Source organism: Carex rostrata, chromosome 30 (genome assembly GCF_964058835.1).
Source record: "Carex rostrata chromosome 30, lpCarRost1.2, whole genome shotgun sequence".
Lineage (NCBI taxonomy): Eukaryota > Viridiplantae > Streptophyta > Magnoliopsida > Poales > Cyperaceae > Carex > Carex rostrata.
In genome coordinates, this window is record NC_135947.1 from 2,973,367 (window position 1) to 3,033,300 (window position 59,934).

At 32.9% G+C, this 59,934-nt stretch overlaps 4 protein-coding genes, 1 long non-coding RNA gene and 1 pseudogene across 8 annotated transcripts in view; 4 read left to right on the forward strand and 2 right to left on the reverse strand.

Moving 5' to 3' along the window:
• The window catches only part of LOC144546707 (solanesyl-diphosphate synthase 2, chloroplastic-like), a 4,719-nt gene extending 3,541 nt beyond the window's left edge, over positions 1-1,178 (reverse strand). Inside the window, exon 1 of the mRNA XM_078295247.1 lies at positions 754-1,178. Within this exon, the coding sequence (XP_078151373.1) occupies positions 754-886 (133 nt within the window). The 5' untranslated portion in view covers positions 887-1,178. The remainder of the gene's footprint in view (positions 1-753) is intronic.
• Positions 1,179-8,927: 7,749 nt separating this feature from the next.
• LOC144547104 (uncharacterized) lies at positions 8,928-13,351 on the reverse strand. Of its 2 annotated transcripts, none has more exons than XR_013509002.1 (2): positions 9,471-13,351; positions 8,928-9,108 (listed from the first exon to the last, which is right to left on the reverse strand). It is a non-coding gene; the product is annotated as an uncharacterized LOC144547104 (long non-coding RNA). The 2 variants fall into 2 exon arrangements; XR_013509001.1 differs by having other exon boundaries at positions 8,928-9,140.
• A 12,637-nt stretch (positions 13,352-25,988) lies between these two features.
• Positions 25,989-32,610, forward strand: LOC144546564 (protein REDUCED WALL ACETYLATION 3-like). Of its 2 annotated transcripts, XM_078295100.1 has the most exons (17): positions 26,000-26,199; positions 26,295-26,333; positions 26,830-26,921; positions 27,241-27,381; positions 27,467-27,523; positions 27,628-27,700; positions 27,927-28,085; positions 28,472-28,621; positions 29,381-29,636; positions 30,052-30,173; positions 30,252-30,338; positions 30,461-30,549; positions 30,663-30,725; positions 30,823-30,879; positions 31,393-31,489; positions 31,834-31,992; positions 32,304-32,610. In XM_078295100.1, the coding sequence occupies exons 2-16, from the start codon at positions 26,301-26,303 to the stop codon at positions 31,990-31,992; spliced, it is 1,635 nt and encodes a 544-aa protein (XP_078151226.1). In that variant the 5' UTR covers positions 26,000-26,199; positions 26,295-26,300; the 3' UTR covers positions 32,304-32,610. The 2 variants fall into 2 exon arrangements, with proteins under 2 accessions (XP_078151225.1, XP_078151226.1); XM_078295099.1 differs by having other exon boundaries at positions 25,989-26,333.
• Positions 32,611-33,573: 963 nt separating this feature from the next.
• On the forward strand, positions 33,574-37,748 carry LOC144546631 (uncharacterized). Its single transcript, XM_078295172.1, has 7 exons — positions 33,574-34,108; positions 34,642-34,794; positions 35,154-35,199; positions 35,439-35,519; positions 36,166-36,273; positions 36,571-36,840; positions 37,431-37,748. The coding sequence occupies exons 1-7, from the start codon at positions 33,681-33,683 to the stop codon at positions 37,533-37,535; spliced, it is 1,191 nt and encodes a 396-aa protein (XP_078151298.1). The 5' UTR covers positions 33,574-33,680; the 3' UTR covers positions 37,536-37,748.
• A 2,368-nt stretch (positions 37,749-40,116) lies between these two features.
• On the forward strand, positions 40,117-42,620 carry UPM1 (urophorphyrin methylase 1). The gene is made up of 6 exons (XM_078295501.1): positions 40,117-40,740; positions 40,851-40,928; positions 41,300-41,369; positions 41,511-41,580; positions 41,695-41,902; positions 42,170-42,620. The coding sequence occupies exons 1-6, from the start codon at positions 40,234-40,236 to the stop codon at positions 42,329-42,331; spliced, it is 1,095 nt and encodes a 364-aa protein (XP_078151627.1). The 5' UTR covers positions 40,117-40,233; the 3' UTR covers positions 42,332-42,620.
• Positions 42,621-55,005: 12,385 nt separating this feature from the next.
• On the forward strand, positions 55,006-58,903 carry LOC144547070 (glycerol-3-phosphate acyltransferase 1-like; annotated as a pseudogene). Its single transcript, XR_013508987.1, has 2 exons — positions 55,006-55,855; positions 57,901-58,903. The product of XR_013508987.1 is annotated as a glycerol-3-phosphate acyltransferase 1-like (transcript).
• Positions 58,904-59,934: the final 1,031 nt, after the last annotated feature.

Sequence of the window (59,934 nt, forward strand, 5' to 3'; positions counted from 1 at the left end):
GAACACCTTACATATTGTCGTATTCGCAAAAGGCACCTAATCTTTGCATTTGGCAAGTAACGGTAAAGCATAGTAGATACTAAATCACATTAAAACAACGGTGTTTGGTAGTGTTGAAGTAGATGAAACTGATAAAACCTTCAAGCATTTTAGCTTCTTTTGTAAAGAAAAACTTACATATTGTCGTATTCGCAGAAAGCACTTAATTTTTGTTTTTGGCAAGTAACGTTAAACCGAAGTAAATGCTAAATCACGTTAAAAGAACAATGTTTGGTAGTAACTTATTACTGATGATGAAACTGAAAAAGTGATTTGGCAATTTGAATAAATGTGAGGGTAAAAATATTTTGACCTACCTATTGAGATAGTTTAACTTTGCATTGCCTTAAAGCAACTTATAACACTTGTTTCGTGCATTAAATTGCCAAACAGGCAAACACACACACAGTAGTTTTTGAGGTACTTGCATATTCTGTTATATGTAGTTAATTTTTCACCATATTTGAACTCAAATCAAGCAAAATAGCTCTAAATTGTGAATTCTTAATTCAGTTCATCAATACCACATATAATAGATATAAAAATTTAACATAAAATAAATAACTCAAATAATTCATTCTTTTTTGCCTGACTAGAAACATTTGCAATCACAATAAGTTACTAGTCCAAATATGGCAATAAATGATGTTATTGCAAATAAAATTAAATGTTGGGTCTAACTTCTAAAAAAACCATATCACCTATTATATTTACCATTTTGTGTCGGTGAGAACAAGCAACAAACACCTGGTGTGCGCCTCCAAAGCGACCTTCTTTTCACCTTACAGGAAGGCAATTCAAGAAACCTCTGATTCAAACCCACTCTTGCACAACTCATTGACCACATCTCAAATGCAAAATCCCACAAATTGAATCTCTCCTCTGACAAAATCGCCAAAAACTGTTGCGACAAAGCGCCTCAGAGTAAAATAGAGGTGAGTAAGAATGGGGAAGGTCTACCTTTTTTAAATAGGGGTAACTGAGATATATAGGGAGAGAAGTGAGAGAAGGAGAGGAGGCGGCTTCGTCCTTTTGTTTTTTTTTTAAAACAGGGGAGGTTGGAGTAAGACCTTGAGGTGGAAGTGTCGTATCCATAGGAGCAAGCTGACAGTGGGCCCCGCCTTATCATTGGATTGGTTAACTAGTTCAAAAGGACACGGTGCTTTTAGAGGCGATTATGTCATGGACCGTGCGATTTAGATCGTTAGGTTTTAAGATCATTTACCAAAGTCTCCACTTGTAAGTGTCAGCTTACGTCCACCTTTAAAAATATTTAAATTTAGATTTTTTTTATTAAATATGGTGTACTTTTAAATATTTAAGTAATTAGTTTATACATAAATTAGTTGATTTTAACATAAAATAATGAGCGAGTTACTTTAACAAAAAAAAAACTTTTTTTTATTAACACTTGGCTAGTTTCTATTAACACTTTGGATAAATTTTGTCCGAGATTACTAAACTTTGTCTTTTTGTTATAAATTGATCATTCAAGTTTGATTTATTTTTTAATAGTTATTGAACTTCTAATTTGTCTCAATTTAGTTATCTCATAATTTTTTCATCTAAAAAATTAATAAAATATAATTATTATGTTAGTATTTTGGATGAAACGAGAATATATAATTTTGGACGGAATGAGTATATTTGGTTAGTATTTTAAACGAAATGAGCATATTCTTGTAATATTTGCGACATAAAAGTTATAGAGTGACTTAATTGTGAAAAATAAAAAAAAGTTTAATAGCTACAAAGGGATAAATCAAACTTGAGTAACCAATTCATGACATAAAAAACAAAATTTAGTGATCTCCGACAAAATTTACCCTATAATTTTTAATATAAAATATATGTTTGGTGAGAGGCGAAAATCACATGGTTAAGCATTATCATCTAAGGTAACAAAATATTTTTGTTTAGATCCGGACCATCTAATTAGAATCTAAACCAATTTGGTTTGAAATGAAATGCACGTAATTCCTTAATATTAGTGTGAATTCTGATCGGACGTTCCAAATTAAATAGAAATGTAATGTCAGTGATATGAACTCCACAACGAAGTGAATATTGCACAAGAAAAATTGAAATGTGGGATGTTATGAGTCTTGTTATGGTGTTTTCTTTGTAAATTTTCTTATGATATTCTTATCATTATTATATACTACAATTTGAAATATTAATTCAATAAAATATTAAATTGGGAAATTTTACAAATTAATCTTCTTTCCGAAAAATCAAACAAAATACGTTATCATCAAATTTCTTGACAAAATACTTTTGTAGACTCCATATTCTCTTTTTTCTCCTCCATCTCTCTCCAAATTAATTATGTCTAAGACTAGTAATAAAATTACTTGAGTCACATATTAGTTCTAAATTGATTAATGAAGCAACTTAAATTTAATCTGATTGATCTACGCCATTATTGTATCTTGCTTCAGATTAATCAAATTAGTTATAATTATTTTGTTATATTTTTAAATTTTATATACTTTTCAAGTATTATTCGAAAATGTATCCAGAGCCGTTTAATTAAAACCTTTAAATCTTTACGGAATTAAATATTTTAAGATGTATCGAGTATTATTTGAAAATGTATCAAGAACCGTTTTATTTGAAGATTTAAAATTTAAACTACATTTACAGATTTAATACAATAAAATATTGTCTCGTCTCTCTTATAAAATTATTGTCTTCCCTACGTTAGGTACATAAATAAATTCAAACCATACCACATTGTCTACAACAATGTCTCGTAATAATTGAGCAATGATACTTGACATTTATACAATCATCACAAATAAAATAACTTATCATCACGAGTTTCGATGACAAAAAAAAAATCACACATTGATACATAAAAGCATGACTAATTATCAGTAATAATTAAAATTAAAAATTAATAGAACAATGATCAGACAAATAATAACATAAATGAAATTTTTAATAAGAACTTACAAATAATAATATTCATGCAATAATATTATAATGCAACACAACACACACACACACACATATTTTAACTTATGATGAAGACTTCGTTCATTAAACAACACTATAAATAGAATAAGAAATAAACAATATATTTTAAGAAAAAACAAAAAACAAATCCAACTATACATAATTATGTTCTAGCTTATGTGACTCGACTAATTTTATTATTAGTGGAAGACATGATTAATATGGAGAGATAGAGAGGGAGGAGAAGAAAAAGGAATATTGTAACCACAAGCATTTTGTCAAGAAATTTAGTAAGAGAGTATTTTGTTAGTTTTTTTTTTTCAAAAAGAAGATTAATTTGTAAAACTTCCCGATTAAATATACCCACAACACTTAATAATGCATTAAATACAAAATAGTTTATATATATATATAGAGAGAGAGAGGGAGAGAGAGACTAATGTGCATTCGTATGCATATGGCCCGATATGCATACAGTCAAAATTTGAAATTTCAAAATCCAAAACGTCGATCCGAACCGTTCATCTTGTTCTCCATATTAATATGTGCTTGGAGACCAAATTTTACATTTTTATGAATTTTTTTACTATTTATTAAGCCACTTTTGAAAATTGTTGATCCAACGGTGGCTTAACAAAACAGTAAAATCAGCAGCCACCGTTGAATCAATAATTTTTAAAGTGGCTTAATAAATAGTAAAAAAATTCAGAAAAATGTAAAATTTGGTCTCCAAGCACATATTAATAAGGAGAACAAGATGAACGGTTCGGATTGACATTTTGGATTTTAAAATTTCAAATTTGGACTGTATGCATATCAGGCCATATGCATACGAATGCACATTAGTCACTCTCTCTCTCTCTCTCTATATATATATAACATTATAGCAATATCTGTAATATATATAAAAAGAGTAAGGCTTGGGTGCTATGGATAGCATAAGGTCATCCGTGCTACGGTCTCAAAAATCTATCGTATAAACTTCAAACTTCAAATTAAGTACCTCAATAAATTGGTTATATAATAAACTTGTAGAATACTAATTTTTACTATTTTTAGAATTTTTTTACTATTTTTTATGATTTATGAAAGATGGCTAAAAGAGATCTAAAAATAAAAGAAATTTGTCATTATTTTAGGCCATCTTTCATAAATCATAAAAATAGTAAAAAAATTCTAAAAATAGTGAAAATTAGTATTCTACAAGTTTATTATATAATCAATTTATTGAGCTACTTAAATCGAAGTTTCAAGTTTATATAATAGAATTTTAAGAGCATAGTACGGATGACCCTATATATCCATAGCACCCAAGCCTTACTCATATAAAAAATCATCATTATAAATAGTTGGCGTCATGCAAACATCTTTTCTATGTGGAGCCCGGAACTAAAATTAAATAGTACAAAGTTGTTGTAACAGTTCAAGCTTTTGAAATAAGGGATTGAATCGTTTGTCCCCCTGGGGGCAGGAAATTCCTGTCCCCAGAGTCACTGTTGGTGGACCCCCTAAACCCTAAATCCTAAACTTTTAAATTCTAAACCCGGCCCCACCCCGCAGTGACTGAGGGGGCAGAATTTTCCTGTACCTCGGGGGGCAGGTGATCTGCTTCCTTTGAAATAAACAGTAATTAAATTTGTTGGTAGTAAAAACAATCTTTAATTGATGCCCAAATTTATATGAGATGACTATATAAATTTTGTTACGTTACTAAAGGGTCTGCTTCACAATCGCACGCGTAGAGGAAAAGAAAGAAATGTGCATAGTACCTTCTCCATGCAGTCTAATGAAATCCATATAGTTAAGTAGGATATTTTTTTAAGAAATTAAATAGGAGATTCAATCAGGCAATTGAACAAGGAATACCGAGCAATCGTTCAATGAATATCAAATCAAATTTGATCTGTTATCGGATCAAAATGTTCAGTTCGCACGAGATTCATGATAATAGCTTTAAAATTAGACGCGTTTGGTACACACAAATCTTAATATATATCAAACCAATTTGATTTGAACCAATGTGACCTTCAATGGAACAATGGCTTGCTCTACAGGTAATATTCCTTGCAGATTCTTAAAATATCGGAATTGTATAGATACAACATACAACTAGAGCTATTACTTGGCAGTACATTGGCAAGTTGAGAGAGACGCTAAAGTCAATCAATTTGTTTCATGCTCCAATTACAGCCACATAGTGAATTGCGTACCGGGGAACGGTGCCAATATAAAATCCAAAAAAGATGCTTCGAATTCTTTTTACACGGTTGAAAAATGTAGCCGTTCATGTGGAGAAACAAAAGCATCAATTTTTTGGTCTTGGTGGGGTCCATTTGTCAATAGCTATCTGGGTGTGAGTTGCAGAGGATCTCAATTCCTTCATTGTTTTTTGTTTGTTTAAAGAATGTGTGTCATACCATGCGGTTCATACCCCCCCGTGTTTTATATTTCATTGTTTGATTGAATGAACAGTGAATAGTGATGCTCTGTTGTTTGACTACACATTGATAGCAACTGTCTACTGTGGATAAGAGCAAGGCTGGACCGGTAATGAAAGCAGATTTTTTTTTTTGTTGTTTCTCAGTGAAAAATAAATTTTCAATATCAGATTTGCTCTTCATTGGATGATACCAACTGTGAAGTTTCTTTCATGGAAAATTATTTATAAGGATCAGTTTTTTTTTTTTTCCAAAAATCAAAAACTTGAAGGGGTTGTTAAGCTACCAGACGGGAATGAAAATGAGTTTAGATTCGGATTCAATTTAAATGGCAGAAACATTGTGCGCGTGGAAAAAAAATTCACTCTTTTTTCTTACGAAAACAGTGACGGCCGAACAGGACCGAAATGAGTTCGATTGGACCAGGTTTGATGATATAAATCTTTTGTTTGCTTGTTTGAGAATAAGCCCGTCAACAAACTGGGTTCAGATCATCTCATGATTCAAATAGGCACTAAAATTATTTTGTGTTTCCTGCAGAGAATATTCACCTGAGAAGACTGATGCTGCATGAAGCCAAATAAGCTCTGTTAATATTTTAATCCTCCGTCAATTATTGTGTATTTGTGTCTATGTATTCTGAAATGTGTACAGGCCGTTTGAAAATTATCAAAAAAGAAGAATAACAGCAGGAGACTCGGAGTCTGTATAGGCGGTATTAGGGCTATACAGTGTCAATTTTAAGAATTTAATAAGGTGGAGAACCGACACGTCACATATGATCATGCTATTACCACACGTGGAGTGATCAAAAGTAACGTGAATACGTTAAATTTTTTTTTTTTAAGTTTTAAGTTTGTTCATAACAAATAATAACAAAAATACTAAAAATTAAAAAACTATTACAAAACAAATTATAATTAACAAATAATATTGAAAAAATTGACTACGTAATGTGTTATTTGACGTGACATGTCTGAATCAGTTTGTATGACATGACATAACATGACTAAAGTAGTAGAGGATAGTCATACTAAGCAACATGTGAGTCAAATTATATGATTGACACACGTGACATAATAACGTGACCTGATAAAATTAATAACGACGTGACTATTTTTTTTCTCAAACGAAACGTATTGCTCTTTACGTTGAAGGGCTGAATTTTACAATTTAACGAAGGTTGAATATGCGCAACGCTTCAGCTAGTTTATTTAATTGTAATGATGCAGTTCAATTTTATTGTTTTATATACAGAGAATTAAAATATCTTTCAACAATATACATAAAAAAAAATCATAATATTAGCTTAAACAACGTGATTTTTTATATTTTTGTTAGCTAGAGTTAAATAGAAAATATTTTAAGATATTTGAACAAAAACTATATTAGAACGTCATATTCAGAGATATTTCGTTAAACACAAAAATATATAATATACACAAAAAGGTAATTTTAAAAAAAAATCATTTAGTCATTATTGAACTGCTGGAAACAATTTTTGTATAAGACTTCAATTTTTAAGAATAAAAAAGTATACATGACTTATTCATTCTATACTGTGTGTTTATATCGGATAATCAAATATTCAACTAGAAAAACAAAAACAAAAACTTCTCTTTCATAATCTTAAAGTTAATAAAAAAATATTGCACAATATTTTTTTTCTCGTGTAACAAATTTAGTATGAGCAAAAGAAAAAAAAATTTGGCAAATTTTAATTTTCCAAAAGAATATATTTTAATGTATTGTTTGTCCTATGCATGTGATTAATTTTTCTTGCCTTAAGAAAATTGACGTAAATGGCATGCATTCGATGTAATTAAAATCTTGTAAAACAAAGAAATTTTTATTTGACTCGTATTTGGCATTATACAACTTTTAAAATTATATCAAAAACATAAATCCAATTATCATAACCAAACATTAAATTTTGCATAACAAAAAATTTGACGTTAATTATCTTGTTTCTTGTCCATCTTTTAAAAAAAAAAGAACAAGAAGCAAAATGATGAGTATTAGAATTGAATATATATTTTATATATTTGATTATACCTTCCTCTTATAATATTGAAATGTTACTTTTAAATGTACATCCAACGAAGTTCAAATTGTATGCTTGTTCATTCTAATTTCATGTCTCACACATTTTTCATTTTTATAATTAACAAGTTAATTTGCATCTTTTCTTAATTGTCAAATGCCAACAACATACCTGATGCATTCATGAGATATGAGATGTGGTTCTGAATTTTAGTTATAACTAAAGTACCGACTATAGTATATCATCATTATGCCACACACGTATTTTACATTTTTAATGTTGAAATACCAACTATGTAAATATATTTTCTGCATTACTCCTGAAAGAGTAGAACTAGGTGTTCTTAAGCTCACCAAAGTGTTTGGTGAGCTTAACTCCAAAATCCATTAAATCAGTTTCAAATTATGAATTCGAACCGTTGGAACCCGCCTATTTTACGTGTGATGCATCTACATGTGAAATTTTTAAATATTCAAATTAGTTTAGTATAAAGTCAATCAGTCAAAATTAGAAGGTTAATAAATTAATTTTAGTGTATTCATTTTTTTAACGTTTTTTGACCGCTTGACTTTATACTAAATTAATTCGAATATTTAAAATTTTCACGTGTAGACTCATCACTCGTAAGGTAGGCGGGTTTCAACGGTTCGAATTCGTCATTTGAAACAGATTTGATGGGTTTTGGATTTAAGCTCACCAAACACTTTGGTGAGGTTAAGAACACCCTAGTTCTACTACATCTAGAATTAGTTCATAAAAAAATATCGAACTTATTTTTTCTCACAAAGATGAGTTGGATTTTTTTTAAAAAAAAAACTCAATTAGACATATCTACATCTAAAATACAGAAATAATTCTCTGTCCAAAATTTTCACAATCGAAGTACTTTGCAGTAGGATTACATACTAGATTTATTACAAAGGTTCTGATTTGATTTTTTTTTTTTCTCTCTAGTTCACAACTCAACACACTTCAAAAGAACAAAAAAAAATTGCATTTTTTTTCTTGAACTACCAATAACTATCCATCTTTAAACATCAAATTCATGCTTTCTTCAGATTAATAGAAATTGATTTAAAATGAAGCTGAACAGTTGTAATGACTAATAAGTTTTCAGATGAGACTAAAATTTACTAAACCATGTTTGCGATGGCGGCGATAAAGATGCATCAGTGACTGATATTGGATTTTTTTTTTAAATTTGAATGTGTTTTGTATCTCTGAGCGAAAATAAATTAACACGTACTTTGAAATTGAAAACAAAAACCGATGTTCTAAGAAGCGCATTTGCACTGATTATTATATTCAAAACTTGTGCAATTTGGGAATCCCTCATGACCACACATTAAATCAGTGCTTGTTATTCAACAAAATTATGTTGTACTAGCCACGGGCCTCGCGTTGCTTTGGCAAATATTTTGCAAATGTTGTTGAGATTGGAGAAGGAGAGATTATAATTTAATTATATTAGGACAAAAGTTTTACATAATATCATCCAAAATATTATACAAAATGTTCATCTAGAGACGAGCCTAGTGTCCATTCGACAAATATAATGATTTTTTCTTTATAAAGTTTACATCAATTTTCTTTGGTGAGAAGTTCCGCTTCTCTAGTACTGGTCCACTGTACACATGGTCAAACAATGAATAAAGCTTCTGAAAACATATGCGTCATTATTAATATCATAAGCATATAGGTATTTAAACCTCATATGCTCCAGCTTTTGAACCAAAGCATTTGTTCAAACTGGTTTATACAGTTTGGTACAGTACCTGTATTGGTCATAATGCATTGCCAATATGATCCAAATTGTTAGGTCCAGCAAGTTACTGGAACTGTCACAGTTTCATGCTTATGATATATTAGGCTTAACAATAATTAACTGGAACTATGTCAGTTTCATGCCATACTACCTAATCAATGCCTGCTTGTCAAATATTGTGCTATTCATTTTCCTACTATGAAGCAAAAGAAGAATAACGTACCATCATATCCTCAAACTGGAGCTGCCACAGTTTCATGCCAGCCATTTTTAGGGCGTGTCTTCACAAAAAAATGTCTTTCTGAATTTCATGTAGGGCACTCCCATATAATGCAAACTGGAGATGTCAGACTCTAATGTCGTAATCGACAACACATCTATAGAGAAAATGTCAAAGATAAGTGAAATTGGAAAGAAATTGAATTTTGCAGACATCATCTTTTGTAAAAGGTATGGGTCTAATGTCATGAAATTTAGCAGATCCTAGATTTTGTAGAAGTGTCACCTATAACAGAGCTATAAATTGCCTAGGGAGAAAAGGTGAAATTTCATGATCTAATCAGCCAAATATCATGAGCCACACCAAATTTGTAACTGGAATGTGGTACAAAAGTGAGACTCCCTATACGTATCATATAATGTAAAAAATCCAATGGCTTCTCAATTTCACCATCCTTGCAGAGCCCACCTAAAAGCATGTTGCGGATACTGACGATATTATACCCATGCCCTTCGAAAATCATTACATTTAGAAAATCCGATGCCTTCTCAATTTCACCTTTGTTTCATAACCCATCTATATCCTATAGCTTCTCAATTTCACCTTCCTAAAGGACCTTTTCTGTGTTTTTCACAATTAATTATGTTTGTTTTTATTTATAAGATCATTTGGCCCTCAAACTGCACCAGCATATCCATCATGATTTAAGAAAAAAAATTTATCCAATTTTTTTTATGAGACAGATAAAGAATTATGACCATTTTAATTTCCGATTGTTAGAAAAATAGAAAAAGGTCAACTTTTTTGCTAAAATTATTGACCAGTGAAGAAAAATCAATTTAAATGCTATGAAAATGAAAATGCATGTAGATCATTCCGTTTATTGCCTTAGATCTATTTCGATAATTTTGAACTCCAAAAAATATCAAATTTGTTAAAAACTAAAAAATATTAACTTTCAGCTTTTAGGGTTTTCTTTATTTCTCTTACCATAATTTTTTTTTTTGAGAACCATGTAGAAGCTACACAGTATTTTTACCATAAATTTTTTTAATTATAAAATTCTTTTAATCTGAGCTTGCCACTTTTTCTTTGCATGAAGGACACCTAGATGCACATTATCCCCATTTTTAACATTTTTCTTGGTAGTAAATAAAAAGATAAAAATATTTTAGTGTTCGGCTAAAATTTCGAATAAGCTGAAATTGCATGCAAAGTACCCTTTTTTTAAAATTTTAATATCTCTCTATTGGCTTTGAATTAGATCCTCAAGTTTTACTGTTTATAGAACAATCAAGAGAGGATCTTTTCCATCTGGTTTCACCTCCATCCGATAAGCCCATAAATAGATATTAAATTTACAAAATGGTACTTGGCACAATTTTGGAAAAGCTGAAATTAGAGTTTGAAAATTAAATAAATGAAGTGTAATTAAAAAAAATAAAAATTGTACCAGCAGCTTTCTTACATGACCTGATATGCATTCCTGAAGTTGATATTGGAAAAACATATTTATTTTGTACAAACAAAATAAGAAATGTTGCAACCTACAACACCTCCATAGAGGAAGTCTAAAAATATGTGAAGTTGGAAGGGAATCAAATTTTGTAGGCATCATCTTTTTTAAAAGGAATGGGTCTAATGTAATGAAATTGAGCAAATCCTAGATTTTGTAGATGTGTCACCTATAACAGTCCTATAAAATCTAGAAATTATGATTTCCAAAGGAAATGAGGCTAATGAAAGAAAGGTGAAACTGGGCTATGAAAGAAATGAGGCTAATGCGGCAACCTACAACACTCTTAACTGGGCTATGAAAGAAAGGTGAAACTGAGACAGCATTAGATTTTGTTGATGACTTGATTTCTGAAGGGTGTGAGTCTAATGTCACATGGGTATCCCATGCTGATAATTCAAATTCTAGTAGTCTCTTATAGAGGAGCTGTGAAAGAAATGTGAAAATGGGAAGGCATTGGATATTGTAGGTGTCATCTTTTACAAAGAGCATGGGCCTAATGTTATGAAATTGGCTAGGCCTTCAATTTTGTAGATGTTGTCATTTCCAAAGGGTAGGAAGCTAATCTTCATAACTAATATGTGCAAGAAAGGTGAAATTGGGAAGATATTGTATTTTGTAGGTGTCATCATTTTCAAAGGGCATGACCCCAATGTCATGACTTAGAACACTCTTATTGATAGGCTGTGCAAGAAAGATGAATTGAGAAGGCATTGGATTTTGTTGCTGATATGACATTCAATTGAACAATATTTTAGGTGGGTTGTTCCTGATAAGTGAAACTGAGAAGGCATTGGATTTTGTACATTATATGCTCAGTAAAGGGTGTAAGCCTGATGTCATGACCTATATATAAAACTCTTATAAATGGGCTCTGCAAAATTGAGAAGACATTGGTTTTTGTAGATGTCAAGAAAATTCAAAGGGCATGATCCCAATGTCGTGACCTATAGAAATCTTTCAGCTGGGTTGTGCCAGAAGGATGGAAGAGATAAGGTATTGGACTTTGTAGATAACTTGATCTTCAAAGGGCATGATCCTAATATCATGATTTATAGCACTCTTATAAATGGGCTGTGCAAGACTGGTGGAAGTGGTAACTTGATTTTGTAGATAAATTGTAAATTGCATATCTAGCTAAACTTTAACAAAAAGAGGAAAAATCAACTAACTCTTCTGTTGTGTTGCTCTATGGCAAAACAGAAGGAAATGATCTTCACGCTCTTTCCATTGTCTTAATCACACTACCCACCTAATGCAGTACAAAGGCACCTTTGAATTTTCAAATAGGTAAATTGCATATCTATTATCAAATTAATATAATATAGCTAAACTTTGACAAAGAGAGTAGAAAATAACTAACCTTCTTCTATTGTGTTGCTTTATGGAAAAATTGAAGGAAACAACCTTCACGCTGTTTCCACCCTCTAATCACATTTGAAGTATACGGCTTCATCTCCATCATATATCCATCCTATGACATATATATGGACCCACATGTATTTTTCATTATGAAAACTAGCACGATCATCAGTTTATACTTCTAATATAATATAATTATGATTTATTTTAATTTTAGCATATTCTATAAAAAAAATATGATTGACAAACCACTCAGAAAATGTATCATTTTACCATTGAAGCATTCTACTGGTAAAAATTTGTTACATCCACAAAAAATAAAATAATACAAATTTCATGAAATAAACACCTAATGAATTAATATATACCTACCTTAGTACTGAAGTACTCTTTCTGTAAAGATCTCAAATCCGTTACAGGAAATCAATGAATAAACACCTGCTAAATTAATAAAGACATACACCTTTTTGAAATTCAAATTAAAGTCAAGAATCAAGCCATAGCTTCTTATTAAGTCATATGTTTACAATATCTAACTCTGCAAAGATTGATTCTTATTGCACGCCCTCTAATATGTGGGACCGCACTTGTGGAAAATTATTTTTTTGAAGTCCCAATTTGTAAATTAATTGGTAATCTTACCAAAAGAGGAGAAGCGAGTAGAAACTAGCAAGATCGTCCATGACTAAGCTGAGGGAGAAAACGCTAAGCCTTCAATTTTATAAAATTTGGTGAAAATAAATAACAAAGAGAGAGGAGGAAAGAGAAACAAATAAAGAGATGAAGAAACCTGAACAAATGATGCTCCGGGAAAGGCAGAGGAAGAGGGAAGGCGGAGGAAGAGGGAAAGGCGGGGAAAGATTGTAGGGATGAGAAAAGCACAGTAGGAGAAAAAGGTGAAGAAATAGGTACAGCTGAACGGTAGGAGATAGACGGAGAAGAGGAAATCCGGAGAAAGAGGAAAACAAAGAAAGTAGAACGAAAAGAGGGCTGACAGGCGGTGAAGAGGGAGTGCGGAGAACGAAGAAACAGGTGTCAACAGAAGAGATCAAGTGAAGATCGAGATATCACTTGAGACCGTTGGATATAAATCAGATGGTTGAGAATGAGCCAGCACTGCAATGAACAGTGCAAAACTCTTTCAAGATTATAAAATAGATGCCTGCTGGCTGCTGCTGATCACACGAAACAAAATCAAGTTTTCATATAACAAAATTATTGTGTGAATTCAAAATACGGCCTCTTTATATTCAGAAAATAATTTGTTCAAAATTAAGTCAATAGGCATTTTATATTCAGAAGAGCACGTTGGAATAATAGGAACAAATGTTAGCAATTTTCGGCCTAATTGAAGCTTATCAATTATCAGGAATTGTATTTCGGCCTAATTGAAAATATTTTTCACATACACCTCACAACCCATTCATAGACCCAAATAGAGGGCCCAAACGAAATCCAAAGTGACTAAAAATTGTCTTAGACTCGATATGGCATTTTTAAGTGACCCGGTCAAAAAAAGGGAATATCTTATTTATAGAAATTATTATTAAATAATCAATAGAAACAGAAAGAGAGTTTTTATTTTTTGATGCTATAGATGGATCTGGAAGAAAAAATTCAGATTCAAAGTGTTTTAATCTGTTTCAGAAATATTCCAACATTCTTTCTATTTCAGAAAAAAATGAACGACTCTTACTGTTACAAATTACCAAATATTATTTCAGAAAAAAATCCGGCACTCTTTCTATTAAAAAAAAAACTCAGCTAACATTTTAGAATTCGGTTCTAAAGTACGGATCCGATTTTTTTTTCAAAATCTATCTATGACTTTGAAAAATGAAGGTATTCTTACTGTATTAATTTATTATTTAATAATAATTTCTATAAATATAATATTCTCCAAAAAATTATTTTTTCAGAATCTATTTATGGGAAGTTGTTTTCCCGAAATTCAGCTAAAAATTAACGAGTTTTTAAACAAAAAAAATTTAGAAGGCTAAACTTTCATGTTTTTTCTCAACATAAAATAAAAGAAAAGTGACATGGTGAAGTGATTACACGCGATTTGGATTCCGTCAACACCTTGACACTTCACCAAAAACAGCTGAAATTTAACACTCGTCGCTTTGTACATATACACCATATTATCACAATTTATGATTAGAGCAAAGCTAGAGTGTGATATGTTCACTAAAAGTATATTGAATCGGTTTCAAACGACGAATCTAAACCTTTAAAATTAATGAACTTCATAAGTGATGTATATACATGCAAAAATTTAAAAATTTTGAATTTATTTGCTACAAAGTCAAGCGGTAAAAAAAAAAAATTTTATAAGTTACTTTATAACTTTATATATATATATAGAGAGAGAGATGGGCTACGGTGAGTTGTGAAGTAAAATGTGTTTCTACTTCATGCAATATCTTCATTTTCAAAGTTTAAATCGTTGATCTGAACTATTAGATGTGATCTCCATATTGAAATGTGCTTGGAGACCAAATTTTACATTTTTTGGAATTTTTTTACTATTTATTAAGCCACTTTGAAAATCCGGATGAACAGTAAAAACAGTAAAAATTTCTGGACCACCGGATCGGCGATTTTCAAAGTGGCTTAATAAATAGTAAAAAAATTTCAAAAAATGTAAAATTTGGTGTCCAAACACATTTCAATATGGAGAACAAGATGAACGGTTCGGATCGACGTTTTGAACTTTAAAATCGCAAAATATGAGTGTGAAGTAAAATAGTCGCTTTACTTTGCAACTCACCGTAGCTCATCTCTCTCTCTCTCTCTCTCTCTCTCTCTATATATATATATATATATATATTCATTTTTTTTTACTGCTTGACCTTGTAACAAATAAATTCGAAACTTTCAAAATTTTCTATGTACATACATCACTCTTGAAGTACATGGATTTCAACGGTTTGGATTCTCCATTTAAAACCGATCCGATATGCTTTTGGAGTTATGCTCACCAACTCTCATGGTGAGCACATCACACTCTAGTTTTGCTCATATAATTATTATAGTTCGGAGAACAACTTTAAATACATTTTTATACAAAGATCATATTGAATAATTTGAATTAATTATTTCAACTTTATAAACATAAATATTAATCTACACTGCGGACCGTTCTGCATTTTGCAAAGAACCATTGCCTCTCTCTAATTCATGAGTACATTCAAATTTGTCATGCTTATTTTTTGACTCAATTTCAAAAGCCAGAGATATGATAAGACGACAAATCAAGAAATACATGTGAATTTTTTTTAAGAATTATCTTAAAACTCATGTAACGAATAACATTTATTTAAATATTGATCCAACTCTCCTATGAATTATGATATAATTTAGCACGTTTTTGAATATTTTGAATTAATTCCTTTAGAAAAAGACCACGAAGTTTATAGCGAAGTATTAACAGCGGTCATTCACCGATAATTTTGGAGAGGAGCAAAAAGATAGTGCAGAATGAGAATTCCGAGCCAAAAGTTGTTGGGCGCTATCACTGTGAACAAATTGGTACCAAACACAATTGCAGTAGGTCCGTATGCATATCACATGAGCGCACTCATTCTTTTCCTATAATTCAGTAGGAAATCCAAGTCCTCTCATGGTACCAAAATGCAGAGAAATGCATAAGTGACACATAACTATTGTGTCAGAGATGACGAACACCTGAAAACTTGAAAGTAGTGATCGGTATTGAATCCTCCTGACAAGATAAAAGCAGTAGCAAAATGATAGTAATAATAAGGAGGGCAGTAACCATAGAAGTGTTTGTGGTGTATTGATTTCCTCAATTGTTTGATCATTAATCATATTTTTAGGATTGTCGGTTATAATGTATTTTTCTACCAAAGAAATTACATTTGTCGATATCAACAATTCATTATGTAATAGCAAACAAAAACAAAAACAAATTAAAATATGCATGATTGATCTTTCTTGTCCTTATGTTACAAGCTATATCATGAAAATTAATTAATTAGCTTACCCATTTCAAAGTCTATTTTTTGTGTTTTTTTTTCTTGATTAGACTTAGTTTTCACCAACATCATAATTCACAAGCTTTTTTAGCTTTCGTTTGTGTTCCTTCATTTTAGAATTGAATATCGATTATAAATTAAAATGTTATTTTTAAATACATATCTACATAAGTTCAAATTGTATGGTTGCTCATTCTAATCCCACGTCTCACACTTTTTTTTTTTGAGAAATTAAACGGGATCTAGTCCTCATTTTCATTAACCATAATCGGTTACAGTGATAGCTGTGAAAACATAAGAAAAGAAATAATTGCTCGAAGGCAATGAAGACCCAAAATGGCAAAAACGGAAAATAAAGTAAAAAATTGCTGAAATTAAAAGCAGTTTAGTTTTATGATTATCTAACTTCTCGCATAATGTTTATTCTGTCTTGGTGAGTATTTGTTGAAGCTTTCCATTGCTCTACTGCCTCTTGTACCAGCTGTTGCGTTTCTTTCGTCTCATTTCTGAAAATTCTGGTACAGCGTTATCTCCAAACCGTGAAGTTTGTTATAAGCAGCAACTCTCTATCCTTCCTTCTAACACTTGTTGTTGTTAATATGGCTATGTTATCTTGTCCTGGCGTGTAGCCACTTCCCTCTTGCAATACTCCTTCATAGATTGGCTTCGTTTGTCGGCACTCATTAAATGAATGCCTTGTTGTCTCATCGTTTTGCCAGCACATGTAACAAATACCTGCTATGTTGTATCCTCTTACTTTCAAATTTTCAGTTGTCAGAATTTTATTATGTATTAACAGCCAAGTGAAGACCTTGTATCTTGGTGGTGCCATAAGCTTCCATATTGTCTGAACTTGTGATTTTATCCTCGGACCATCCTGCATTACAAAGTAAGCTGATTTGACTTTAAAAATGTCATTTTCTTTCATCTTCCATATCACACTATCTGCACCTTGATCTATCATGTCTCACACATATTTCATCTTTATAATTGACAAGTCAATTTTGCATATTTTCGTAGTTGTCAAATATCAATAACATAGCAGATACCTCTTATGAGATATACTGTTCAGAATTCTAGTTGTAACTAAAGTGCCTACTACATATACATATTATGTCACACACATATTTTATATTTTTAGTTGTTGAAATACCAATTATGTATGTATCCTAGTACTTAAATATATACTATGTTCTATTTATTTTTCTACATTACCTCTAAAAATGTATCATCTAATGCACATGCATGCCAACAAATAGCAAAACTAAAGTTCAACTGGGATGTTCTAGAATTAGTTCATAAAATATATATATATATAGAGAGAGAGAGAGAGAACTTATTTTGCTCACAAAGATGAGACGGTTATTTATAAAAACTCAACTAGCTACATCTAAAATACCTAACCAAACATATATACATCTAAAGACTAAAATACGTAATAATTCTCTGTCCAAATTTTTCATGATTAAAGTACTTCGCAATAGCATTGCAATACTATATCGTTCTGATTTGATTTTCTTTTTTACCATCTCACTATTCAACACGCTTCAAAAGAATAAACAAAAAATCTACATTTTTTTCTTGAACTACCAATAACTATCTGTAAACATCAAATTCATGTTTTTTTTTAATTCTTTATATTAAATAAAACTTGATGTAAAAATTGCAGCTGGACCGTTTTAATGACAAAGTTTTCATATGAAATGAAATTTTACATAAACATGTTGTCACAGTGGAGACGGAGACACATCGGCCAATAATAATATTGGATGCTTTCACCAGCATGAGCATTTGAAAGCGCTTTTATTAAAGGAAATATTTGTAATTTTGAAAAAGCTCCGTATCAGTGAGAGCGAAAGCCGACATTTTTATTTTTACCCATTTTTAAGTCGAATTATAAATTAAATTTCTAGAGAGGAATAAAAAAGTTTTAGAGAAGATAAAATCGGTGGAAACTGATAAATTTCCATAAAAATTTAAAATCTAACCAGAACCGTTACGCCCCCGATCCAATATGGATCCGCCCTGAAAGAATGCAAAAGGTGCGTTCTTAATCCATAAAAAGAGGGGAAATATATTAAATACGAAGAATAAGAGTAAAGAGAGAAAAGATAAGAAGAAAAGACAAAGTGATTTGAACAAAACTAAGTGGAGCTGTACACCTAATTGACACGGCGTGGTTTAGACAATTAAACAGAAAGTAACAAAGTCGATTCGATTGAGTTTGTTAAGGTATCAATACAAGCAACTTTTGAGGTGGTTCATTTAGGTCCTGTTGTAGAACTGAATTTTTTTTTTTTTCTATATGAATAATACTTTTCAGTTCAATTTTTGTGCTCATGCCTATTTTTAATTAGAGGCCAAACAGACCCTTAATTATTTCACCGCTATTGATAATAGACTCACAACAAAAAAGTGCCTGTAGTGTATTCATCAATCCTCAGCGCCTAAGAATAGGCTTGTTGGAGAGTTGTTGGAGAGGAATTAGGTTTTATTCATAGGCCATTGGACAAATTTTATTTAAAGTCGGGTTCAAATTATCCGATTTATGTTGAAATTTATGAGAATGATTTAGAACTTAATAAATTCAATAATCTATTAAATCCAATAAATTGAATATGGATTTTTTAAAAAGAAAATTTACCAGAAATTTGTCTAAAAGGAAATTTACCCCAATTTTGTCAAAAATGAAACTTAACCGACTGTCTATTTGTCTAAAAGGAAATTACTCGAAATTTGTGAAGAAGGAAATTTACCCAAAATTTGTTTAAAAGAAATTTACCCGATTGTTCATTTGTCTAAACAAAAAATTACCCGAATTTTGCCTAAATTGAAATTTACTCGTAATTTTTTCAGCTATCCATTGTCTAAAAAGAAATTTACCCAAAAATTATATAAATGAAAATTTACTCAAAAAAAATCAAAAAGTAAATTTATCCAATTTTCCGCCTATCTAAATGGAAATTTACACGAAATTTTTCCAAATGTCCAATGTCTAATAAAAAATTTACCCAAAAAAATTCAGAAAGGAAATTTATCCGAAATTTGTCTAAATGAAAATTTACTTGAAATTTATATAAAAGGAAATGTTCCAAAATTTGTCAAAAAGGAAATTTACTCGAAATTTGTCTAAAGGAAATTATCCGACTATCCATTTGTCTAAAAGGAAATTTACCAAAATTCCAAAATTTGTCAAAAAGGGAATTTACCTAAATGTCTATTTGTTAAGAAGGACATTTACCTGACAGTTCACTTGTCTAAAAGGGAATTTACCTGAAATTTGTCTAAAGGAAATTTACCCAACTATCCATTTGTCTAAATAAAAATTTATCCGAATTTTGTCTAAATGGAAATTTACCCATAATTTTTCCGGCTGTCCATTGTCTAAAAGAAAATTTACCCCAAAATTTGTCAAAAATGAAACTGACCTGACTTTCCATTTGTCTAAAAGGAAATATATCTGAAATTTGTCAAAAAAAAAAAAATTAACCGGAATTTATGTAAAAAGAATTATATACCCAAAATTTGCCAAAAAAAAAATTATTTGACTGTTTATTTGTCTAAATGAAAATTTACCCGAAAATTCATTTAGCTAAAAAGAAATTTACCCAAAATTTGTTTAAAGGATATTTACCCGAAAATTATGTAAATGGAAATTACCTAAAATTTGTCAAAAAGAAAATTTACCGGCTATCCAATTTATAAAAGGAAATTTATCCAACATTTGTCTAAATAGAAATTTATCAGAATTTTGTCTAAAAGAAGTTTACTCAAAATTTATCCGACTTTCCATTTATCTAAAAGGAAATATACCTAAAATTTGTCAAAAAGGAAATTTATCCGAAATTTGTCTAAAAGAAAATTTACTCGAAAGTTATGTAAATGGAAATTTACCCAAAATTTATCAAAAAGGAAATTTATCTGACTGTCTATTTGTCTAAATGAAAATTTACCCGACAATTCATTTGGCTAAAAGGAAATTTACCCAAATTTGACTAAAGAAAATTTATCCGACTGTCCATTTGTCTAAATAAAAAGTTACCCGAATTTCTTCTAAATGAAAATTTACCTGAAATTTGTCAAAAAGAAAATTTACCCGAAATTTACTCGAAATTTTTGTAAAAGAAAATTTATCCGAAATTTACCCAAAATTTATCTAAAAAGTTTCCGCATGTCCATTGTCTGAAAGAGAATTAATCCAAAATTTATCTAAAAGGAAATTTTATCCGAAATGTGTTTAAAGAAAAGTAACCTGATCGATTGTCTATTTGGGTAAACAAAAATTTAGCCGAATTTTGTCTAAATGGAAATTTACGCAAAAAATTTCAAGTTGTCTATTGTCTAAAAGTAGATTTATCCGAAATTTATCTAAAAGAAAATTTCCCGGCTGTCTCTTTGTCTAAAATAAAATTTAAACGAAATTTATATAAAAGGAAATTTGTCCAAAATTTATCAAAACAATAATTTTCTCGACTGTCTTTTTATCTAAAAGGATATTTATCCGAAATTTGTATAACAAAAAATTTATCGGATTATCCATTTTTCTAAACAAAAAATTTATAAATTTGTTTTGAGAGCGCGTTAAAACTGTTGGCTTTTGGGAGCTCTCGGCTTATCTGTTTGACTAGATTTGTAAAAGATACATAATTGCATTTTTACAGTTTCTTTCTTGAGTATCTGTGCAGGTTTATGACTAGTGAAGGATCAGTAATTACACATCAAAGATGAATTAATACAATGCAATACAACATCAAGGATGTAGTCATGAAGCACAAGACATTGGATAGCAAAAACATTAACTCAAGATTAAGGATAACGTATATGTAAGATTGGTAAAATAAGTTTGAGATTGACCTAAGTGATGCCGACCATTGTCACGGTCCAGTGACCGTTATAACAAAATAATTAAATCCTGTACAAATTCCGTGATGCGTAAAATAAGTTTTAGCGTCACTCAACGCTAATCCTTCCAGAGAATTTCCGTGGTGGGTACTGTGATCATGGTCAATGACCGTTATCAATAGTGACCACCGTTATACTCCAAACCGCTCAGATTAACCTACTGTTGTAACGATCCCCTGTACCATTGCAACGGTCAGCACCACTTATTTTTATTAGCTCTTTATAAATAGAAGCTATACCAAGGTTTGGAGTATCACTCTAGCCGTCTCCAACTTTAATATTTCATATTTACAGATCTAGAGAAAGCCGTTGTTGCTTGTGCACTCCACAAGCTTATTCAATCAATCAACCAACTCCTAGAGTGATCTTGCATGATCGAATCATTTACTATTTCGAGCCTTGTGTTCATCTAGCAATCCTTGAGTCCTCGCGAATCAGATTGTCTTGTTAGGGCCGTGTGACTTCCCAGAAGAATTGTAAGGGCTCACCGGCTCACCGGTTTCACATTGTACTCTTTTTTCATTGGATTAAGAAAGGCGCGCCATCTAGAAGGTCGCGATCTCTGGAGACGTAGGCGTTAGTGCTGAACTTCGTAAATAACTCTCGTATCAAGTGTCTCTAAACTCTACTATAATTAATTAATTTATTTTACATTTAGTTTAGGACAAAGTTATTATAGGTTTCGTCAAGAATAACTTATAGACACATTAAAATATTATTATTTAGATCAAAAATATAAATAAACCTATTCACCCCGCTCTAGATGTCTTTGGGACCAACAAAAACATAGGTCAAAGTTCTTCTCAAAATGTTTAATGTTTATTATATAAAAAGGTCTCTCTAATACAGAAGTAAAAATATTATACAGCTCATTAGTGAAGTAGCCAAAATTAAAAATCATATAGCTCTATATAGCCCCTGATGCCAGGTTAGTACAACATTTTAAAGTCAACACAGTACGCATCTACAGTTCAATTAGGTAGTTGAATCTGACACTAATTAGATGCAACACATTTTTATCCATTACACATTACTTAAACATTGGTGAAACCAACTAATTAAATTATTACCAATAAAAGCCAACCTAATTTATCAGCAATCATGTACAACTGTCAATTCATGCCTCCTTTTTGTTTTGTGCTTCTCGACCTAATTTTTTGTTTTATTATTATCTTTTTTTTTCTAATTCTATGAGACTAGTTAGAACAAAAAAACTTTTTTTTGAGACCAGCTAATAGTCCTCCCCCCCGAATTCGAATCCTCTAAGATATCTCATATTTTGCTTGACTTTTTGAAAAATCCCAACCGTTGCAATACGTTATGCACAAATCTCAAAGCTCAAATAATAGTGCCCCCTACGTCACCCACGAATAGGCACCGGACACGTCGGTCACGCAAAAAATGAGATATCTCAGAGGATACGCACTCCCTCCCCCCCCACCCCCCACACACACAGACACAAATATCAAATTTTATGATGATTTTTAACTAATTGTTTTAATGACAGTAAATAAACACAATTTTCATTAACAATGCTTTTGAATTGGTCTAGTGATATTTTTAGTTCTAAGGAGGGACAAAGTGGTATCAAATTCGTATTTTTTCACTGAATTTCAAAATTCAAAGAGAGGTGGTTGCCCCCCTCTGGCTCAAGGTGGGTCCGCCTCTGATCTCTCATTAAAATTTTGAATCTATAACCTTCCGTACAGAGGGTGTTGTTCTTTGTCATTACATCAAGTCTAATTAATTGATCTTTAAAAGATGCTAAATTTATGCATGAATATTATTGTCTTTTTTGCAGGCTTAAAATTCAATTGGAAAATCTATTTTAAATATTGGAGTATTGAATAGCTTGATCTCCTCATCTTTCAAAAAATAAAAATAAAATAAAAGAATGAAACAAGTTTTTGTTAGCAATTTTTAGCATTGCTAGCGGTCGGTATCGAAAGATGACATGTTACTGCTAGCGGTCGGTATTCTAAAAAGGAAACGCCGATCATTGATATATAATTTTTTTTCAAGACAGTTTTACCCCTTAATAATTATTTCTTATGAACTCTATTTATGTTCGCTTTTCATGGCAACTTCCCATGCCTTTTTTTTAAATAATATTTTTCTCAAAATTCATCTACTCCTCTTTGGTAAAAATAATATTGGAAGGACAAAAGAAAGTTTTCTGTCTGTTTTATGCGCCTACAATAAACTTCAACTGAAATAAAAAATATAATAAAATAACATTAACCAAGCTTGTAATATGATTATATGAGTCACATATATTTAAGTCGAATTTTTTTCTAAATAAAGTTGGACAAGATCGCTGAATTATTTTCATAAAAAGCAGTAGTTCTTCCGTGGTGCATTATTATTATTTTTTGTTTTTATATTTCTTTTAATTTCTCTGTAACGATTACACTTTCCAATATTGCGCAGGATTTCTTTATTACTTTCTATATTTTATATTTGTTTTGTTAATTAAAAACGTCCTAATATGTAAGGGATAGGGATGTCAGTGTTACAGAATAGTTTTACATTTGATGGGATTTTGTTTAGATTATCGATATGATGTATAATAATCGAATTACAATATTTGTAATTCATGGTTAACTAATTACAAATTAAAATCATTCAATCCGTGTAATTTCTAATGAGCAAGTTTTGCAAGTTAAAAAAAATAATATAAGAACATAAATAATAATAACGTGAGAATAAAAGGCACAACTAAAAAGTTTAACACACTCCAATATAAACAAATTAACATGTTATTAATATAACAATATACTGTCTTTGCTATTTGCGAGTAAATTTGTATCTTTTGACCGTTGGGTCAGTTTCACTCTACTTTAATTTATAAAAATCCACATCAATAATTTAATTTGTTAATTCAATCAAATTAAATACTTATCTAGCAAATATAAACCTAAAATTGTAATTAATTAATCAAGTTGGATGTGATCGCAATAGTATGATTTATCGTCTTACATTTGTTGACTTACTTCTTAACTAACATACATATAGAGAGCTAACATGTATATATGTGATGAACTTAAAAATACTATTTTTCTCTTTCTCTTAATGACATTAATTTGTATTTATTAGCAATTAAATAGGAAATTCTAGGAAACTAATTAGATACCAGAGATTTACTTGCTTTAATGGATCAAAATTTTATGAAAATAATTAGGTCTATTAATTAATGTGAAAGAATTGTGGAAGGACAAAATTGTCCATCAATTTAAAATTTGTAATTTCTGTTTTGTCAGCAATAAATGATGTTGTTTCAATATCAGCACCATGTCAGACGGCCTCCTAATTTTTTTTTTTTTACAATATTAAGTAATTAGTAAGTCTCGTAATAACAATTCTGTTTGTCTTTGTGAACCACTTTAATTATTTTCAGAAAATATCAAACAATTATCAGTCCCACACTTTATAACTGTCAAATTCCGGGCAAATCTATTGACAAAGTAATTTTTACTTCGTGCAGCGCACGAGTCATATGCAAAGCTGTTCAACTCTATTGTCCTTTGCGCTGCATATAGAAAAATATGTTCTGTGAATATCATGACCCCAATTTCCGAATGTCACATCAGAGCACGATGTAGCCACTTTATAGGGCTGTCAAAAAAGCTCGCGGCTCGCTCGGGGCTCGCCTCTAGCTCGCTCGCTAACAGCTCGCTCGGTAGTGGACCGAGCTGTTAACGAGCCAGCTCGGCTCAGGTCGAGTCAAAATAAACGAGCTGAGCCAGGGGTCAGCTCGGACCGGGCCAGCTCGGCTCGTTAAGCTACAGTGAATTTAGGGTTTAGTCCCGTATAATTTCAAGTCCAGTCCCATTTTTAAAGGAGCAATTATGCAAAATTGATGTATTTTCGGTTTGGGAAGAAAGGATATGGCTTTAGTTGCTTGAAGATGTGCCTGCTGGACAATTTCTTAAATTTTTTGAATGAGATTTCTTATTTTTTTATTTTTGAATTTCTATAATAACAGCCCAATAAAGCCCAACGAGCCAGCTCGTCAGCTCGCGAGCTAGCTCGGGCTGGCTTGTGACAAGCTGAGCCAGGGGTTTTGGCTTGGGTGACCTAGGTCCAGCTCGCTCGGTCTAGGCTCGGGCCAAAATAAACGAGCTGAGCTAAGGCCCAGCTCGGCCCGAGCCAGCTCGTTTACAGCCTGGGCCACTTACCAGTAGACTAACGCCAAATTCCGGTTAAAGATATTTACAGAGCATTTTTTACTTCATACAGCGCAACAGTCATATACAACGCTGTTTACCACCAAAATGAAAAGGTCAAATCAGAGAGCATGTTTACCACTTACCAGTAGATCTCGTCCGTACACTGATATTTCTATTTCTATGCGGTCGCAAGTAACCACCAACGCTGGTTACTTTACTCCCTAATAACAATTCCAATTATCTATTATTCATCAAATCATATCGAGATCTAATCAAGTATTATTGTTATAGACTTATAGCACGAAAAGCAAAAAGGGGATGAAATTCGAAATAGAAAAAGAAAAAAAAAAGCAAAACAAAAAGGAAGACATCATCCAGCAACCGAGTACGGATCCTAACTCAAAATATGAGTTAGATTCTTACCGTCCGATCAGAATCCGAATGCACGAGGTCCGTTTAATATTCGTGCTGGAATAGATTGGACGGTCTGGAACTAAACTCAAGATTTGAGGTACTTTAGGGAATATGAACTCCAACCAGCACAACAACCAACAGTTCTCTCACGCCTTTCTAGTGGAAGAATGCGACCTCTCTTCTAACCTCTTTGCTTCAAACCTGCGCTTCCTTTCTTTCGACCCCTTCTCTCTCTGTTGGAAATCCTTTTTGAGATTAAATAATTCAACCACCTGATTTAATCGCTCGTGTTGATGAAGATTCCTTTCTCCAGAAATAAGAGGTGAAACGAGATTTCGTAGATAGAGATCTCGGGCGCTTGAATTGAGGTGGGGTGTCCAAATTCCATGGCAGATTTGCTCTATTTCGCCTAATTTCGATTGCAATTCCTGCGTGTATTAGTTTTTTTTTTTTCCTACTATAGTGAAAGATGGAGGTATTCGGCCCGGTAACTCCTGGTCAGGTATGTATTTAAAATTTCGAGATTTCAGTTCTTCAATTGTGGGAACTCTAAGCATTTTTATATTGATTTCTTTTTTGTATACTTTGTTATTTTTTATTTAATGCACTATATTTAAATTTATTTTTTGCGGATGTCTTATTTCAGTGTATCCAATTTGGGTTATAGTTCTCATTATAATAAAGTCCGTAATTTTGTCATATTCATGATTTATTAAGCATTATGACTACTGAATTTTGAATCATAGATCTTCAATTTGAGGTTTTGCAACACTTTTTGTTTATATATCAGATTTAGTGCATTTTTAATCCAGTTTAGCGTTGACTGTTTGGTGTAGCATAGTCTTTCATATAATGTACTAAATTTGAAGAAAACTTAGCAACCAAGAAACTTTGAGGGTAGATTTAAACTATAGGCATCGAAATTTGAACTAGAATTATTCATACTGGGTACGCTTGATAAAAATAAGAAGAGATAATTCTTTAAATTTTGATTTCAGGTCTCATTTCTTCTTGGCCTTTTCCCGGTCCTCATCGCATGGATATACTCTGAATTTTTGGAATACAGAAAGTCCTTTTTCCATGCTAAACTGTAAGATATTTTTTATATACCATAACTGGTGCACCTGCTGGTACTGGTACTGGGCCTGCTGGATTCATCTGGTACTGTACCAATCTGATCTATTAATTAATCAAGCTTAGATTCCTGCTTATAACTTTAGTTGAAGTATCCAGGACCGATCAGGCCAATAAATAAGAAGATATGAAGTTTGTGAATTGGGCATATGACTAGGATAATTTTGATTTAATTTTATTTATTGAAGGTTAATTTATATACTATCTATTGAGTTGAATATGATGTTTACCTCTTCTTTCTTTTCTCTCTCACTCTCTTTAATTCCTTTTGGCAGCCATTCAGATAGAAATTTGGAAAGCTTGGAAAATGCAAATAATAAAGAAGAAGATAAGGCGGTATTGCTTGAAGGAGGTGCCTCTAAGTCTCCTTCAGCCAAATCTCGTCAAATTGGCAATGTTAAAACAAGTTTAGTCAGGTTGTTTTTTCTACCGAAAGGTGTTTTGAGAACTTTTAAAATTTGCTTTACAAAGTTAATTAAGCTTTTTTGTTTGTAAAACTAGGTTTATAACAATGGATGAAGCTTTCCTTCTTGAAAACCGTGCTACACTGAGAGCCATGTTAGTGCTAATTTGCTTTAACACCTTTTGTTATGCCACTAAACAAGACTAAATTGTTTATAAATGAATTGATTGACTGATTTAGTTTAATCTTGCACTGATAGGTCTGAGTTTGGAATTGTGCTGGTATATTTCTACATCTGTGATCGCACAAGTATCTTCCCAGAAACCACAAAGGTTATTTAATTTTAAATTTTTTATGTATTCACAAATCTAACTTTTGAGTTAACATCCATTGTTAATTGCATAGTTTGGTTCTTTGATGTTTTTATTTCTGTTGTATAGTTGGAACATATTATACTTGCCAGTTGCCAATGATTGCTGTTTCAGAAAAGAACTCATTTACATATTGACAACAAAGCTCTGTTTCTGTTTTAACTTGTATTTTATTAATTTATTCCAGACATACAATCGGGACCTGTTTCTGTTTCTGTACGCACTTTTGATTATAGCTTCAGCTCTGACTTCATTCAAGAGACACAGTGACAAATCAGCATTTTCGGGAAAATCCATAATGTTTCTAAACCGGCACCAGACCGAGGAATGGAGGGGCTGGATGCAGGTTTGTTTTTGTATGGTTACTGGTACATCACCAGACAAGTCTAGTCTAATATGGCAGTAGAGGCACCACCTATCTCGGCTTTATCATGATTGACCTCAATGTAAACCAACATCACTAGAATGGTGTCTTGCCTCAAGCTATCAGTCGTATCTGGTACTACCACTAATTCTGTTCTTGCTTGATCTATTTCAATGGTAACAGAATATAAATTTAGCATAAACTTTTTGCTCATATAGTACCAGAACATTGGTATCCGGTAATGGCCAGTACTTTAATTCTGCTCTGAGCTTCTTTTATTCCTCAAGAAAAAAAAAGAAAAAAAAATGCAAATGAAGGTTAAATTTATAATTTATCCGGTTCCAAGTAATTTTTTAATTTTATTACAGGTGTTGTTCCTAATGTACCACTATTTTGCTGCATCGGAGATATACAATGCTATTCGTGTGTTCATAGCAGCTTATGTATGGATGACTGGATTTGGCAATTTCTCCTATTACTATATTAGGAAAGATTTCAGCCTTGCTAGATTTGCTCAGGTAACTAAACTAACGACTCGGCTTATGATATTATGCTGCTTTTACTAGTAACTCAACCTTTTTATGATTTTAAGATGTTCTTGCATCCTCATCCTTTTGGATTAAACAAGTTCATTGCTATGAGCTTTAAAGATGGAAGTATTTTTTTGTCCCTCTTTTCATCTTTAATTACTGCTGAACATTTGAAGTGTGATTATATGATCTTCTCCACTTCCTCCTGTAGTTGTCTAGTTTTCAATATGAAAGAATATCTTATACTAGTAAAATAACTGACTAATTAAAATTATAATAATGGTAGCAATAAGAGCAATAACAGAAACAACAACAACAATAACGACATCAACAACAACAATAATAACAACAACAACAATACTAATAATAATAACAACAATAACAACAACAATAATGATAGAGTAAATTTCGTTGGAGGTCACTAAGCTTTGTTCTTTGTCACGAATTGGTCACTCAAGTTTGATTTGTCCCTCTACAACCATTGAACTTTTTCTTTGTTTCAATCAAGTCACTCCATAATTTTTCCATCCAAAATACCATGATAGTCCATTTCCTTCCGGAAACGTCTGCAAAATATCTCAATCTTAGTTTTTCCTTGCCTTTTTTCTTTCTTTCCGTCAATTCTTAATAGGTGCATTGATATTATTTTTTTTGCTTATGAATTTCTACTCTTAATACTTATTTTTTTTCTTTGAAGATATGAACAAAATGTATATTCCTCGATTTGTTTTTATTGTTTAAATGTAGATGATGTGGCGGCTAAACTTCTTCGTGGCATTTTGTTGCATCGTACTAGATAATGACTACATGCTATATTACATATGCCCAATGCATACCTTATTCACACTGATGGTGTATGGTTCACTTGGTCTATTTAACAAATACAACGAGGTGCCGTCGGTCATGGCCATGAAGTTGGCTGCATGTTTCTTAGCAGTTATTGCAATGTGGGAAATTCCAGGTGTCTTTGAACTTTTATGGAGCCCCTTCACTTTTCTTTTAGGTAATTTAAAGATTGTTTGTTTTCTTACAACTAAGATTTAACATTCATTTTGAGATGCCTGAGATGTGGCATTTTAAGATGGGTGTGATGGTATGATCTTCTGTTTAACTGTTGGCAATCTTTTCCTTCATTATGTAAATATTTCTTTTAAGCTGAAAGTTTAAAATTTGCTTAAACTTGTTTATTATTTGATTATATTCAGTTAGTGGTCAAGGGGCAGTTCAGTTAACTTCTTTGCTGAGCTTAACCATGGTTTTAGTAACTCAATTTTTATTTGCAAACAATGGGAAAATGCTTGGGACCAAGTGCAAATTTGCAAAGTAAAATAATTAACAAAAGAATACATTTAAAGAAAACCTACCATTGTTTAGCAGCTACCATTGTTTTTTGAATTTTTTTTGTTTCTTGATATCAGGTTACAAGGACCCAGGACCTTCTAAAGCAAACCGACCATTGTTGCACGAGTGGCACTTTAGATCTGGCCTTGATCGGTACATTTGGATAGTTGGTATGATATATGCATATTTCCACCCTAATGTAAGGCAACTCTTCATTAGTTAATTCATATGCAAGTTCTTCATGTGCTACAAAATAACAATTTATTCTACATGACAGGTTGAGAAGTGGATGGAAAAACTTGAAGAGGCTGAAGCTAAAACTAGGTTAATAATCAAGACGAGCATTGTTACTGTTTCATTGTTGGTATGTGTAAATTGACTTATTTCCATTTAATTCTGCAATTATTTAGTTCTGGTATATGATCTCCTTATTGTAACCCGACATAAATTTGAAATAATTAACTTTGTTTCTATAATTTGATCTAGGCTGGTTATTTGTGGTACGAATACATCTACAAGCTGGATAAGATTACATATAACAAGTACCATCCATACACATCTTGGATCCCTATCACGTAAGAAAATAGATTTTTTTTTTTAAATTTCACATTTTTATAATTATTTTATTATTGTTTTTTATCAACCAATCATTGACATGCTTACTTCTGGTGCTTGTTTCTCTCTGTAGGGTTTACATCTGTTTGAGAAATTTCACCCAGCAACTGAGAAACTGCTCTTTAACCCTTTTTGCGTAAGCCCTTAATTATCAGATAGTTATTTCAAGTTTGATCTCTTTCTTCCAATAAGAACATTTTCTACAACTCTTTTTGGGTTTTCTTTCTCTGCAGGTGGCTTGGCAAGATTACCTTGGAGACTTACATCTCTCAGATCCACATTTGGCTACGGTAATAATATTTATTTTTGAGTGAGGCTATGGTACTATGCATAGTGCATATTAGTCCGTACTATGGGTCAATATTTTCATTTTCAAATTTCAAACAATTGATCTGAACCATTCAACATGATTTTCATATTAAAATGAACTTGTAGATCAAATTTTACATCTTTTACAATTTTTTTACTATATTTTTAGATAGGTAGAAAATCACTTGATCTAAAATTCTAGACCATTCAAAAGTAGTGATTTCTACCTATTTAAAAAATAGTAAAAAAATTCTAAAAATATTAACATTTAGTCTACAAGTACATTTTCATATGAAGATCACGTTGAACAGTTCAAATTGACCATTTGGACTTTGAAAACAAAAATATTGATCCATAGTACGGACCAATCTGTGCTATGCATAGTACCATAGCCTCACTCTTTATTTATTTTTTTCTAATTTTTTCTTAATTTTTTCCAAAACAGCTTTGTTTCAACTATGCAATTCTAATTTGAAAGTTGAAAACTTTTGTAGGTCAAGTATGCCAAATGGACAGCCAAAGTGGCTTCTTTGTTTTATCCCAGACTACCCCATGCTTAATTTCATGCTTACTACGGCTATCTACCTCACTGTAAGCTCTTCTCCATTTTTAAAATATAATATTATTATTTGAGAGATCATTGCTTGTCCAATCCTTTAAAACTCAAGATGCTATTTAATCGTTTTTTAAAATAAATGTGTCGTCCCATTCATTTTGTTTAAAAAAAAAAATACCTAAATTACCCTTGCTTTCTACCTTGGTCCTGGAGAGGAGAAATGAGGTAGTTGGGCAATTTTTTAAATCAGAGAAAAATGAGGTTTTGTAGTGATATCTTGAGATATACATGGTCAAACAAGTATGGCCTTAAACAAGAAATGACAACAGTAACTAAATGTACAATATCAAGCCATTGAATGTTTCCTTTGCTTTTGTAGATTTCGTACCGGATATTTGACCTGACGAATGCCTTGAGGGGAACCTTCGTACCGGGTAGAGATAACAAGCGCCTCTTCCAAAATTTTATTGCAGGAATAGTCATAGCTTTTTCTTTGTATTTCCTCTCTCTTATTCTCCTAAAGATCCCAGTTGCATAGGTACTTTCTACAACTTTACTCACTTGAGCTTGCATTTATTTTTGAGTGTTCCTCCTGAAAATATAATTTTATATCCAACTTAAATAATTATTTGGGGTGAAAATGCAAATGTCTTCACTAATGTTGGGATCATAGTTAAATGAGAGTATTTGAGGGCACAATTTAATTATTTTGGGGGAATTGCATCAATTCAAAGGGTATAAATGAGAAAGGGGTGTTGAAGGGCTTGTATAAACGAAAAAGAACTAGCTTTTTTTGTTTTTTTTAGTATTGCTCAGTCTCACATCTGGTTTTTACTCTTGATGTACCAGGAATTCCTACAGGCACGTGAGAGTGTATACTTCATGGCTATCAAAGTTTTGTTTTTGTATAAAATAAGGTCGTTTTTCTGTTCATGGTGGCTCCTAAATTCATTTGCTAGAGTTTATATAAAGTTATTTTTGCACTTTACTTATTTTTGTATTTTTGTCATTTTTGTGTTACGTGTAATCTAGATTTTACTCTTCTTTTTTTTTTTCTTTTTTTTTCCGTTTGGAGAAACGGTGTAATGTAAGTTAGCTTTTCTTTAGTCTTTATTCTTTTGAAATACAGAAGTCTACATGTTTCACGCTCTTCAAATTTAGATGTAAAGAGATAAATCCTGTTATGTAAGGTACCTCAATCCTAAATACATAAAAGAGTGTTTTGTATAGTTTAATAAACACTGGTTCCTACAAATGTAAAATGTGCCTTCCTTTTCTAGTAAAAAATAAAATAAATTAACAAATGCATGAGGTTGAAAATTACACAATTATTCACAAATTGAAGGAAATTTGTCGGTTTAACTGAGAGAACACTAATCTTATCAGTGCACCTCTGTATAACAATAATTAGGTAGACGCTTTATTATATTTAAGGGTCCTGATAATTGTTCTTCCACTCTCATCTCTCTATTATTTTTTCAATTTTATTTGTTCAATTTCGTTCACATTTCTCATGATTTATAAGGAATTTTGCGAATCTAAAATCACGAATGTCTTCTACGTAATTTTATCTTTCAAATGAGATTCATGATGACATGCTTTCGAACTCGTTGTTACAGAAGTATTTATACCTCGTCATTTAAGTATTTATACCTAGTATTTTTCACATATGACACTGCTGACATTTTAAAAGTATTAATATCAATTATTACAAGTATTTATACCTATGCACTGAAGTATTTATATCTATGTGGTCAACTATTTTTTTGTTAGAGAAAGGTTGACGCAATGACGATTGAGAAGGTTGGTGCGGAGATGCGGGAATAAATACTTACAAGTATAGGTATAAATACTTGTACAATGAAGTATAAATACTTGTGTGATGATGAGTCCGAAAATATGTCATCATTGATCTCATTTGAAAGATAAAATTGCGTAGAATACGTTTGTGGTTTTAGATTCGCAAAATTCCTCTTATATCGTGAAAAAATGTGAACAACATTGAAAAAAAAAATTCATTTTTAAAATTTGTTTAAGAGATAGAAATAAGGGGAATGGGAGTGGAGTTTCATATAATTATTCTATATTTAATGGTCTTTTCTCCGGAATTTCCATCGGACAGTTCATCTGTTTATGACAGTTTTCAAATCATCGCCATCATCGCCCCCTCAGTCTCCCTCGTCGTCACTCACTCTTATTACAGTATAAGAAAAGGTACGCAGAAGCATGTCGTACGTACCGCCTCACAAGCGCTCCTCCAATCGCAACCCCGCGCCAACCCCCGTCCCGTCCTCTTTAAACCCCAAATCCTTCGCCTCCCTTCGCCATCGCCACCACCAAGCCCCTTCATTTCCGCGTAAGATCACGTACTCCCCTCGCTTGATTTCCCGCTGGTACGCCACCTCACAATCCCTAGTTCTGGTACCATACGATTCCGAAGCAATAGAGAGGAAGAACGGCTCGAAGCCGTTGACAGTTAACGTCACTGATGAAGCGGGCCTGATCGAGGAGGAGGAGAGAGGGGTTCTCAGAGGAATAGTTGAGAAGGTTGCGAGAGACTTGATCGAGGCTGGCCAGCACGCAAAGGAGGACATAGGAAGTGGAGATGTTAAGCTGTTAGTGATGGCTCGAGTAGGGAAAGCTCTCTTCCTCGGGTATGTTCTTTTTTGTCTCTCCCAGAGTGAAGTTCATAATTAGTAATTTTATATAGGTTTGGCAAGGTACTGCAAGTCTGCAATACATTTAATCAAGTCCTGGGGTTAATTTTCATTAATCCCCCTCAAACCATAAAATTGCTTATGTTTATTCTAATTTATAATGAGAAAATACAACACCGTCTCTCTAGATTAAACAGAGGAGGACACTTTTTATTTGAAGAAACGAGCCGAGGAGAGGCATACATGATTAGAGGGTTAGGGATGCATCATGCATGCTATATAATTTTCACAAGGATGTGCAGAATGTTTTTGAATATTTTGTGCAGTTTATAGACAGCATTGTTTTTTTTTTTCAATAGAAATCGGCAAGTATAAACCTCACTTTTGTCGAATAAAAATATATATATATATATTTAGACAGCATTGTTTACTAAAGAAAAGGTGTCCCAAAAACCTGCTGTTGTAATATTTGTCCTTTACCAATTACCATAACATCTAGTTCTCTTCATTTTGTATTTGGTTATTGATAGGGACCCTTCAGTTTGCTTGGACTCGATCACAAAGGCCTCAACAAGTGAAGGAGGGTTGAATAGTCTGGTCCGCAAAACATTTTATACCCGAGTTTCAGAAGAGTACATCAGAGAAGTTGAAGAACTTCTTGTGGAGAAATGTGGATTTAAATTGTAGGGGCAAAGGAGCGTTATCATATCAAGGTACCAATCCATCTCATGACTCATTTTCCATTGTCGACTTTGTGCCCCCAACAAGTATAACCCATTGAGCTGAAATAGGCTTAACACCTCTCAATTCTGCTGCTATTTCTCCCTTAGGATTTGGTCCTCCATTTAAAAAAGGTTATGATAGGATCCAAGCCTGTAACATAGAGGATGAGTTTGGGCTTGGATATCATTACTTGGGCCTGATAAGCCCATCTGGGGATGTTTGGGGAGACCATCTTACCCTTGCAAGTTGTCACAGAGCTCGGACAAAAGGCAACTACGAGATAAGGTGGTTGAGGTCACTCGCCTTACTTTATAAATAGGGACCCTGCCCTTATTGTGGCCGGGACTAATACCTACCTTAAACCTGTATCCAAAATACTGTAAAAACCTCGGTCCTTGCTTTGGTGCCTGTCTACCTTAGACCAATCCTCATACCAAGCATAGGGAACCAATTAGTTATCATGGATTTACACTCTCTTGTTCAACATGGTGCTAATAAATCCAAATCAAGCACTGATTACTTGATGATCTTGCAATTAAAGCACATTTTAGTTACTATTTTAAATGTATTAACCTTAAATGTCTCAATTGTCTTCAAATACCAGGTACTAGACAAATGCCAGCCATATTTGATTATTTCATGCAAGTGCACAACATCTCATGATAGTGGTCTTGAGCTTTACAAGGTAAAACCATATTGCTCTGCTTCTTATTTTTTGTTTAACAGAAGTAAAATGAATGACACCTTTTGCTTCCAATATACTTTATTCTACTGGATGCTGGTCATGAACCTGTTTAAGCCATTAAGTTTTCCAGATATCTGTAGCTATTTTGTTTTTGGCTTAGAAGGCTTAATGATTGACTTTTTGTAAAACTTTAAGATATGGCTCTGTTTCTGTATCATCTCTGTACAATGGGAACATGTCAAGCGCTTTGGCATTAGTATTAGCTGATTTGGTTTCTATATTATCAATGAAAATTGTGGGTTTTTACCCCGCTTTCTATATAAAAAAAAAGCTTCTCCAGATATCTTGCCTCTAACCTGAATTCGATTTGAACTCAAAGAAAGTCTGGAATGTTGCAATTGCAAGTTCTGGATGCATTCCTCTCATGGTAGGAAGTATGGCTTAGTTTTTGATAATGATGAGACTGGGTTGGGTTTGTCCAAAAGATTGCAGCCTGCATTTTAATGTGGATATTTGGTTTTAGATATATTTTCCAATCTACTTAACCTGAAACCACTGTTAAATTGCCAAAGAGAAATGAACAACTATGCTGATTTTTTATTTATCCATGATTAACAAGCCATGATTTTGAATTGTAATTTTGTAGGTTGAACACAACCCATTGAGGCATATGGTGACTGACGTATCCTGTTTAAGCAAGAACTTTGACCTTCGAATAATGCTAAATACCAAAAGAGCTGTAATAAACTTGGATGTATGTTTAATACTTGATAAACAAAATTGTTGATGACTAAACTCACGGTGTGCTAGTAAATTTGGACAATCACCTGAAGTTTTTTTTTTTTTAAATTGTTACGTAAGTATTGCAAAACCATTATCTTCCCAGCATCACATACTAGATACTTCTCATAATAAATTTGCAAACAAATAAATAACATAATTAAATGAAAAGAGATCTCATTAACTAAATGCTACTGGCATTAAAGTCATATCAGAGCCTGTAGTGTACAAGGGTATCTCTTTTGGGATAAGTATTTGTTTTTCTATGCAGGCTGATGTCGCAAATGGCATACACCAGCTAATCTCTGCTGCTGTTATCGACCCAGAGGTCAAGGGGGGGCTTAGGTGGCCTTTAGGGAAGGAATCAGCTGCTGATCGATTTGTTATAGTTGGTGTATGGCATACAGAACATAAAATTTTAAGTAGAGACAAGATCAGAGTAGATTTGAGACAAGCTGACTGCTTTGACTATCATTCTTCAACTGGTGAAGATGTAAATGACGTTTCGTTGAAGCTTAGTGGCCTGTCCAAACTATTAACTGTTAGTCTACTATCTCTTAGGCTTTTGCAAATTTAACTAATATTCTATGCTTTTTTGCAAATGGCACATAAATTGATGTATGTTGCAACAAACAATAAACATTTTATTAATCATATGCACACTGACATCTAATTGTTGAAGTAGTTGTATGGAAAAGGTTATTTGCATGTTGACATTATCTCTATCGTACTTATTTCCTTAGCTGATATGGGTAAAATCAATAGGATTAAATTTAAAACATGTGTTCTGGTTTTGCATAAATAAATCATGGTGTGATATGCTGCGACTAAAAGGTATTGGCTTGGAAATTTTGTCGACATTTCCTTGATTTCATGTTGTTTTTATCAGACAATTATTATCTGCACAGGGCAGAAAATTTGTTACTTTTGGAAATACTTTAACCATTCTGCAGCAACTATAAAGATCATGGTTATACTTCTAATATCTGTTTACTCATGAGGATTAAATCTGCTTTTTAAGGGGTAAATCTCCATGAGGAAACAAAAATGTGACAAGCATGTAAATCAGGGTTCAGTATGCCAATTGCATGCTTGCTATTTATTTATTGCTTCTATTTAAATTCTTTTCAGGAAGACCACTTCCGTGAAGGCAGTGTTGTAGATATGATCCAAGAAGTCGTTGCCTTGATCTGGGGCAACCTTTTGAGTCAGAGCAGTACTTGTATACTTTGTTGAAGCTTCATAGGTAATAGCTTCCTTTTTTGGTCATAATCAGTCCTGTTTTATAGCTGCATGCATGGGGTCCTGGTAGATGTTTTGTGATATTTACTTGCAGCAAGTAGCCACTGATGGTCGAGGTTTAAGTGCTAATTACTAAAAAAGACACTTTAATGTATTCTATTTACCTCTCAACTCTTACAACTCTTTCTTATTTATCCCTCATGTAATTTGCCTCATGTTAATTCTAATTAAATTATTAAAAAAAAAATCTCAATTTGCCTTCAAAAGTGAAATTTGCCTTCCTTTTCTAGTAAAAATGAAAATAAATTGACAAATACGATGAGGTTGAAAACTACATAATTATTCACGAATTGAAATTTTTCGGTCTAACAGAGAGCACTAACCCACTAACCTTATCAGTGCACCTCTTCTATTCAGTATAAAATCCAACTTATATCCACAAATGTTTTTGTTATTCTATTCAGTATATAATCCAGATTAACATGCGTATAACAATAATTAGGTGGACGCTTTATTATATTTAATGGTCTTTTGTCTGTCTGTGTTAAGACACTAGTTCACGGGATAGATTGTAAACGAGAATAATTTTGATGCCTGCAAGTTGCCACAAGTCATCTTTTAATTTAATGATTTAAAATTCAAATTGAAACCGTACAACTTGTTCTTCTTCCTATAGAATACAGCCACTCAAAAGTATTGCAATTTTTTTTAATTAATTTTGTACAAGATCAAAAGGCAAAATATGAACAACATAAAATTTAGCTTTTGTAGTCGACTTGATATTTTTATTCTGTGGACATTTGATCTTGCGCGAAGCAAAATTTGCAAATATTACAATTTTTGTGTGGACACATTAAAGCAAACAAGTTTAATAGTTTGAAATTTTAAATATATTTTAGAAACAATGTATAACAACAATTTACTCTTCACTTTATGAAGCTTGACTGTTCACATTTGTAAAGCAAACAAGTTTAATATTTTGGAATTTTAAATATAATTTTATAGCATGCCTTTTTGAATCAATAAAATAGACTACCTAGGTCCACCTTTCCGATTTTTCCTGCTTGATTTGTGTTTTTATTTTTCTGGTTCATTGTAATAGGGTATGGGCACTGGGCAGACTTGATTTGTGTTTTTATTTTTCTGGTTAATTGTAATAGGGTATGGGCAGAGTAGATGACAGGAAATCTTATGTAAACTCTGTTTTGTTTGTGTAATGAAGCCTACGGACGTTTAAGAAGCAAAAAAAAATAAAATAATAATAATAAAAAAAATGACATTTTTAGGCCAAATGATTTCATGTTCATGCCTTAGTTATATCTCCAATAACAGAAATTTTATAACTAGAATTGCAAAATAGAACTACTTAAAAAAATTGCGATATAATTCAAATGGAGGAGAAAAGAAAGAAAACTTTAATATGTCAGATTAGACAAATAGTTTAATGCCTTTTCTTATATGTTACTAATATTTGTAAAAGATTCCATTTAGCTTGCAAAATTTGCAATTATTTTTCAAATTATATATTTACATATCCAATCACACATATTTATCAATATGGTAATCATTTTTGCGTGACATTTATATTCTTTACCTATTTAGAAAATGTTGGAATAAAAGTTCCCAACGGCTTATGTTCTTTGACTGGCTGCTTGGCTAGTGATCCATAGTTCATAGTTTTTAGGAAGCGGAGGCGATTTGATGAGAATCGAACTAAATTCGATATGATATTCGACCGGAATCAAAATTTGTTCAGATAACATTAAAATATAACATTTAAATCTGGATACAAATTGAACGACTCCGGAGTCCGGACATCGCACCGCCGCCCTCACCTTTTCGAAGCTGAAGAGAAATATGCCGAAGCTGATCTTTTGTGACGACTTAATTCTAATGTAATCTTGTAATTCGGAGATCAGCTTCGGGCTACATTTAGTTCTATGAGAAAAGGTTTAGTTCTCCAAAAATTAACAATCAGTTCTCTCTCTCTATATCTATAAATCAACAACAACAATAAGTTCCTAGAATACTACACAATTATTTTCGAACATAAAGTTCAAGATTTCAAATAATCTCTTTTAGAAACTGACGAAAAACAGAACAAAAAGTGCACAGTAAAACTGCAATTGTATTAGCCATAAACAATCCGAAATGAAAGCTACGTTCATTGAACCTGGCCCCTTTTTGACTAAAAACGAAAAAGTTTGGTTCTTTCGCCGTCGTCAAAAGACAGAGAGAGGGTCAGAGGAGCTATAAAATACGCCCTTCTCTTTCTACACTGCTATTTTTCTATTTCTCAACTCCAGTATATCTTCTAAAAGCGAGTCATAATTTACCCAGTACATGTTTTAAAACAACCCGTTACAAATTTAAAAAAACAATTGACACTATACGAATCGTTTTTTCATTTAGTCTCTCTATTCCGACCCTTCAATCTTCTCAAAACACAGAGACACTCCCGCCTCCGGCCTCCCGATCCTTTTTGGTTCTGGTAACATATTTTAGTCAAAATCTATACAATCTTTTACAAATAAGAACCAAACTACAAGCAGCAACTGGACCAATTAAACCTCGACACGTTATATATATGTTCAAATGTCGTAAACTTTGCCAGTGGACATAGGTATCTTACAATCTTATATAGATTCTGGTAAATCGTTACTCCAGGCTCAAAACCTCCTTTTCTTCACTAATGGCGACAGCCGCCTCCAAACCTCTGCGGCATTTTTCACCATCTCTACCTCACATCGCCTCTAACAAACCCAAATCACATATCAGATTGCCACGTGTCACTGTTTCAGCTCTCTCTTCCTCGTCCACCTCCTCCCCATTTACAGAAGCGAACTCTGAATCCCGATACCAGAGAGAAATCTGGACCCACAAAAGTACCCTTGATAACAAATCAAACGATATCGCTCTCCAGCTGCCTGAGCTGAAGAAGCTCCTAGAAGCACTACGAGTTTCAAGAGAAAAAGAAAGGGGACAATTAGAGAACACTGCTACACCGGGTCGGGTTGCGCTGGTAGGTACTGGTCCAGGAGACCCGGAACTGCTAACAGTTAAAGCGGTTCGGGCAATTGAGAAAGCTGATCTAATTTTGTATGATAGATTGGTTTCGAATGATGTGCTTGATATGGTTCGACCCGATGCCTGTTTGTTGTATGTCGGAAAGACGGCCGGATACCATAGCCGAACTCAGGTGAGAAATAATTTTTCTTTTAAATAGGGCACTTTATTGCAATTTCTAATTTTGTTTGGGCTTGTCAGCAATTTAGTTGGTGATTAACTGATTATAATCTGTTTGTATAGGAGGAGATACATCAGTTGCTTCTGAGCTTTGCTGAGGTGGGGGCAAATGTGGTCCGGTTGAAAGGAGGTGATCCTTTGGTACGCTCTTTTGTACCAGTTTTGGAATTGATTTATTTCAATCTGTTAGATTAGTGTGATACTGTTATCCAGTACAATGTAATACTGGTACCATTCAATTATGTTCCGGTACCATGTGTAGAACTGCAAATTGTGTTGGATTAAGCAATTATAATCAGTATTACATTATTTATACTTATTCACAGAGTGTCATTATACAGCATCAGTACAATGTAATACTGGTATATCGGTTTTGTTCCGGTAACTTGCGTAGTACTGCAAATTGTGTTGGATTAAGCGAGTTTTATCAGTATTACATGATTGCATTATTAATACTTATTCACAGAGTGTCATTATGTTCATAAATGTTTTTTTTTCCCTTTTCTCTGTAGGTATTTGGTAGGGGTGGGGAAGAGATGGATTTTCTACAACAGCAAGGAATCAGAGTTGAAGTTATTCCTGGTACGCAATGCACTGGCTCTAACATAATAATTTGCGAGGGTTTCAATTTCTAACTCTTGCGAATCAAAATATGCCATATCTAATACAAAACATGAAGTATATATCAACCATTTAAAGAGGATCCAATGTTATGAAATGCAGGAATAACTTCGGCATCTGGAATAGCAGCTGAGCTTGGCATTCCACTGACTCACCGAGGAATTGCAAACAGGTACGCACTAAAAAACAAGTGACTTCCTGTACCAGCCTGTATGTATTGGTACTTGGCATTTACAATAGTTTTAAAAGACACAATCTGTATCTCAACTATAGTTTATTTCTGCAGTGTGAGATTTCTGACGGGTCACTCGAGAAACGGTGGTACTGACCCGTTGTATGTAGCTGAGAATGCGGCGGACCCTGATTCAACTCTAGTAGTGTATATGGGCCTATCTACCCTTCCATCACTTGCCCCAAAATTAATGTCTCATGGCTTGTCGGCTGAAACTCCTACAGTTGCTGTCGAACGCGGTACCACCACTCAACAAAGAACGGTATGTAAATAAAAGGCTTATCATTACTATTTTGTGCATTTTTTGGATAAATTTCATGCAAAACTTTGAAATTACGTATTTTCCCCTCTAAAGTTCGTAATATCATATTTACCCTTCTAAATTTCAAAAACTCACAAATTTATCCATTTTATTGCCTTTTCTATTAGATTTCATTTTAAATTTACAAATTTGGTTGTAATTTAAAGAGTATCTTTTCAATGACTGCAATCGTCTCAGCTTCTATTATATTTGGTTTGGTTCATGTAGGTATTTGCAAGACTAGGGGATTTGGTAAATGAGGTCAAGTTAGCGGAATTGGTATCCCCGACACTAATAGTAATTGGAAATGTGGTGGCGTTATCACCATTTTGGCCTTATTCATCAGGAGAAAATACTTTTATGGTACAGGAACATATGCTAATGAGATAACAGTTTAGAGAATTCATGTGCATTTTGCAAGGAAGAGTATTTTATCATACAGAAAATGGGGGTATGGTAAAAAGGGAAAAGATCTGAGAAAATATAATGGTCCCTACCAAGGATGATTTAAGAAAATTACTCGGCTAATCATGCTAGCGAGAATGTTTATTCTGTCTCTTTTCCTTTTTCTTAACCCCCTTTTGTTGCTCCGAGATTTGTTTTTAAAAAATAATAATTTTTTTTTCTGTATATTTGTTGTATTGTCAAATTTTCACAATGTTGAAATAATTCATGATTTTGTTTTTGTATCATTTAAATTGAGATAATTCAGCTGAACTGGTGTCAGGCCTGATTAATGTTCTTATAGACCTGCGCTGTGACAAAATCTAATTGTGTACCTAAACTATAATCTTTTTTCAATTCTACTTTTATTCTTTTTTGGGCTATTATAATTTATAAGCATTACAGAACCAATGGAGTTTTGTCATGCTAAAATATCCTTTTTCATATTTACCATTTCCATCATTCTGGAGTTTTTTTTACTGTAATTAAGATAATAAAAGAAACAGTTATATTCGAGGATGAGATTGGCCTCTTATTCATTTCAGCATCAAAACCCATTTGTTATTTAAATTTTTTTACTAGATTGTAGTTCCTATTTGGTAGACTATCAGACTATATCTTTCTGACATATTATCTTGTAAAGTATGGACAAAATATGAAATTTTCCCTTCAAATATCAAATTATAATTGTGGAAATTGTAAAAAGAAGCGGAGCATTAAATGAAATCATTGTCAAACTATAATTCTGTGGAAATAGTTTGTTAGGTAAACATGGGGTCTGTTGCTAAACCAGTATTCATCGGCACCAACATTCATTTTGAGGCGTGTTCCTCGTGATCAAATTTTGGGTCACTGACACTATCAAGTGCAAGGAATTGATCATCAATGATTGTTGTCACTAGTCGTCTACAACATGAAACTGGGGGAGCTTGGATTCTCTGAGGTAACTCAATTTTGAGCTTGGATCCTGACCATCCAATCAGAATCTGGGTCAATCCAAGTTGAGGTGGATTGCAAGTCCCTTTTAATATTCATGCCAAAGCAGATCGGTCGGTCGGGATCTAAATTTAAAATTTGAGTTACCTTAGACTATGCTTCAGAATGAGAGAGTGAAATCTCATTAATGAAAAGTGAGGAAAAGACGGGTGAGATTTTTTTTCTGCATAGTGATCTTATACTCTAATTTGGAAGTAAAAGATTTCGTCAAAAATCTACACAATCCTCAGCTCGTCTCTCCTTCGCACAGTATCCGCTCCCTTCAGTTCCCTCCCCGATTCTTTCTTTCTGAAGCAAGTGAAATTGCACCTGACTGAGCGGGCTACTGACATCTCCCCTCCGTATTGTGATTTCTCCTTCTCCTACCTTCACGTACCCTCTTCAGAAGGAGTTGACCCTTAGGCGATTTGAATTTGCGGGGGAGGGCAATAAATGCAGATTTGTTCTAATTAATAAACAAAGCAATATATTATGAAGATCACATGTGGAATTGTCGATCAAATAATTAAACAGATTGGGCTGTACATGAATCAATTTTATTATTAATAAATGTAAGGATAATGATAATTGTCTCCGCACCTCTATTTTCTTATTTATTCCTGCACTTAACTTTTATAAATGTTTTGGGAACCACAAAAATTTCAGCACTGATTTTCTTTTTCTAAAGTATTAATCTCTATGCACATAAATATTTATGCCTAAGAACAGAAGTATTTATATCTATAAGGTGAATAATTTTTACATAAATAATTGTCTCTCCAATCAAATCTCAAATTATATGGAGGGACCATACACGTTTTTATAGGTGAGTTTTTTTTCCTTATTAAATCTCGTCCACATTTTTGTCGATCTATGAAGAATTTGACGAATCTAAAATCACAAATGCCTTCTACAAGTATTTATACCTATACATTAGAATATTTATACCTATGTAAAAAATATTTGAATAATTACATCGTATACATTTATCGTGATAAATATTTTTTTGTATGGATAAATAATTAGTGGGGACCATAGTATAACCTCTAATTTTAGAAGTGGACCCTCTAATTTTAGAAGCGTTTTAATAATTAGTGGTGACCATAGTATAACATTTAAATAATTGGGGGAATTTCACGTATACCCCTCAAAAACTTCAAAATTACGTATTCCCCCCTCTAAATTTGGATATTACGTATTTCCCCCTCCAAAGTTCAAAAACTCACATATTTACCCATTTCATTGTCTTTTATATTAAAACTCATTCTAAATATATAAAATACCTATTTTACCCTTCATTAAAAGTATAAAATGCCCCATCGAACTCAAATTTGAATCTGAAGGGTTTCTCTACCATCCGATCCACATGTATTGCAATAAGATTATTGCGTGTTCGCTTCAAGATTCATGCTAATCTAGACTGCACGAATCTCAAAGCAATTTTGATCTGTTTGCATCGCATTAAGATCTGTGTACATTGCATCAATTTCAGTGTTTGTTCGCTTCAAGATTCGTGCTGATCTAGCACGCACGGATCTCAAAGCAATTCAGATGGTAGAGGAATCTTTAGATTCAAATTTGAGTCAGATTGGTGTTTTATGTTTTTTAATAAAATGGTAAAATAGGTATTTTATAAATTTAGAATGTATTTTAATAGAAAAGACAATAAAATGGGTAAATATGTGAGTTTTTGAAGTTTAGAGGGGGAAATATGTAATTTCAAATTTTAGAGGGGGAAATACGTAATTTTGAAGTTTTTGAGGGGTATACGTGAAATTCCCCCTAAATAATTATCACCTTTCTTATTTAATGTGGATCCTCTAATTTTAAAAGTGTTTAAATACTTAGTGGATACCATAATACAACCTTTCTAAATTGTAGCTGTGGGGTAGAGGATAATAGGAGTGTGGGGATGAATATAATTATTCTAAATGTAATGATATACTGGTAAATGACAAAATTGATACAAATTAGTAATCCTACGTACCAAATTAATAATACTTAAGATTTATATTTCATACTTGAAAATGATTACTGAACTGTTGTCGCTTTATTACGCTGTTCATGATATTAATTTACTGATTAAATTTCTTGAAGTTCTTTCTTATCTACAACATGCAAGTATCAACGTCATTATAAATTTATATATAGTTGCATGGATCGATCATTACATAATTAGAAATGGACAGCGGATCAGCCATTAAATATAGTATATTTCATGCACATTATATAGTGATTGATACTTGATATATAGGTAGGTTAGAAGTGTTCATTTGGACCAAAGGGACTTTTATAAAGGCCAGATAAATCTCTAATTTCGGTCCTTAGTATAACCGCATCCAATGAAAGAGTTCAAATCGAGAAGATTTCAGTTTATCTAAACTAGCATCATATTTAATTCGATAGCTATTCAAAATGCATATCACATGATTAATTATTGTTACTTTGAGGTTCCTGCAGAAATTTTGAACTGTTTCCTTAATTCCTAGGCTTCTTTTTACGGAACAATCTCCTACTAGAATTCCAACTTTTTCTGTGGGTAAAATATGGCTTCTTCCGTTGACTGACCCTTGGAAAAAGTCTCGAAATCATCATTTCCGTGTGCTATCTTCGGAAATAGCCTCGATAGAAATATCATTTTTCTGACTTTTTCCGTCAGCTTGCCCTTGAAAATACTATTTTTTGACTTTTTCCTTGAACTTGCTCTTGAAAATACTACCGTCGAAAATACTTTGACATCCGGCCCATGAGCTTATTATTTTCAAGGGCAAAGTGTGTGGGTTCCACTGTATTATTTCTGAGGGTAGCACATGTGGGTCCCAACAGGTTATTTCCAAGGGCAGCGCATGTGGGACCTAGCGTAAAATTTCCAAGGGCAAAGTGTGTGGGTTCCACTGTATTATTTCTGAGGGTAGCACATGTGGGTCCCAACAGGTTATTTCCAAGGGCAGTGCATGTGGGACCCATCGTAGAATTTCCAAGGGCAAAGTGTGTAGGTCCTAACATGTTATTTCCAAGGGTAGCATATGTGGGACCCACCATATTATTTCCAAGGGCAGCGTGTGTAGGACCCACCAAGCATTTCCAAGGGCAGTGTGTGTGGGACCAACCATAGCAGTTCCAAGAGAAAATTGTATTCCTTTTTCCGTGGATTTGCTGATGGAAATAACTTGAATGACATTGTACATGTAAGCTCTCATCTACAATCCTTCCTGTATCAACCAGATACTATATTACATTCCCCACTAATACCCATTGAAACATATAAACATAAACATATAAACAGAAACACATTTATAATCAGATTTAAGGAAAACATTTAACATTTAATAAGCATTAACATAACATATATAGTGTTCATACATTGAAAGGAATGCACTTGCATTTCCAACTATACCAAAATATGTACACCAGTTAACCAAAATATACTGTCACACCCCAAACCAGGAATTCTGGATTAAGGTGTGATCAACCTCGCCTCGTGCTTAATTAGTCATTAAGCACGCAAGGCTAATCATCAATAATAAATCAAACAGCAGCGGAAGCAAAATAATATAACTATCAAGCATCAGTCCCATAGCAAATAAATAAACATACACATACATAACATATAATTCGATCCATCTCGGATCCAAATCACACCATCTATAGAAGGGGATACATGATCTATCGAGCCCGTATATATATAACACAGAAAATACGGGACTCGTAAACCTAATCAAAAGCATAATCCTAACTAGGTCAAGGGGTGTGGCCCTCGGGGACAGATCCTGACATCTCCTGCTGCGGACCGCCAGCACCTGTACCTAAAACCCACGAAACAACTTGCGGGTGAGCGACGAATCGCCCAGTATGTGACCCAGAATTATTCCCTCAGGGATCCTCTACGGTCAAAGCACTTTTATTTATAAAATGAATACAATTAAAATATGCACATGTGTGAACCTATATTAATAACTAATAGGATTTATAATACTTTTGAATGATGCCATGATGCGACTATTCTATTATGCCAACATGCGAAATAAACCCAAAATAAAATCAAGGTGTAATATCGGATATAAATCAAGTCGGAATCCAGTACTCCTTGCACTGTGTGCCCAAATACAATAATAATAATAATAATATGGATAAGGTAATCACCCCGTGCCGTGCCAATAGGATCAAAAGATCCAAACAATATAATCCAAGGACTGTGATCAGAGTGCAATGATACACGTTGCCTAGTGACATCGAGCATTGCTCCACAAGATAATAGCACACTAGCCGATGGTTATATCAAAATCCAGTGTCATCTCGCCTAACGATTCATCACCCAAACATATCCAATAGGAGAAATCATACAATGCAAGTCGTAAAAAGTTAATCTCTTCCCTCATGAGCAGGAGAGAACTCTACCGTCCGGCCAGACCAATAGGATCAGGGGCTCGTTGACCCCGTGCATCAAGGCTCGTCGACCTTATGCACTTGCACATCATTCCTCAAGGCCTGCATTGGACTTGGGAACTTCCGTTCTAGGCAAAGTAGCTCCTAATGTAGGGAAGGAATAAATTCCCGAATCGTATCGTGCCACAGAACTCGAGATCGGAACTGCTCACGTCAAATAGCAAAATGATCGAAAATGATATATATAATCAAGTTATACATATAATATATTCCTAAAGCCATCCAAGGATCAAGTGACCCTCAGCTCAGTGGCTATCGGGCCGTCCCATGCCAAGTGACACCAAGACGGAACGAAGTCACTCGGCTCTGCTCAACTCTCACCAATGCATGCGTATGCACGTAAAATAATAATATAGTCTTCTACGAGAAGAAGACAGCTAATAACCTAATATTCTAATAAGATATATATATATATATATGAGTACGGCTAACGCGCTTCCTCTAGTATATGGGCCGAAATGCTTCCGGTAGAAAGTTGAAATTTCAAAATCCAAAAAGTCGATCTGAACTGTTCATCTTCTTCTCCATATTAATATCTGCTTGGAGACCAAATTTTACATTTTTCTGAATTTTTTTACTATTTATTAAGCCACTTTGAAAATTGCTGATCCAACGGTGGCTTACCAAACAGTAAAAATCAGAAGCTACCGTTGGATCAGCGATTTTCAAAATAGCTTAATAAATAGTAAAAAATTTCAGAAAAATGTAAAATTTGGTCTCCAAGCAGATATTAATATGGAGAAGAAGATGAACGGTTCAGATCGACTTTTTGGATTTCGAAATTTCAACTTTCTACCGGAAGCATTTCGGCCCATATGCTAGAGGAAGCGCGTTAGCCGTACTCTATATATATATATATATATATATATATATAATATTATTTAATTACTCTACTCTTAAAATACAGTAAATTCGAGTTTTTCAGGGTTTATGCAATTCTACCTACAGTGCAGAAAGGATAAACATGCTCTAAAGTTTTAATGCAACTACTTAAAAATAAAGTGCGGATGTCAGGTTAGATGGATCGACTGGTAAGAGTACGCCCACGAAAGAAAATAATTCAGATATCCCACACCTGAGGGGGCTGGAGTCTCTGTCGCTAAAAATCAGCGTGCTCCACGTATGCTCCGATCTGCGGGTCAGTCGGATCGGCCCACGGGTCGGACTCGTACGGAGTCGACTGATCTGTGATCACGTAATTTAAACTAATTAAAATCTATGCTAATTTATTATAACCCTCGTCCTAGTTAATGTGCAATTCAATTTCTTGATTAGTTTGATTTTATAAAATTACCGATTCAGTCAGTCTGACTGATCCGGTTAGGCATATATTAATTATTTAATTTCATGTCATCGAGCTTAGCGTTAATCTTAATTTCCTTATAAGTTCGTCAGATATTGATCATTCACTTTGATCTAATTTAATCTAATTTAATCCTAAATTAATTTATATATTTAATAATTTAATTTGAAGATATATTGCTTGTAGAAATTCAAATGTCGAATTATTCGTAAATAAAAATAATTGTTCGAGAGCTACGGTAAATTAACGGGTTTTACTTAACTAATATATTCTAATTGCCTATCTACTTTGATTTATTTTAAACGGACTACAATTAATTTTAATTGATCAAAATTCGGTTTCGAAAGTAAATTTATAATCAAAAATCTCTAATGCGAATGTTTTAAATAAAAATATATTGATTGTATGGTCATTGCAATTTTTATAATCAGTTTTAATATAGTTTAGTTATTTTATATTCTAGATGTACAATTCTTTTATAAAATTTTAAAAACAAAACCCTTAATTATTGTACGCGTTTTCTAATTAATTTATTCCTAAGTCGCGCAATTCGTTATTTTTATAACTAAATTAATTTCTACGTTTAATTAGTCGTTTCAAATCTATGTCCAATAAATACTTTCCGTTGCTAAATAAATTGGTCCTTTAATAATTAACAACGAATTTTTGTACAAGTTCGAAAAATGTTTAAAAGAGTTATTTTAACTTTTAAAAAAAAACTTTTTATAAAACTTTTATTTTAGTTTAATGTGTTGGGTGTTTTAATTAGGTTTGTTTCGGGATCATACAGGTGTCCAATCGGGCTATTATAGTATCTGCTCAAATTATGTTATGAGTCATCATCGAGGCATCAAGACCCTGGACGGTATAATCATTTCCCGAATTAAATTTAAGTTTACATAAGCATCCGGTTTTATTCGGTTACATTATCAAAACCTAAATTTTAAAAGCCATCATTTAATCCGTCAATTCCTTTATACCTTTCGGCCCATTTGACTTATCAATTCTCAATTCAACGTCTATTCACATAAATACATACATATGGCCGGCATTATATATAAATTTCACCAATTTACACTTTGGCTCCTTCACTTAAATTATTTACACCTGTTTGGGGTAATTGCATAACTACCCCTAAATTTTCAAAAATTCACAGTTTGGTCCCTGTCATTTCAAAGGCTGGTAAAACAGATCAGAACCGTACCAGAATATACACTGGGCTGGTACACTGGTACCAACCACATACACAAGTCAAACAACACGCAATCCATATTCACAGCATCAGCACAGAACAGAACAGCACAGCTACACACCACAGGCAAGCAACAAGTCAGAGGACAAAACACCCAGCCAAACAAAACAAGCAAGGCAACAGGTCAAGGAAAACAGAACCAGAACAGAACAGAAACAACACAGTCACACGCAACAGACATGCAACAAATCAGAGGGCAAAGTACCCAGCCAACAAAACAAAGCAAGGCAGCAGGTCAAGGCAAACAGAACCAGAACATAACAAGGAACACAGCCAAGGCACAAGTCAGAGAGCATGGCAACACAGCCACGTGCATTGGCTTGCCGAGAAAATCAACAACCCGAGCAAGCCGCAAAAATTCAATCTTTCACAGCACCATCACAGAAAAAAGTAAGGTGCTAAAGCTTACCCGATTTGAGCTAGCACGGAATGGAGAGAGCAAGAGGAATCAACACCAGAACAGCAACAACAAGCACCAGAACCGCACCAGAACAACCAGAGAACCAGAACAAGCCAACCAAAACAACAGAAAAGAGGGGAAAGAGAGGGATTTCTCAGCACATGAGCGAAAATCAAGAGCTAAGCTCAAGAGAGAGAGAAAGGGAGGGGCTTATATATCCGAAAAGGAAAAACCACACGCAATAGGCAGTACGGCCGGCTGACAACGGAAAGACAGTGGCGAAAGTCGCCGCTTCGCAATAAATTCGCCCAAAATGGGCGTGGGCGCGCGTACGGCTCAGCAGAGGGGGAACGGGGGAAATCAAACCTTAGCCTCCTCTCTTGGCAGGAAGGAACAGAGAGGAAGAGGGAGAAGAGGGCCCTACAGGTCAATGAAAGAGAAGAGAGGGGTGGGGTGCGCCACGCAGAGGCAGAAGAGAGGGAGAGGGCTTTGCCCTTTGTCTTGCGCGAACAAGAGAGGAAGACAGGGAGAGTTTCTCCCAGGCGGACCCGAACCCCTTTATTAAAAAGGGTTAATTTGTTTTCAATTTTCAATTCATTCAAAAAGGGGAGGTTTAGATGGTGTTAAGATTCGTGTTGGATCATAATCAAATGGTTCAAATAATTCTGCAGTTCAATTTGGTTTTCAATCCAATCAAAAGAAAGGGGCGGACCCGACTAAAATCTTCAATTTGTTTAATTCAATTGTTTTCCAAGATTTACAAAACTCTGAGATTTGTGCTATTTTATTTGAACGGTTAATATGCTATATTCATTTGAAAGGTTAATATACTTTATAATTTTCAGATTGTCGTGTAGTGAATTCAAAAACCCATAAGCTTTAATTTTAGCTAGCTAGTCAACTAAATTTGTTTTATATGCATCCATTTTAAAATTAGTGAATTTCATGTATATATCCTTTTTTATGTATTATTCATTTGAATCTCATTATTTTATTTTATTTCTGACATTCTAAATTCTAATATATATAATCTCATAATTTCTTTATATTTTGAAATTTTAGATTCGTTTTTAAAATTAATCAGATAGATTTGATTGATCATTAACTTAGTTGAAAATTTTTATTTAGTGTAAAGATCAGTAAAAGGGTAAAAAGGGAATACAGGCATCTCAGCGCTCAAAACTTCAAATTGTGCGTGTAGAATAGCACTCCTCTTTTTGAATGGATTTCAAAAAATACCTCTTCTGGTTACCAGATAACCGGACTCAGAATAACTTTCCACTGAGCTAGTCCCCAGATGCATGAAAAATACCCGGTTACTAGGTAACCGGAATTACCCCTATGTCCGGTTACTTAGTAACCGGACTCACTATTTTAATTGAAAACCAGATGGAAATCTGCGCAAAGCATATGCAATTTTTGGCTTTTTTTTTTTTACAAAATAGAAATTTTTAAATTTTTTGTATTGAAATATTAGAAATGTTAAATATATTTCTTTGAAAATAGATGAAATACAATATAATTTGATTTATTAGAAAGATTGCAACAAATAATCCGTATCAACATTTTTCAAGCCAGATTTTTCGCGGCTGTAAGAAAAATTAATATATTTCTTTATGTGTTATTGGAAAATAAATATGCTTTGAATGTGATCGGGGGTTCAAAAGTCACTTCTAGGTAATACAGAAAATATTGTGATCATTCTAGTACATTTAATTTCTAAAAACTTGTATCTATTTTGAGAATTAATTTTGAATAACAATCATTAAATAATTTAAAGTTTTTATTTTTTTTCAAAAATAGATACAACTTTTTAGAAACTAAATGTACTAGAAGGATCACAATATTTTCTGTATTACCTAGAAGTGACTTTTGAACCCCCGATCAATAACTCAAAATCTAAGCATTTTTATTTTTTTCCAATAACACATAAAGGAATATATTAATTTTTCTTACAGCCGCAAAAAATCCGGCCTGAAAAATGTTGATCCGAATTATTTGTTGCATTATTTCTAATAAATCAAATTATATTGTATTTCATCTATTTTCAAAGAAATATATTCAATATTTATAATATTTCAATATAAAAAATAAAAAATTTAAAAATTTATGTTTTGTAAGAAAAAAAAAAGGCCAAAAATTGCATCTACTTTGCACAGCTTTCCGTCTTCTTTTCAATTAAAATAGTGAGTCCAGTTACTAAGTAACCGGATATAGAGGTAATTTCCGGGGACTAGCTCAGCGGAAAGGTATTATGAGTCCGGTTATCTAGTAACCGGAAGGGGTATTTTTTGAAATCCATTCAAAAACTGGGTAGATTCAATAATTTCATTATATTTTTGGGTATTAATAAAAATTTCGGTAAGAAATCTTCATTAAATAAAAAAGAGTTAATTTAAAATGCCTCCATTTTTAAAAACTTAAATAACTCAAAATTTAAAACTTAAATGTTAGATGTGATCTATGTTATTTTCTCTATGTGCTCATAAAAAATTATCACATTTTGATTTTGTTTTATGTGAATCAATAAGTTGAAAAATTAATGTCTAGACATTATCCACATTAGTATACATTTTTACGAGTTCAAGATAACAACCAAAACAAAGTTGAAATACCATAATTTTTTACACATGCATAGATAAAATGATGTAGTTCATCTCTAACATTTTATTTTGAATTTTAAGATTTAAATTTTGAGTTATTAATGTTTTTTTAAAAATGAAGACATGATGGAGACAAAAAATAAAAGCATTTAAACCCTCATAAAACAAATGCATGAATAGTATTTTTATTTTTAAACTCATGCAATTGAATGTGTCCAGATAAAAAACAAATGTATGAACAGTATTTTTTTTTTCGAGTGAATCCGACCTTAAATACACGGATTCCTTTTAAAATTCGAGATAATATAAAATGAACCGATCAGATTCAAACACTACATTTGATTTTGAAGTAGCTCAGTTGAGAATTTTTTTTATAAACCATAATTAGAAAAAATATTTTACCAAACCAATATGATTATTTTTATTTTTTTTTACAAGAACCAAAATGACATTTCGATCCCGCATTTCTTTTTAGACCAAAATGTCAATTCGATCCCCACTGATTTCACAGATTTTTGTGGGAAATGGTGTGGTCATTGGTGCAATACATGGGACCGAGATGTCATTTCGTTCTAGTGTTTTTTTTCAGCTGGGACTGAATTGGCATTTCAGTATAGTATTTTTTCAGCTGGGATCGAAAAACTGTGAAATCAGTGGGAACCGAATTGGCATTTCGGTCCCAAAAAAAATACGGGACCAAAATGCCATTTCGGTCCTTATGATTTTTGTAAAAAAAAATAACAATGTTGGTTTGGTAAAAATGAATTTTCTGAAGAGGAGGGTTCAAATGCCTCCATTTTTTGTGCCTCCATCATGCTCCATTTTTTAAAACTTAAATAACTCAAAATTCAAAACTTAAACATCAAAATAAAACCGTTAGATGTGATCTATGTTATTTTCTCTATGTGTCCATAAAAAAAAAATATCACATTTTGATTTTGCTTTTATATAAATCAATAAGTTGAAAAATCAACGTCTAGAAATTATCCACATTAGTATACATTTTTACAAGCTCAATATGACAACCAAAACAAGTTTAAATGCTATAATTTTTTATACGTGCATAGATAAAAATGATATAGTTCATATCCAACTGTTTTTTTTTTTTTTAATTTTAAGATTTAAATTTTGAGTTATTGAAGTTTTTAAATATTGGGACAAAAAATGATGACATTTAAACCCTCCTCTTTTTTAATTATAATTTATAAAAAAAATTCCCCAGGTGATATGAATTATGCTTTACGCCTCTGGAGAATTCTACTCAACTCCTAAAAGAGAAAATTAATAATTATTCAATGCTACGTATACACACGTCAATTAATACTTTTGTCCCAATAAGTAGTTCACTACTATAAATATACACATCTTTTCAAATTTACCAAAAGACGGCGTAAATATAATTCATTCTAGTGTTGAATATATAATTGGCGTAAATATGATTATCTTTTCTTTTCAAAACACACGTCAATTAATACTTTTGTCCCAACACTTATGTCTCAACTACAATGTGTTGAACTTAAGGGCTATAAATACTCACCTGCCTTCGATCTCTTCACCTCTCTCAGTCCTCTCTCTCTCTTTTAAACCTAACCTTGGCAGCGGCTGCCAAGTATCCTCTCTCTCTCTCTCTCACACACACACACAACTGCACCCTGCAACTTCTTTAAGGCCAACTTTTAAAGAATATAAGACGAAACCAAGATAGAGATCAAAGGAGGCTAGGAGCTGGTTGCTAGCTAGGTTAAGATAAGGATAAGGAGAGATGGTTCTCCCTCCAGTCCTATTCAAGATAGCAGCACGTTGGCATTTCACATGCTACCTAGCATTTCGAAAGATCAAAGCTTTTGGTTTTCACCATGAAAACACCAACTCTAGAGCACACTACACACACTCTCTACAAACTGATATATCCAAGTGCCCACTGGAAAGAAGTGAGAACCAAACCCTAGTTTGTGACTTCTATGGCACGCTTCTCAGATCGTCCTCTCTCTTCCCTTTCTTCATGCTTGTTGCCTTTGAAGGTGGTGGCATCTTTAGAGCGCTTCTGTTGCTACTTCTCTCTCCTGTTATCTTTTTGTTGGGTTCAAATGGAGAGGTTGCAGTAAGGCTAATGATCTTTGTCACCTTTTTTGGCCTAAGAAAAAAGGACATGAACTTAGTAGCAAGAGCTGTTTTACCTAAGTTTTACTTAGAGAATTTGCACTGCCAAGCATATGAGGTGATGGCATCATGTGGGAGAAAGGTGGTGGTGACAAGCATGCCCAAGGTAATGGTGGAGAAGTTCTTGAAAGAGTACCTTGGTGTGGAGACAGTTTATGGGGTTGAGTTGGAGATGGCAAACAATGGAGATTATTTCACTGGATTTGTTTCATGCAGTGGTTTTGTTGCTAAGCAAAGAGCACTCAAAGATTTATTTGGAGAGGTCAAGGCTGATATAGGTCTTCTAAGTGCCTGTAGTTCTCGTGATAATCTCTTTATTCCCTATTGCAAGGTATTATTTCATCTTTCCACATTTCTTTCTAGATTTTGTTTTTTGTTTTTATTAATTCTCATATAACAACAGAACAACTTGTGGAACCGTACATGAGTATAATTTTATTACGAAACTGACAGTAGATCGACACATGTTAGGTTTAAACAATAATTGGTATTAAGGTTTCAATCAGGTGATCAGAATCCTCAAGTTGTATTCCTATGTATATATTATATGTTTAAGGTATTTTTTGGTGCATAGTTGAGTCTACACGAGAATAGATTGAACGCCAATAAATGAGTTCTCAAATCGAATTAATTAGTATACTGAAATTGTTAAAATATATTTATCTTATTATTTTGCTTATTTTATTTATTAGAGGAATTCAAGGTATTCGTTCACTTAAGAAACAAATAATATTTCGTCTTATACCATTATAATTAATGTACACTTTTTATTAATATTCCCTTTTATTTTTTTTTATAAATGTTATTTATAAAATTTATTAGAGCCTAACATCGATCATATATATGTGCTCTAGAGACGAGAGGCAAATAAAATTTTATTATACGTCTCAAAAAATATTTTTGCTAGATGAAAAAGGGTTCTCAATATAGGAATCAGATCTCCTGCCCCCTGGGGTGCAGGAAATTCCTGCCTCCAGAGTCACTGCGGGGTGGGTCCGGTTACTATTAAGGGTTAAAGTTAACTGGTTTACTGTTATTAGGAGCCCACTCTACAGTAACTCTGGAGACAGGAATTTCCTGCCCCCAGGGGGCAAACGATTCGGTGCCCTCAATATATGCTGTGCATTGAAAAAAAAAACCATATTAAATAAAATAGTAACTTTTTGTATACATTTTAAAATGGGTGACAGGAACTGCACACAGCAATTAAAGAAGACATTTGATGCTTCATGTGCACCAATTTTGCTTCACATTCTAACTATATACATTTACTAGGTTTGAAAATTAAATATGGTACTGTTTGTCGTTATTCAGTAAAATTCCTCGCCTATTGCCGACATCATACCTAGTGATCAAATTTTATAATTTAAATAAAAAATGACTATTTTTCTAGATAGGAAGAAAATTATTATTTTTGAACGGTTCAGATACAGTGATTTTGTATCTATCTATAAAAAAATAGTAAAAAAATTTGCAAAAATTATAAAATTTCATCCCCAAACATATTTTAGTATAGAAATCATGTTGAATGGTTCACATCAATAGTTAGAACTTTGAAAACATAATTATACAATATGAAGTATGAAAGACCTGAGATATTGGAATCCCCTCTCTCTCCCTATATATATCACTAGCATTAATGCAGGTATATAGCAGGAGTCACCAAACATTTCATTTACTTCTATAAAATTTATAAATGGGGTACCGGGTTTTATATATGTTGAATATTATTCACACTTCATTTTTTAGTGGATTGCTTTACCATTTTTTTCTTTTTGGGTGTAAAATTCGTTGGGGATTTTATTTATTTAATAAAGAGTTATATAGTAATTAGAGTAACTGTTATATAAAATTAGACAACAAATGTCATAGAAAACATACATACTATTGATAAAATTTATAGGAGCCTACTGATTGTTTTCTATATGCACAAAGTTTGTCTTACTGACAAACTTCATCATAAAAGAAATTAAATCAAATCGAACTGAAAACTTCTAGATTGCTTTACCATTCCTAAACAAAAAGGAAGAAAAGAAGAAGAGACGACATTTCAACTGTTATACAGTTTTTTATATTAATCGTCAGAATTGAGGTGTAACCTTATAATCTTTCATACTCAGCCGTAAAAAGTGTCCTAATTAGTTAATTTTGTTTGGTGAAAATTAATGATACTTTATAGAGAAGTGGTATGGATGGAATTGTTTTCCTAAATATCACAGACAATCTTTAACAATCAACCATTAGTGCACATGCAATTTCTCTTAGCAGTACACCTCTCAATCATATTCTAACCATAATAGCAGTCCTAACCAAATTGCCCTTTTAATTTCAGAAAGCTAACCAAGTTTTCACTCGATTTGTATCGATTCATTTCAGGAAACATATGTGATCAGCAAAAGCACTAACAAGCTACCGCGCGCGCGCGCGAGAGAAATACCCGAAACCCCTAATTTTTCATGATGGTAGGCTCGCTTTTCTCCCGACCCCTCTCGCCTTCCTTTCTCTCTTCCTCTTCCTCCCGATGGGTATATTCCTCTCTATCATTCGTATAACAGTTGGCCTAGCCTTGCCTTACAAAGTGGCATTTCCAATTGTGGCCTTTACCGGCGTCCAATTCCGAGTTAAGGGTCTGACAGGCTCAACCTCTGAAAAACCTAAAAAATCCGTGTTGTATGTATGCACTCACCGAACCCTAATTGATCCGATCCTGCTTAGTACAGCAGTGCAAAGGCCGGTGCCAGCTGTGACTTACAGTCTGAGCTGGGTATCGGAATTAATCGCGCCAATCAAAACTGTACGACTTACAAGAGACAGGCAGCATGATGCCAATACAATGAGATCATTGTTAAGCGAAGGTGACTTGGCGGTTTGCCCAGAAGGCACGACATGCCGCGAACCGTATTTGTTACGTTTTAGTCCCTTATTTGCCGAAATGACTGATGAGATCATGCCGGTGGCAGTGGATGTGAAAGTCAGTGTTTTCTACGGCACAACTGCTAGCGGTCTCAAGGGGTTGGATCCACTTTTACTAAATATGAACCCAACACCGTATTACCGGGTAGAGTTCTTGGGCCGGTTAGAGAAAGAGTTGGCGTGCACCGGCGGCCGGTGGTCTGCTGTTGATGTGGCAAACATGGTACAGAGACAGTTGGGGAATGCGTTAGGGTTTGAATGTACCAGTTTAACCAGAAAAGACAAGTATATGATATTGGCTGAGAACGACGGTGTTGTCTCTGTCAATACTCAAAATGTAGAAATTAAACATGGGTGCAAGAAGTAGAAGTTAAGTGCTTCAATGCTGCTTATACTATGCTATTATTTTTGTTTTTTCTCTCTCCTCCTCATGAATAGACCTGTTAAAATCAGGTAGTTGGATGTACTTGATAAATTGTTTTGTGTGTTAATTCTGCCATTAAAGAAAAACAAATGTTTTAATGCAATTGAATGTGTTAGGCCGCATCCGTACGAAATGAAATGACCCATCAATACTCAATAGTTGTATCTGCCTAGACCCTAGAGATTGAGATAAGGGAAAGGGAATAGATTTGCTTACATGCGGGCCCCTCCAGATATGGAATGAAATCTGCTGCTATTGGCTTTTCGTAAACAGTAATTCTGCTGTTTTTGTTATTTTGAATTTAACTGTTCAATTTTTTTTAGAACGAATTTTAAAACAATTTTTTTCAAAACTTTTATGTGCATGCATTTCAAAATAATTCAATGACTGAATTTAGAAAAGTAGAAATAATAGGAACACAGAATAACAACAGATTTTGATCCCTCCAGACATTGAGCTCCCAAAGGCCGCAAGCCTCCAGCTCAAATGTCTTTTACATATTTTTGGTTTTTAGTTTTATTTTTTTATATAATTATCTCGGACTTCAGACCATCAATAGCTAACATAGTAATGGATATGTTTGAATTTAAGTCTAAAGTATGCCTAACTTCAAGTGATGTTATTTCAAATGTATTTTATATATTTTTGGATTTTGGTATATATTATGACTATTTCTTGTTTGATTGGAATTTGTTGTTTAAATCATGCCTTGAGTAGTTATTTTTTTTATACTTCCTTTGCATGCAGAAAATAATTGAGCATCATTAACAATTACATTGTAAAATTAGAAAATAAAGTAACATTCTAATTTAAAATTTAAAAATATCAGTACATTATTCAGAAATAAATTTATAACCGAATTGAAGTTAAAAGGCATCATTACCCAAGTCAGAAGTATGAAAAAAATGAGCATCATTCGATACTACTGGATGCTATTTGCAAAGGAAAAATCTGAATATTTCTACTAAAATTAAATATGCCAAACATGAGAGAACATTATATCTGTTGGTGTGAAGTACATGGAATAATTATTACTTTTAATGTAGTAGTATAATTTCTCAATGATTCAATAA

Excerpts from the sequence above, each read along its gene's own strand:
- UPM1 (XM_078295501.1), top strand. The coding sequence starts at position 40,234 with ATGGCGACAGCCGCCTCCAAACCTCTGCGGCATTTTTCACCATCTCTA. Across the intron at positions 41,581-41,694 it reads CACCGAGGAATTGCAAACAG|TGTGAGATTTCTGACGGGTC; the intron begins GTACGCACTAAA and ends TTATTTCTGCAG. Across the intron at positions 41,903-42,169 it reads CCACCACTCAACAAAGAACG|GTATTTGCAAGACTAGGGGA; the intron begins GTATGTAAATAA and ends TGGTTCATGTAG.
- LOC144546564 (XM_078295099.1), top strand. The coding sequence starts at position 26,301 with ATGGAGGTATTCGGCCCGGTAACTCCTGGTCAG. Across the intron at positions 27,382-27,466 it reads GTTAAAACAAGTTTAGTCAG|GTTTATAACAATGGATGAAG; the intron begins GTTGTTTTTTCT and ends TTGTAAAACTAG. Across the intron at positions 28,086-28,471 it reads AATGGAGGGGCTGGATGCAG|GTGTTGTTCCTAATGTACCA; the intron begins GTTTGTTTTTGT and ends ATTTTATTACAG.
- LOC144546631 (XM_078295172.1), top strand. The coding sequence starts at position 33,681 with ATGTCGTACGTACCGCCTCACAAGCGCTCCTCCAATCGCAACCCCGCG. Across the intron at positions 35,200-35,438 it reads CTAATACCTACCTTAAACCT|GTACTAGACAAATGCCAGCC; the intron begins GTATCCAAAATA and ends TTCAAATACCAG. Across the intron at positions 35,520-36,165 it reads GTGGTCTTGAGCTTTACAAG|GTTGAACACAACCCATTGAG; the intron begins GTAAAACCATAT and ends GTAATTTTGTAG.